Source organism: Vigna umbellata, chromosome 9 (assembly GCF_029865625.1).
Source record: "Vigna umbellata cultivar VRB3 chromosome 9, Vumbellata_1.0, whole genome shotgun sequence".
Lineage (NCBI taxonomy): Eukaryota > Viridiplantae > Streptophyta > Magnoliopsida > Fabales > Fabaceae > Vigna > Vigna umbellata.
This window is the reverse complement of record NC_142173.1, coordinates 4,785,386-4,857,474: the sequence shown is the minus strand read 5'-3', so window position 1 is coordinate 4,857,474 and position 72,089 is coordinate 4,785,386. Positions and strand designations below refer to the sequence as shown.

The 72,089-nt window shown below is 35.5% G+C and overlaps 3 protein-coding genes, 1 long non-coding RNA gene, 1 other non-coding gene and 1 pseudogene across 5 annotated transcripts; 5 read left to right on the top strand and 1 right to left on the bottom strand.

The window, feature by feature from the left end:
* Positions 1-11,918: 11,918 nt before the first annotated feature.
* On the top strand, positions 11,919-12,221 carry LOC148192375 (signal recognition particle RNA). The gene has a single exon (XR_015782462.1).
* Positions 12,222-20,809: 8,588 nt separating this feature from the next.
* Positions 20,810-27,644, top strand: LOC148192374 (uncharacterized). The gene is made up of 2 exons (XM_088099176.1): positions 20,810-22,066; positions 27,525-27,644. Exons 1-2 carry the CDS (start codon positions 20,810-20,812, stop codon positions 27,642-27,644), a joined length of 1,377 nt encoding a protein of 458 aa, XP_087955302.1.
* Positions 27,645-38,148: 10,504 nt separating this feature from the next.
* LOC148192373 (uncharacterized) lies at positions 38,149-40,411 on the top strand (annotated as a pseudogene).
* A 14,127-nt stretch (positions 40,412-54,538) lies between these two features.
* LOC124821958 (N-terminal acetyltransferase A complex catalytic subunit NAA10-like) lies at positions 54,539-55,686 on the bottom strand. The gene is made up of 2 exons (XM_047293896.2): positions 55,342-55,686; positions 54,539-55,010 (listed from the first exon to the last, which is right to left on the bottom strand). The coding sequence occupies exons 1-2, from the start codon at positions 55,639-55,641 to the stop codon at positions 54,747-54,749; spliced, it is 564 nt and encodes a 187-aa protein (XP_047149852.1). The 5' UTR covers positions 55,642-55,686; the 3' UTR covers positions 54,539-54,746.
* A 2,416-nt stretch (positions 55,687-58,102) lies between these two features.
* Positions 58,103-59,767, top strand: LOC148192372 (uncharacterized). The gene has a single exon (XM_088098099.1). It carries the CDS (start codon positions 58,103-58,105, stop codon positions 59,765-59,767), a length of 1,665 nt encoding a protein of 554 aa, XP_087954225.1.
* Positions 59,768-64,018: 4,251 nt separating this feature from the next.
* On the top strand, positions 64,019-65,017 carry LOC124848199 (uncharacterized). Its single transcript, XR_015782069.1, has 3 exons — positions 64,019-64,115; positions 64,506-64,662; positions 64,882-65,017. It is a non-coding gene; the product is annotated as an uncharacterized LOC124848199 (long non-coding RNA).
* Positions 65,018-72,089: the final 7,072 nt, after the last annotated feature.

The following is a 72,089-nucleotide window of genomic DNA, read 5'->3' as shown; positions in this document are numbered from 1 at the left end:
GTTGAGACTCAATTAGGGTGTTTACGGTTTGTGTTTGAGTCATTTAGGACTTGTCTAGTCCTTTAGTTTGCTGAAACTAGTGTAGGAAGTGATAAAAGTGAGTTTAGGTAGTCTAGAATGGTCAATTTGGATTTGGAGTAGTCAATTCAAGTTAGAGGTCTGTTTTTATATGTTTCTTAGCGCCTAAGAATGTTTCAGAATCATTTAAAGTTGTGTAGAGGGTCACCAAATTCAAAATTTGAGAGTTTTAGAACCTGGTGCAGCGTTGGGCGCTCCCAAGAACCCCTTGGGCACCCAAAGGGTCCCCTTGAGCGCCCCTTGCGCACCCCTTGAACGCCCCTAGGTTACCCCTTGAGCGCCCCTTAGCATATTACGGGTTTTTCACAATTTTGAAAACTCAAATCCAGGGTTTTTTGTGTCAGTTTTGGATGTTTTTTAGGTCGTTTTGAGTGTTTTAGACCCTTTCGGAACTGTTGGTGAGGGTCTCCAAGTTGTTCCTTTCCTATTGTGAGTATGAAGCTGCTATGAAGAAAAATTGTTATTTGTGATTTCTGATGACTTGTAAGTGCGTTTCTAGTTCTTTAATGTATGATTATGTTTAAATGATGGATATGAGTATTGTGATGAGTATGTCATGAATTAAATGAATGGTTGATGGACGTGATTCCATGACTCGTAGAGAGGTTACATGGTAGTGTTTGTAGTGTTGTTTGTATGAATGGACGAAGTTAATCCAAAGGTTTATCCTAGCGCTCTCAATAACCCCAATCTCAAGTAGAGATGGATCGTTATGTTGTGGAGAGTAGCAGTAGGTCGTAGTATATGGTCACTAGTTACAATCATAGGTCTTGACAGACTAACCTTGTGGATGACACGAGTGGGTATTGGTAATTGGTTTTGAATGGGTATTGTTGGAGGCCACCACAAGTGCGTGAACCAAACCGTAGCTCGACATTCATACTATATGCAGATGGTCAAGTCTAAGTCTGTGACATGTTTAGGATGAATGTTTATTTTGTGTTTAATATAATTGCATGATGGAATTTTATTTGATTTAGATAAATTGATTTACCACTAGCTTACCCTTACATTTGATCTTGTATGTATATGTGTTGTTTTCTCATTTGTGATGCTTAATGGTGTGAGCTTAGGGAGACAATCTTTTCAGTTGTTTCAGCTAGAGGTGAAGATGAAGCGGATGAGTAACTTAGATGGTTCTATAGAGGTAGATCTCTTCCTTTTGTAGGTTTGTTTTCATCTAGGGGTTCTATTATCATATATGTAACATAATATTTTTGTAGTTTTACTATTAAAAGGATGTTACAACCACTTAGCTCTTAATATCACAATCCACCTTGAAAACATTATATAATATTAAATAGACAAGTTTTATATAAAATATAAAAAAACAAAATAAAGAAAACCTAAAGGTTAATATAGAAATAAAATTTGACTTAATTATTTATAATATTTATTAATTTTTATTAATTTCATTAAAAATAATGAATATCAATATATTAATAAGATATGATAAGATTTTATAAAATATAAATAAATAAGAAAAGAGATACGATGAAATTATCATATTCTATCCAAAATAAAATAATTATTTATTCATAATTTAGTCGAGAAACAATTATATATAACTATATTTTTTAAGTGATGTTATTTTTCAATGAAAAAAGAAGGAGTAGATTAAATGTAATGTGAGAACTACATGAATTTATCAAAATATTTCCTAAAAAATCATTCCATTCAATTATATATTTTTATATAAGTTGTAAAAAGTTGTAATTGAGTATTATTTTATTTTAAAAAGTAACTGTCATATATGAATAGAATAATACTTTTAAGTATTGATAAAATATTAAAGTACTTTTTAAATCATCTTTAATTTTCAAAAATGAAAGAAAAAAATCTTAATATGATGTAACATTCTCGTTATTGCATAGAATAAAATAACTATCTATAAAATAACTTTTTTGTTTCATTATTACGAGATTCTATGGGTATGTTTGTGTTAAAATTAAATCATTGATATTATAAACCGAACCACAAAGAGAATAAGATAGAAAAAACATAATATATAAGATGTTAGGTCCAAATTTGTAAATTTTACATAATACTATGAATAAATATATAAACTTTTTTTTTTACTTTAAAGATACTTACAAATCAAATAAAAAATATATGAAGATTTTATGAAAAAAAAAATAACAAATTATCAATCCTAATCATGTAAATTTTATGTAGGGAATAAATATACGGTACCTAACTTTACTTATGAACATTAGTTGATTATGTGGTCAGAATTCAACTAATACGACAAATAACTTATACTATTGAAAAAAATTATTTATCAACTTATTTACTAATGAATTCAAATTTATTAACGAATTTTACTAAAAACATTTAGAGTTTAAATTATTGGTGGATATTTTCGTCAGTAACCATTTTTCTGATAAGATCATTCAGTAAATTAGAATTTATATTATCAATAAATATTTTCGTTAATAAATATATTTGATAGTCAGATATATGAGTAATTTGTGATTCTTATTACCGACGCATATTATCGTTGGTAATTTTGTAGGTAAAATGAGTACAAAGTTTTCATTAAGTCTAATTAGATGTTTTTGTGTATTAAGACGAGATGAGTGAGATTAAGAAGTGAAGAAGAAAATAAGGAGAAGGAGGAAGAAGAGACTCAAGAGAAAGAGAATGCGAAGGAGGAAGAGGCGCAACGGGGCAATGACATGGTGGTGACAATGCTGCAATAATGGTGGCGTGATTGTGGCTCGTCAATAGAGGTAGTCAGAGTTGAAAGGAGGAAAAGAAAGAGCAAAAGAAGAAAAAAAAAGGAGTAGGAGCCAGAAGTGGCAGCGACAAACAAGATAATGATGGAGTGGGAGTAAGAGGAGGAGGAAAGGAGGAGGAGGAGGAGAGAAGAAGAGAAAAGAAAAGAAAAAAAAAGGAAAAGAAGAGGAAGGGAATGATTTTACCAATGGTTAGAATTTATCTATAATTATCGAAGAATTTTGTGATCTATTAGTAAAATTTATCAATAGCCATTTTATGGACAAATTTTTTTATTTTCAATAAACTTGCATTACCAATTAAATTTTTCTATCAACGATGATATTTTTTTCTATTTTCAACTAATTGTGTTTGTACTAAATAAGTGATTTTCTTGTAGTAGCTTGTTACACATTCATCCGTAAACAGATGATAAACATTCTTTAATATTTTATGTGATGCATTTATATATATGGTTACATTATCTAATAATCTTATACATGTCACCTTTTTTATGTCCTTTTTTATTTTGTCACCAAGCCACCCACAGAAAAGTTGCCTTGTAACGGAAGCAAAAATTGTACCACCATTAATTGTAGTTGAAACATTTACTAGCAGAAAGTCAGGCTTATCATGGCCTTTATATTATAGTATATGTGGCCAAGTAATTTAGTGACAAGGGATATTCAGAACATGTCATAAGAATCAATGGAGACACCTATTCCAACAATCACAATTGTTGTGAAATGATACAATTGTGTCTTTACAGCATCCATGGCTCCTCATGAGGCTAAAGCAACTCTTTCTAAGAGAATCACTAGAAGCATGACAAAAAGGGAGAACTCCTCCTCACCTTCTTTGAGTTGAATTATCATTTATCTTTTTGTTTAGCATCTAACATTGTGTGTTTATTTTGTAGGATTACTAGTAGCAGCTTTACTTTCGAGAGTGTCTCCTTCTAAAAGAGTGAAGGGCCTTGCCTAAAGGAGTGGACTCACTACAACCCTAATTTGCTAAGAAAACTGAGGGAAAAGAAGAGCATCTTGGTATAGGAATCATTATACAAACACACAGAGAGAGAAAAAAAAACAGGTTTTTGAATATTTGGTGGGACTCAAAAGATATGGAACTGCACAGTGGGAAGAAAAGCAACTTTTTGAATATTAGCTAGAGACCAAAAACATTTGGGGTTACACCTTTGGTTGCCGTAATAACTCTCTAACAAATGTCAATTATGTTCCCATGCTCTCTTTTCTTCATGGAGTAAAACAACGATTTCTCATTGGATGACTTATACTTAATTTTGAAAAAGAGTAACATGTTACTATAATTGAGAAGAGATCTATGAAAATTGTGCTTCGAATTATCTACCTTTTCTTTTTATTTGAAGTCATGAATACTTTAAATGTAGATAATTATCTTTTAAAACAATACATAGTGTTGGTTAAAACAATCGGTGAGTCGCGTAGCGGAATAAAATAGCGTAAAGCGTGTTCGGTCAATTTAAAAAAATTGTTCCTTTAATTTTCTTATAAACGTTTTATCAAACAGTTGATGTGTAGAAATGTAAAGAGTATAGGGAGTAGAAAAATCACACAAATGATTTTTATCCTTGTTGGAATCAAAAGATTATACGTCCAGTCATTAATCACTATGAATAGTGATTAACCTTTTTCACTAAAAACAGTTTCACAGTTTGTACAGATTACAAGATAGTGAATGGAGATTAAGAAACGAGAACATCTTTCCTTCGACAAACGAACTGAACAATCTTCCTTCGATAAACAAACCGGAAACAGCTTCCTTCGACAAACAAACCGGAAGCAGGAACACTCAGCCAACTTGAAGAGAACAACTCCGACCTTTGACACACAAAGTGCGAGATTCTCTTATTCAAAAGACTTGACAAGAGCAAGAACTAGCACTTGAGAACTTCCTCAGATTGTACTGTATTCTCAAAATTGCAAAGTTAAATTGGAAGGGTTTAGAAAACAATATATATATCCTACTGGTCTGAAACTAAAACGACATATTACAACTGCTAGTGATAATCGATTATTGTAAGTGATAATCGATTATCTCTGAGACCTGGAATAGTTGGAATGTTGACTCTTCAAACCAGTTGGGCTTGAGCTCTCACAACCTTCTGTCATTCGGCTTCCTTCTTCTTCTTTCTCACAACTTTCCACCATTCGATGCTCTTCTTCTTCTTTCTTATTGCTGTCCACGATTCAGCTAAACTTCTCTCCGCCTTCCAATTTCTAGCATTTTATTTTACAATGTTAGTTGGACTTAATATCATTCAGCTTTGTGTTCAGCTAGTGTTTAGCCTTCATCTGTTAGTGACCGCTTAGTCACAGTCATGTCTTTGCTTGGTTGTCAAGACTCAATTTTTTCCTACCACCACTTCAATGTCCAACCGCTTGGTCTCGTTCATGTCTTCCAATGCTCGGTCCTAACCGCTTGGTCTTGTTCATACCTCACTTGGTCTCGGTCATGTACATGTGTTGTGTTTCTGTCTTATTTGGCTTTCGACTGCTATACGTCGTTCGACTGCTATACGTCGTTCGACTGCTATACGTCGTTCGACCTTTTTGTTGTGTTCAACCTTCAACTGTGTTTGACTTTCATTTGCTATACGACATTCGATCTTCAACTGTATTCGGCATGTATTCAACCTTTAACTATGTTCGTGACTATTCAGTTTGCAGTTGGACTCTTGTTCCCTTTCCTCGCGGATCAACATACAAGAGTGTTATAGTCGGGCGAACCAAAAACCTACTCTTAGGACGTTCAATCACATATCCAGGTAAGGAAAGCTTATTTAATTTAATCTGTATGTTGTTGTACTGTATGAACATTCGTTATTGAAATGAATGAATATAATGCATGATGGTTGAGACGTTTGAAGTATATGAATGTGAAAATGAGTAATTGTTTGGAGTATGATTTATTTACATGATATCGGTTTTACGAAGTGTGCCAATTGATGTTTTATGGGAAGTTATAAGGTTAAAAAATGATGTATTGAAAAATGAGTTAAATATCAATGAAATTTGAATATGAAACTTTTACTATGATAGAGTACGTTCGTTACTGAACGGTCATTGACCGTTCGGTTTTTCTGGTGAACATAGTTAAAAATGGGATTCTTTCATTTGGATAGAATCCTAGTGTAGGACGAGCGCCCTCGTGTAGTAATACTATGCTTGAGAGTTCGGCCAAGCATAGTTGTGCCTGAGTCTACTGTGATAAACTCAAAAATATATATTTATGTAATTGTATATTATTGTTGTTCGTAAACACAACTTCAATAGTATCTTAATATATCTATCAAACCTTTTATTAGAAGTTTATTAGTGCTCGGTCTTATACCAAGCGCTCGTACTCATTTCTTGTATAATCAATCTTGGTAGAATAGCGTTCGTCCAACTTCAGTAATATTTTCCTTTACCATGTTCGGTCATTTACTGGCATTGGATTTCTGTATGTGAACTATTCTAAATATAGTTCCTTAACATTTTGACGAGTCTTCCTTCATTGGATCCGACCTAGAGCCTCCATACTTGATTTATTCCTTGAGTATTGGTTTGAACTCAAGAGAGTCAGTTCATTCAACTGACTCACGTGGTAAATAACGTTCGTCACATATTTTATTATTGTACTCGGTTTATTTCTTAAATCTAAAAGTAACTCTCTCGGTCTTATTCTGTTCTGGAACGGGAGATTTATTGGTCTCGTTCCTATCGTTCGTCCTCGTTCTGAAGAGGTTTGAACGTTCGGTATTTTATGTTCTTAGAACCGATGATGAAAATAACACTAAAGGGAAAGATTATAAAGGATGAAGAGTTTTTGAGAGAAATTAAAGGTTGTGGATTTTGGACGACCGTTCCAGGGAGGAACGACTCTTGGATGAATGTTGGAATTTGTATAGTATGAATGTGGCAATGCTTAGCTGGCGGTTCATCCTGATGTTCTGTGAGTACTCGCCCTCACGTAGAGGAGAGTAGGTCATGTGTGGGAACGGCAGGAGGTCCTAGTCCTTAGGGGTACTTTGGACAGAACGGACTAACCTCGGGTGGTAGCTGATGAGAGTATTCCAGTTACTACATCACCCGGGTGCACGAACGTCGTAGCTACACAAAATTCATACAATCCGGACAGTCAGTCTAGTAGTAGGCCTTGTTTGAATCGTATGTTGAAATGCACTTGATGTGTTTGTATGTGAGAAATGTATGTTATTACTTGAATTAAATTACATAAGCTTACCCTGTGTTTTATTGTGTTATCTCGTCATTGTACGTCCGTCTTGTCATTGCAATGATCATCCGTGTGGATGTGAGCAAATGGAGACGTGCTGTTGGAGGATGTTCTGGAAGAAGAGAATTTGATAGAAGTTAAAGTGAAGGCCGAGCCATAGGAGCGTTCGGCTAATGTTTAGTAGTTTAGTTGTGAGGTGATCGTTCGTTCACCTCCTCTCTTTTGTTTCTATGTGACCGTTCGGTATTTGACTTTTGTAAACCGTGCGGTCATGTTTCTTTTATATAGTGCAGATTAGGTTGTAACTTATGTAAGGTCGTTCGGCCGTAACCGTACGTTCCTTTAAATGTTAAGACTGAACTGATTTATTATTAACTGTAATCAATTCTATTATGTGGTTTTATTACTGTATTTTTGGGATGTTACATTAGTGGTATCAGAGCAGTTTTGTTCTTTTAAGGACACTGTAGGTTATGAGTACACTATGTTTTTGCTGTGTGCTCAACGTTTGTTTAATGAGTGTTTTCAACTCTGTGAACTGGACTAACGTTCATTTTCTCTGCTTCTCAGAGAACAAATGGCACCGAGACCTCCTCCTCAACCTCAACCCACCGAACATGATGCATCCGACAACACTAGGTTGTTAGAATCAGTAATAGAAGCCCTACAGCAGCAGAACGCTATCCTGGTACAACAGAATACGATCGCTTTACAGAGTTTGGAGGCCGCACGCGCCAACTCTGAAGCAACCCAGAGGCAATTGATGGAAATCATTGCAACCACCAGGAACACATCGGGAGCGTCCTCTTCCAACGCTACCCATCAAGCCGAGTGGAGTTTAGAGAATTTCCTGCAACATCATCTGACCAAGTTTAATGGGAAGTGACTTCCGGACGAGGCTGATCAGTGGCTACGAGATATGGAGCGGATCTACAACGCCAAGAGGTGTCCTGACGACAACAGATTGGCGTTCACTGAGTACTTACTGACCGGAGAGGCTAGCCATTGGTGGACGAGTATGAAAATGATATTAACGGACGCTCAAAGTCCCATCTCGTGGGAAGTTTTCAGGAGCAAGTTCTATGAGGAGTATTTTCCGAACAGCGTCCGTTTTGCTAAAGAAGTGGAGTTTCTGCAATTGGTACAAAATAGGATGTCCGTCTCGGAATACACCAACAAATTCAAGCACTTAGTGAGATTTAACACCATGGCAACTAGTGAAGAATGACAATGTTGGAAGTTTGAGAATGGGCTGAGGAGTGATCTGAAAGTGTTGATATCCAGCCTTTGTATTAAGTCGTTTCCGGCAATGGTTGAGAGGGCTAAAGTATTGGAAAAGAATGTGGCTGAAGTGGAGCAGCAGAAGAAGCAGCAACAAGCAGCTAGGGGACCGATTCTGTCAAGAACTAATCTGAATCGAAGTAGGATGTCGTACGCTCGTCCAGCACAGCCATCAAATTCAAGTGGGTCTCAGGCTATGGTTGTTGCCGGACAGTCTGGACAGCATGGGGCAGTAAGATGTTTTCAATGTGGAGGACCCCATTTCAAGTCATCCTATCCTCAGTTGGTTGGAGGGTAGTACTGCAATCGCTGTAGAAGGAATGGTCACTTGGAGATCGAATGCAATATGGGAGGACGAGCGGTCATGAGACCACCAAATACTGGAAGAAATCAACAAGGAAGGAGTGGTCGAGCTCAGGCAGTGGGGCGTGTATATGCAATCACGAGAGCTGAAGCAGCAAGCTCAGGTACACTTATCATCAGTACATGCTTACTATATGGAAAGTCTTGTTGTGTGTTATTTGACTCGGGGGCAACACACTCCTTCATCTCGAAGGCATGCGTTGATAGACTGGGGATAGTTGAGAGTGAGATGTAGTTCGACTTGGTGGTGTCAACCCCAGCGGCTGGTGAGGTTAGGACGTCTACAGTCTGTGTTAGATGTCCTATTGAGATTGAGGGGCGTAGATATAAGGAGAACCTCATTTGCTTACCTCTTCAAGGTTTAGAAGTGATTCTAGGGATGGATTGGTTGGCTACCAATCGCATTCTTATAGATTGTGGTGAGAAGAGGTTAGTGTTTCCAAACGAAGAAGAATAAGAGTTATCGGTGACGCTCGATCAGTTGAAAGAAGACATCATGGAGGGCGCCAGTTGTTCCCTGATCATGACACACTCGGATTAGGAGTTTGAAGGTTCTGAACGAACGTCCGATCGTAAGTGGAGTGAAGAACGATCAGTCGTAGAGGAATTCCCGGACGTCTTTCCGGACGAAGTACCGGGACTACCTCCTCCTCACGAGGTAGAGTTTATGACTTAGTGACGACGGCAGGACCCATTTCGGTGGCACCTTATCGGATGTCACCAACTGAGTTGGTTAAACTCAAAACGCAGATTGAAGAGTTGATGGATAAGAAGTTTATCAGGCCGAGCGCATCACCTTGGGGAGCGCCTGTCCTCTTGGTGAAGAAGAAGGATGGCAGCTCTCGGCTCTGCATTGACTACCGGCAATTGAACAAACTGACAATCAAGAACAAGTATCCCCTACCACGGATTGACGATCTGCTGGACCAACTACATGGTGCGAGCGTATTCTCAAAGATTGACTTGCGATCGGGAGACCATCAAATTCGGGTGAAGGAAGAAGATATCCAGAAGACTGCTTTCAGGTCTCGCTACGGCCACTACGAATATGTAGTGATGTCGTTCGGTGTCACTAATGCACCAGCGATCTTCATGGACTACATGAATCGCATTTTCCGACCATACTTGGACAAGTTCGTGGTCGTCTTCATTGACGACATCCTCTTCTACTCCAAGAGCTGTGACGAACATGAGGAACACTTGAGGATCGTACTTAGCGTCTTGAGGGAAAAGGAGTTGTACGCCAAGCTTTCCAAGTGTGAATTTTGGATGAAGGAAGTACAATTCTTGGGGCACATCGTCTCGGCTGGGGGAATATCCGTGGATCCGGCCAAGGTACGAGCGGTACTAGAATGGGAGAGTCCACGTTCGGTCACTGAAGTCCGAAGCTTCGTGGGACTCACGGGCTACTATAGGCGCTTTGTCGAAGGATTTTCTAAGATAGTAGCACCGTTGACGCAACTAACGCGAAAGGATCACCCGTTCGCTTGGACCGGTCGGTGTGAAACGAGTTTCCAGGAATTGAAGAAGAAGTTGACGAGCGCCCTAGTGTTGGTTATTCCAGACACGACCAAACCATTCGAGGTATACTGCGATGCTTCTCATCAAGGTTTGGGCTGTGTGCTGATGCAAGAGAAGAGAGCGGTCGCGTACGCTTCTCGGCAACTGAAGATTCACGAGAAGAACTACCCAACGCACGACCTGGAATTAGCAGCGGTCGTCTTTGCACTGAAGATTTGGAGACACTACTTGTATGGATCAACTTTCCAAGTCTTCAGTGATCACAAGAGCCTCAAGTACCTTTTCAATCAGAAGGAGTGGAACATGAGGCAGAGGAGGTGGCTTGAGTTCTTGAAGGACTACGACTTCGAATTACTTTATCATCCAGGAAAAGTGAACGTTGTAGCAGACGCTTTAAGCAGAAAGGTGGTTCATGTCTCGTCCATATTATGAATATGGCAATGCTTAGCTGGCGGTTCATCCTGATGTTCCGTGAGTACTCGCCCTCACGTAGAGGAGAGTAGGTCATGTGTTGGAACGGCAGGAGGTCCTAGTCCTTAAGGGTACTTTGGACGGAACGGACTAACCTCGGGTGGCAGCTGATGAGAGTATTCCAGTTACTACATCACCCGGGTGCACGAACGTCGTAGCTACATAGAATTCATACAGTCCGGACAGTCAGTCTAGTTAAAAACCGAGAAGAAATTTTAATAATAGAATTTAGATTAATTAAATGTCAATCAATTTATAATTTATTCTTTCTTGTTTGTTAATTTATTTAATCTTTTCTTAACAAATTGACATGGAAGTAAACTAGTTAAGCAAATATCCTAACGATATTTTTAATGTCATCGATCTTGGCAATTATGAGACCTACATAAGACAAGTCAAAAGATAACTTAATCATTACAAATCTCTGACAAAATAAATTTGAGAGTTAAGTCAGAGAATACTGTTTTGTAAGCCAAGCGGTAGCCTCAAGATAATGAAAGTGAAACTTCGACATTGATGATTTTATGAAAATGAGTATCATCATGTAAATATAGCTAATTATCTTTTAGGGCAATTAGTATAATTTTACTTGTGAAAAGCAAGACAAAATAATATTGAACGTCATTCATTATCTTCGTTATGTTATAGGATTATAAATGAAGGACCTTATTAACATGTTCTTTTTTTAGGGCTAACCTAATATTGCAACATAATTTAGTAAGTAATTAAAATTATCATTACCATATTCGTAACAAACATAAAGTGTATATATGTTTTAGAAGCATAGAAAACAACGAGTAGAGCTTTTTATGATCTCTATCTTCTTCATTAAAAAACAAAGCAGGTTTCACATTCTAATAGTTTAAATATATAACTATGAAAATTTTAGAAATCTTCAACATTTAAAATTTAACTTTAAGCATTCTCTAAACGTTAAATTTCATAATATCTTTTCCAAAACCATTTGATGATACCCAAAATCTCCATCTACAAATAAAAAGAGAAATGATAACTTATAAGAGATGTGATGGCATAAAAGAAAGAAAAAGAGCCAATAAACATGAAATTATTAACAAATGTAAGGAGATATGAAATGCATTAGAACCACGTTTTTGTAAAAGGGTTCATACACCTTAGCATTTATGTAATGAAATGTAGAAGTCCCACATTGTGTAGAGTGTGAAAGAAAAGAATCTTTATATAGTGGATAATAAGGTTGTGTTCTCGCCGAGCTAAGTAACAAGAGCTTGTAACCCACGTGGGGGCATGAAGGTGATGGAACAACTTTGTGGCTCCCTAGTTGGAGTTGTGGATGCTAAAAGCTGGCTTGTCCATTCCAAGTTGAGAGTTGGGTGATGGGACTTATGCGAAGGCATGTGTGTCATCTCCCTTAGACATGAAGGAGCGTGAGGCTGGTTTCACAGAGCAACGATTACCTCTACCTCCCAATAGTGGAGTGATAACAAGTTATCGCATCCTCCCTCCAAAGAATAACTCGGATTGCCACCCTTGCTTGGACTATCTCTTTTTTTCATTGAGTTTTGATTCAACATTGCTTTACATTTGATTCAACATTTTAGGGCTCACCTAATATTGCAACATAATTTAGTAAGTAATTAAAATTATCATTACCATATTCGTAACAAATCTAAAGTGTATATATATGTTTTAAAAACATAGAAGTATCAACTTAAGAAGAAGTTATTGATGGCAACCCCTTTAGGGACTTCTCATGCAAAGAAGTATCAACTTAAGACTAAGAAAGGGAAGTTCAATAAACAAAAGGATATTTTCTTTCTAAGTCTTATAATGTTTTCTTTAACTAGATACATTTACCTTGTTTTGTAGGTCACCAATAAGGGTGGAAAACTATAGCAATCAACCAAAGAAGCTTGGTGAGCTAAGGGAAACAAAGGAGGTAAAGAATGGAAGAAAGGAAGTGCTTTCCGGATTGGAAAAGCAAAGTTTATATACAGCATACGGCCAGCCAAGCAAACCAACATTTCCACTTTATTTTAAAGCATGTTTTCCATCTTTTACACGTGAAAAACAACAAAGCGTGTAGCTTCTTCACTTGAGCACGTTTGAAATGTGTTTCACCTGGAAAACACAAACCATGCTGGTCCCTTTCATTAGCACATTGGCAGCTTCTTTTGCACGTTTCAGAGGCTTCTCTTACTCTATAACAGAGAGCTTCTTCTTCTTGTAAAAGAAACTTGAGTGATATAGTGAATTGCTGCTAAATTGGATTTCCAGCCACTTCTCTCGGGTTCATTGCATTGTGACACTTTCGCACACTTATCTTCTACCTTTCTTCCCTCTTGGAAGCATTTCTTAGTTAGAGACTTCACTTACACACTTCCAAACACCGAAACACAATTTCACAAACACCTTGCATGCACCAGATCAACCATCAACTTCTTTCACTCCACTGCCACTTTCAGGTTCGAGGAGCTGCTCATTCTTGAAGATTGGAGCTGCTTCCATCAGTTATTAGCAATTGTTTTTGCTCTAAATAAATTCAGGTCTTATTTCCTTTTTACACCTCTTATTGTATTCATTAACCATGCAACTCTTAAGCTTCTTTTAAAGAAGGTTGAGTCAAAGCCAAGGTTGATAAGGTGGATTCTCCTATTCCAAGAATTTGATCTGCAAGTCTAAGATAGGAGTAAAGCACATAATATGGTTGCAGACCACCTCAGCAGGATTGAAAGAGATGGGGATGAAGTTGATGTCTTGCAGATCCAGGATGACTTTCTTGATGAGAGTTTGTTGACAGTTTCGATTTCTTACCATACTCCTTGGTTTGCAAACATTATGAATTACATAGTTGCTTCTGTTTTTCCTCCCTTAGCATCTTGTGCTCAAATTGCAAAAATTAAGAGTGACGCTATGTACTATATTTGGGACTACCCTTATTTGTGGAAGTTGTGCAGTGACCAAGTTACTAGGAGATGCATATCGGACAATGAGATTTACTCAGTCTTAAAATTTTGTCATGCTTCCTCACCTATCGTTTTCATGGAAGCTTAATTTTTTGGGTTGGTGATTAGTGAGGTTGCAAGGGTTTTCTTGAGATTAATTGAGCCTAATTGTGATTTTGTTTTGTGTGCCCGTGCATATGTGAAATCTGTTTTATGCAGTTAGTTCTCGCTTAGTGGTCTAATTCAAGCATAATAATCTTCGCTTAGTTGATTACTCTATGTGTGCAAAATTGATGAATTTGTGTAAATGTGTTTGGTTAATTCGTATTTTATGAAGACCGGTTTAGACTTCACTTAGTTGTCTAATTTGTGTTGGATTAAGGGTCATAAGATTGCATATTTGATGTAAATCTGTGATTGGAAACATTTGCAATCGAGCTAACACCAATCTGTTTTGAATGTGTTTGAATGCATGCTTTAATTCGGTAGCTTTTAGTCACAAACTGTCCACAAAACCACCCTCCACCAAGTGTTCGATCTAATTCCTGAACCACATTTGGTCCTTGAGAGACGACCTAGGAGTCACTTCTTAGTCTATACTGCACTTAATTGCACATCCAATTTGTATCGGGTGCGACCTCGATCAATATGTCACTTACTAGTGGAGATTAAGCATTGGGCATACTAGGCTGTGAAGTCTTGCAACGTCTCCATGGATCAAGTTGGAGAGGAAAGAAAGTTGCAACCGAATGAGCTTAATGAGATCCGATTTGAGGCCTATGAGAACTCGAAGTTCTACAAGGAAAGGACAAAGAAGTTCCATGATAGTTCAATTGTTAGAAAGGACTTCGAGGTTGGGCAACAATTTTTATTGTATAGTTGAGATCCAAAGTCCATCCACAACTAAAAGCTTCAAGGTTAATGGGCAAAGACTGAAGCCTTTCCTCAACAATCCTTCTTTGTTGGATGTAGTGGTGGAGGAGACGTCTTTACTAGAGCCAGCTTCATTTTCCCCCTAACTAAGGGAGTTTTCTTTTCTCCTTCCTTTCTCAGTTTTATTGCACTTTGTCTATATCTTTTGACTGTTCTGATTGTTGATCTGATGTTGTGACACACTGAGGACATTGTGTAGCTTAAGTGTGGTCTATTGGGGGAGATTTTTCTTCGTTTAGGTTTTGTTTTCTAGGTTGTTTTTGTTGTGTCTTGTGTATAGTTTTGCATGTCTCTCTTGATTTCTGAACTTTGTTTTAGGTTATAGACTTCTCCTTCACTTCATTGATACTACGATTGGTTTGAAATCCTTGCATTTCTATGCTTGATTTGATATGCATGTTTGGAAGTGATAAAGGCAGTTTTGTTCTTGAGCTTCTCTAGCCAAATAAGCCTACCTTGTTTTAATCATTTGATAACCCCTTTGAGCCTATGATTTACCCTTTTATTTGTTTTGAAGCTCATCAATTATCCTTAAGTGAAAAACCATGATTACCTTAACCTTATGGAATTTTGGAGTTTCGGAAGTGTTTTGGGAACAAGTGTGGTCTTCTTGGGGATTCCGATGTATTGGCTAATTGGTTCCTCTTCTTAGTTGTGTAAATATGTTGTGCACCGTGTCTCTTACAAGAAAAGAGATAAGACAAGAAAAGAAAAAAAATGAGAAAAATAAAAGATTTTGAATAATGGAGTCAAGAAAATGATTGAATTAGAGGTTTTGGGTGTGATTTGATTGTGTTTTCACTTGTTCCCCATTGCTTCTCTATTCTTTTTGGTTTGTAGCTTCTCATCCATATTTATCCTTCCATATCCTTGGCCCTATGACAACCATGAAAAGACCTTTTGATTTGAACATGCATATGTTTTGGGTGTTGATATTAGAGGCTTTCCAAGTTTGTTTGTTGCTTGCTTTCTTGGGTGCATTGAGTTGAACTTGTTTACCCTAGACACTTGAGAGAAACAATGATTGTGCATCTATGAGGTTTTGTTACTTTTGATTCGGCTCTTGAGCTGATTGACTATTTTGCCATGTTTGAAATTGTTTGGATGATTACAACGATTATCTGATTTCTCTGATTCTTTGTGTGTTGGATATTGTCTACTTCTTTTCTTTGTCTAGATTCCTTGAAGATGGTGTAAATCTTTTTGTTTTCTTGTAAGTCTTTTTGTTTCTATGTGTTGAGATTGTGTCACTCCCTTGATGTCCTTTGACTATTTCTTGATTTGCGTCTTGATTTTGCCCAAGAGTGTGGTCTATTTTGATGAGTCAATATTTTCTTGACTTCGCTTAGCCTATTGTACTTATTTAATTAGGGAATTGTGCTTGAATGTTTATTATTTCCCTAGTTTTGGCTAACACTATGCTCCCCTTATCAACAATCTCCCTTTTTTTTATGATGCACAACCATGATTAATAAAACCATGTTGTAGAGTACACTATCAAAATAATTTACATAGTTTCAATTATCTCAATCACATAGTTCAATTACTTCTCCCCCTTTAGGCATTAGCAAAAAAGGATAGGTAACGTAATGTAATTGAAACAGAGTTATTGAATCATATAGAGATGCATTAATCAAGTTGTCAGAAATATAACGATGCTCCCCCTGTCAGCAGTATTCACATGAATTTAACATTTTCTCCCCTTTTAAACATGTGAGCCACATATAAAAGCATACAATACTCCCCTTATCATTATCCATACCACATTTTAGTATCAAAGATGCGTAACAGAGATATGACAGAGTATGTATCATCCAAATATGTTCAAGCAATGTACCAAAAGATGTTACAAATATTATATCATAGCAAATTAGATACAACTTGAAACAACTAAATTAGTTTAATCATTCATAACCTCATACCAAATTCACAGCGGATTAATCACAATGAGATATATGATGAATAAACATATAGTAAATCACAAGTCAAGGTTTAAAGTATAAGAATCAAAAGTTTAGACACTTCAAACTAGTTGACGAGTCACAATTGATTATTGCTTTCCCTTAATCGATTTCATTTTGCAGAGTAATGTGACGTTCTCATTTCAGCTCAGTTAGCAACCAACATTCCTGTATAACCTTTCAATCTCATCTAAATCAAGCATTTTAGTTCTTATGCAGTAATATCAAAGTAACCATTATCACAGTTTAAGTATGAACATGCAACGAATTGGATGTAACAATGAATTGTTCAATTTGCATTCATACAAGTGATTAAATCAGATTATTAGTGCTATTTTACACTACTGTTATCCAGAATCCCTAATTCATTCCTAATGGTATAAAATCTTTCTTTATTGAGAGGTTTTGTAAAGATATCAGCCCATTGATGTAAGGTATCCACATATTTAATTTTTATTTCACCTTTAAGAATGTGATCTCTTATGAAGTGGTTCATTATTTCAATATGCTTAGTCTTGGAATGAAGCACAAGATTTTTTGTCAGATTTATAGCACTTGTATTATCACACTTTAGAGGGATACGATCTAAGGATATACCATAGTCTTCTAGTTGACTTTTGATCCAAAGAGACAGAGCACAATAGCTTCCAACTATAATGTACTCGGCTTCTGTGGTAGGCAGTGCCACGCAAGCTGATGGAAGACCATCTAAGACGCACATTGGACCTCTTACTAGAGCTATGGCAAAGAGGATTCAAGAGGAAGAAGGATCACCTACCATTTTGCTTATATGGGAGGTAATTTACATTGAATCTTTTTCCCATAATTAAAAGCACATTTTTCCTTGCTTTGTAGGATTAATAAAAAGCAGCTGCCAATATAAAGACTTGGGGGAAAAGCTTACTGCCCAAACTATCAAACAAAGGTGTTTTACATGTGTGCTGCTGGCCTAAACCACCAAAACAGAATTTGGTGCTTTCCATTTTCAAACTTGCTGCCCAAGAATTCACATGAGTTGTGTGAGCTGTTGCCCAAACCAAAATTGGCGCCATTCATTTCAGTTTAATTGTCATTTCATTTTGAATGTCATTCCAGATCTGAGGCTCTTATTTCCCTATAAATAAGAGACCTCTTTCACCATGTAAAGAACTTTTGAGCTTAGTAAATTGCTGCTAAAATTAACTTCCAGCCCTAATGCTCTTGAGTCATTTATTCTCTCTACTTTCTCTTCCCTTTCCTCTAGCTTCCTTCCATTGTAGGAAGGCCTTCTGAGCTGTGAGGTTCCCACACATACTCATTCCACTCAAACACACCAACCATCAATCAATCTCACTCAATTTCCGCTGCATCCACACTACTGATTTCAATCTGCTACACCAATATTGTTCTCGGTTTTTGAAGCTTTGTCTGCAAGGTCTAGCTCATTCTAAGCATGTCTAAGCTTCCATCAAGTGGTATCAGAGCCAGGTTGTCCACGCAAACCAGAGCTAAGTTCCTCTTCCATTTTCTGCTTCCAATGGTGATCTAATTTCTTTTTCAGTTTTCCAAATCAGTGTGTTCTGTTTTGTTTCCAGAGGTGCTGTTTTTCATATCTGTTTTGTTGTGTATTACTTTTCCAGTAGTTCAATTTGAGTTTCCTTTGTGTGTTGATGTTGTCCTTTCATTTTAATCGGTGAAACTTCATTGTTTGAGTCAATTCCAGCCTTATAATTCAAAATTCAGTGCTGTTATAGTCTTGTGCAATTGTTGCAGTATTTTTTTTTCTGTTTTGTTTAGTTTCCTCATTCTACTGGAGTATTTTGTGTTAATTGATTTGCAAGTGCTAAACAAGCTGTATATATACCAAATAAGGCAATGAGGACTTGATCTAGCCTGGGTTATACAAGCTGAAGCGTTAAAAGTGTAAATCAGATTTGAATTTGGTGTGAATTCTGTTGCAGAAATTAAATCTGGTGCAACACGTCTAAAACTGTTTCAGTAGTTTTTCTTTGATTCTAGAGCTTGGTACAACATTGTATAATGTTGTTGAATGTGTCTTAAGGTATAGCAAACTAGAATAAGCACTAAAATGCAGTATGCATAGTGTGGTTGCTCAAAATCCTTAATCATTCACCATTTCAGCTTGAAATTCTAGCTCTTCACCGTGCTAATCTATTTGAATTGGTCCAATGCTTAGCATGGACATGCTAAGCACATTAAATCTAGCTTAGATCTGTGTTTATACACTTCTTAGAGTCATTGCCTTTGCTGTCCAGTTTTTGATTCCATGAAAAGCTAAATTTGGTTGGTTCATTGATGGTTTTTGCTGCATAATTTGGCCATAGCAAGGGTGATTTTCGAATCCTGCTGTTTCTGTGCTTTTGGAAAGCTTGAGCAAGTCTAAATGGATGTTTGAAAGTTGTTAATATTGCTCATTTGGTCAAAAATGAATTTATATGCAGATTGGATATTTAAACCATCATTTTTGAGTTAAAAATGGAAGTGGATCAGTGATTCTGAATATTAATCATTGTTTCAGCTGTTTAAGAGTTTAAACATGTTTAATATCACCAAGAAAAGTTGTTTGAACATTCATCAAAGTTGCTGAATCACTGCCACTCATTTTGGGTTTCAAAACCACCATTTTAGTTCATTTTTCTAGTGCAGTTTCTGTTTTCCAGCCACTGTTTTGGTAATTTTAGTGTAAAATTCATTGCTGGATTGTGAAAAAGCTGGTTCAATGTTTAAAAATGAAAATACATGATCAAAAGAAGAAGTATCAAGTGTTAAAAAGCTGTTAGAACCAACCAATCCATATTACAGGCCTTGAAAAATCAAAAACACAAAATCTGAAATTCATCGGGGCATTTTATCAAACACTTCTGAAAATTATCAAACAGTTTGCATTTGGAATAATTTATGAACTGTGCTTGTGTTTTTCTTGCTTTGTTCATCCATTCTAGTGCCTTTGATAAGTTCCTCTTGTGTACCTACTTTCATTTGTGTGTTGTTCCAATTGTTTGTGTCTATTTTTTAGCATCCTAAGTTTCAAAACAGCAGCATAGTTTGGTGCAAACAGCAGCATAGTTTGGTGCAGATTTTTAAACTGATTGGTGTGATTTTGCTGAGTTTTGGAGTGTATGTGTAAGCTGTTTGGGGCATCCAGGACCAGAATCCTTCTCCTACATTGGTAGCCTCCTAGGAAGTGGTTTGAGCATTGAAAGTGGAGCAAGAAGGAAGACTCAACAGCAGCTAAACATCACTATTCAGCAAGCTGTAAATTCTGTTACAGCAGCAACTTGCATCTCCAATTCAATTAGCTTTATGCAGCAGCAAGAAGACAAAGTTTTCATTAAATTCTTGGCCTCATTTCAAGTCTATATCATGGAATTTGTTGTTTGAAAAGTGTATTTGGGTTTACTTTTGCTGTTTTGAGTTAAGTGACTTGGGAAAATGCTCTTGAAGCAATTCCAAGTTCACAATTGAACATTGTAATAGTCCAATTTCGTTTTCTTTAGTGTGGAAGTGTGTCAAGGGGCTCCAAGTGTCACTTGCACTTTCACTTAGGGCCGTCTAACATTTACATTCTTGCATCTTTATTGCTTTCTTTAATTTCTTGCTTAATCTTTTTGTTTGTTTTTTTAAGTCTCCGTGGTATATAGGATTGCATCGCATTTAGTCAACCTTTCTTTGGTTTTAGGTTCATTTCATAACATTTGAAAAAAATTTGAAGAATTTCTACTTAGAAACTAAGGTAAAAGATAACTCTAAGGAAACTCTGGCTAAGGAAGAACTTGGTTTCTAAGCTTGTCCATTTGTGACTCACCTCTTCTTCCTGAGAGCTACTTAGAAACATCTTTTGCCTCTAGAATCTCTTTAGAAATTTTTCACCAAAAACAAAGAAAGCTTGTGAAAATCTTTTCACTCATTACTTGTCAAATATTTTGAAAACTTTGTGAAAACCTTATCCTTTGACAAGAATGAGTCAATCAAGTGTGCAAGGAAGTTTGAAACCCCATAGTGAGAGTTCTTTAAGGGAGGAATTTGAGCAAAATATTTGAACAAAGGGATAGAGAGATTAGTGAGCTCAAAGACATGATTAGTCAACTTTTGATTAATCAAGACAAAAAGAAAGAGAGATCTTCCCATAGGAGAAGAGAAGAATCATCATCTTCTCATAGTGAGCTTGAGCAATATAGTAGTGACCACAATGATGACCACAATCATGGAAAGGATGATGTGGAAGAGTACCTATAATGGGAAATGAAAGTTGAACAATTGTTTGAGTGCCACCAAATAGATGATGAAAGGAGAGTTACCATGGCTTCTCTAAGCTTTCAAGGCTATGCCTTAATTTGGTGGACAGCCTTGGTCAAGGATTATAGGCTAAGACACTTACCTCCCATCAGATATTGGAATGAGTTGAGAACCGCCTTGAGAAGAAGACATGTACCAGCCTATTATGATAGGGAATTAATGGATAAGCTCCACAAACTCCAACAAAGAAACATGAGTGTTGAAGAGTATAGGCAGAAAATGGAGTTGCTTATGTTGAGAGCTGGAATAAGAGAGGAACCAAGGATAACAATTGCTAGGTTCCAAAGTGGACTCAACTATGACATAAGAGATAGGGTTGAACTTATACCCTACAATGATCTCAATGAATTAGTCCAACTTTGTGTGAGGGTGGAGCAACAACTCAAGAGGAAAAGCTCCACTAAGAAAGACTACCCTCATAGTTCCAACCATAAGAAAGAGTACAAGAGGGAGGGTAGTCTAACCAAGCCAAGATATGAAGAAGTTAGAGAGAGAGAGAGAGGAAAAGAAAAAGTCAAAGAACCTTCAAGAGATCATAAGAGTAAGGAGACTAAGTGCTTTAGATGTGGGGAAAAAGGGCACTATGCATCTGAGTGCCGCAATAGAAGGTCAACTTACATCCTTAAGCATGAGAGTGAAAGTGAGGGTTCTTCATATAGTGAGTCTGAAACATCCACTTCTGAAGAAGAAGAAGCTTTACCTTGTGATGGTGACTTACTTATGGTAAGGAGACTGTTGGAAAGTAAACATGTAGAATTAGAACAGTCACAAAGAGAGAACCTATTCCACACAAGATGCAAAGTTTTGGAAAAGACATGTTCAATGATTGTGGATAGTGGTTCTTGTTGTAACTGTTGTAGTTCTAGAATGGTAGAGAAGCTTGGCTTAACAATTACTCCTCATCCTAAACCTTACAAACTTCAATGGATCAAAGAGGATGATGGAATAGTAGTTAAAGAACAAGTAAGAGTACCCATTTCCATTGGCAAATATGAAGATCAAATTGTTTGTGATATAGTACCAATGGAAGTTGGGCACATATTACTTGGAAGACCTTGGCAATATGATAAGCAAGCTTTACATGATGGAGTCACCAATAAAATCACCATTCAACACAAGGGAAACAAAATTATCTTGTGTCCTCTTACACCTTCACAAGTAAGAGAGGATCAAATAATTCTTAAAAAGAAGTTGGATGGAGAAAAGAAAAGTAGGAAAGAAGGAAAGGAGAAAACCCTAAACCATGCCTCAAATAAGGAAGTTGTCCAACCTCAAACTTTGAACATTTCTAAAAATCTTTTTCTTGGACAACCTCGTTTACTTCTCTATTGCAAAGAGGCACTTGTTTCAATAAATCATGAACTTGGTTCTCTACCAAAGGGGTTGCAAAAACTTTTAAAAGAATTTGATGATGTATTTCCTAAAGAGGTACCAAGTGGATTACCACCTTTAAGAGGAATAGAACATCAAATAGATTTAGTGCCTGGGGCCAGCCTTCCTAATAGGCCAGCCTATAGGACCAATCCCATGGAAACAAAAGAAATAGAGAAACAAGTCAATGAATTGTTGAATAAAGGGTGGATCCAAAAGAGTTTAAGTCCTTGTGCTGTGCCTGTGTTGTTGGTTCCTAAGAAGGATGGATCTTGGAGGATGTGTACAGATTGTAGGGCCATCAACAATATAACTGTCAAATATAGGCACCCCATTCCTAGATTAGATGACATGTTGGATGAATTACATGGAGCAAACATTTTTACCAAAATTGATCTCAAAAGCGGATATCGTCAAATAAGAATTCAAGAGGGAGATGAATGGAAAACTGCTTTTAAGACCAAGTTTGGTTTGTATGAATGGTTAGTCATGCCCTTTGGCTTGACCAATGCTCCAAGTACATTCATGAGGTTAATGAACCATGTTCTTAGAGAATGCATAGGGAGGTTTGTAGTGGTCTACTTTGATGATCCTAATCTATAGTCAAGGCCTTCAAGAACATCTTAACCATGTCAGAAAAGTCTTGCTTCTTCTTAGAGAATATAATCTCTTTGCCAACTTTGACAAATGTACTTTTTGTCAAGAAAGTGTGATTTTCCTTGGATTCAAAGTTGGAAAAGAAGGTGTACATGTTGATCCAGAGAAGATCAAGGCTATACAAGAATGGCCAACTCCCAAAAATGTAGGAGAGGTGAGAAGTTTTCATGGATTAGCAAGTTTTTATAGAAGATTTGTGAAAGACTTCTCCACCATAGCCGCTCCTTTAAATGAGCTAGTCAAGAAAGACAAACCTTTTCTTTGGGGTGATAAGCAAGAGTTGTCTTTTGAGACTTTGAAGCACAAGTTAACACATGCACCTATTCTAGTTTTACATGATTTTTCCAAAGCCTTTGAACTAGAATGTGATGCATCTGGGGTAGGTATAGGAGTTGTTCTAATACAAGGAGGACACCCCATAGCTTATTTTAGTGAAAAACTTAGAGGGGCAACTTTGAACTATCCTACCTATGACAAAGAATTGTATGCCCTCATTAGAGCTTTAAAAACTTGGGAGCATTATTTGGTAACTAGAGAATTCATAATACATACTGATCATGAATCTCTCAAGTACATTAAAGGGCAAGCAAAGCTAAACAAAAGGCATGCAAAGTGGGTGGAATATCTTGAGCAATTTCCCTATGTAATCAAACACAAAAAGGGGAGTACTAATGTTGTTGCGGATGCTTTATCTAGAAGACATGCATTGTTAATAACCCTAGGATCTCAAATATTAGGATTTGATGACATAAAAGATTTATATGAAAATGATGAAACATTTGCATCTACTTATTCATCATGTCTTAAGATGCCTTTTGATGGATTCTATCTTTCTGAGGGGTATCTTTTTAATAAAGGAAAACTTTGTATACCCCAAGGATCCATTAGAAAACTTCTTATCAAAGAGAGTCATGGAGGAGGTCTCATGGGTCATCATGGAGTTGATAAAACTCTAAATATTTTGAAAAGTAAATTTTATTGGCCACACATGAGAATAGATGTTCAAAGGCATTGTTCTAAATGTATAGCTTGTTTACAAGCTAAGTCCAAAATTATGCCTCATGGACTCTATACACCTCTTCCTATAGCTAATACCCCTTGGGAAGACCTTAGCATGGACTTTATCTTAGGATTGCCAAGAACTCAAAGGGGGTATGATTCTATATTTGTGGTAGTAGATCGTTTTAGTAAAATGGCTTATTTTATACCTTGCCACAAAGTAGATGATGCTAGCTATATCTCTAGACTCTTCTTAAAGAAATAGTGAGATTGCATGGCTTACCCAAAACTATAGTGTCTGATAGAGATGTGAAGCTTCTAAGCCATTTTTGGAAAACTTTATGGGAAAAAGCTTGGAACTAAACTTCTATTTTCTACTACATGTCACCCACAAACTGATGGGCAAACTGAAGTAGTAAATAGATCTTTATCTACACTATTAAGGGTAATATTAAGAGGTAATAACAAATCTTGGGATGAACATCTACCTCACATTGAATTTGCTTATAATAGAGTAGTCCACAAAACTACTAATCTTTCTCCTTTTGAGGTTGTTTATGGCTTTAACCCTATCACACCTCTTGATTTACTACCTCTTCCAGAATCATCTTCTTTTTTTCATAAAGAAGGTAATTCTAAAGCAGAGTTCATCAAGAAGTTACATGAGAAGGTCAAAATCCAAATTGAAAAACAAACTCAAAAATATGCAGAATACAACAACAAAGGGAGAAAGAAAATAGTTTTTGAAGAAGGACACCTAGTTTGGCTTCATTTGAGAAAGATAAGATTTCCCTCTCAAAGGAAATGCAAACTTAGTCCAAGAGGAGATGGTCCATTCAAGGTGGTCAAAAGAATAAATGATAATGCATACATCTTAGATCTCCCTGAAAGTTATGGTGTCAGTCATACTTTTAACATCTGCGATTTAATTCCTTTCACAGGGAATGATCAACAGGGTGAATCAAATCTGAGGACAAATCCATTTCAAGAGGGAGGGTCTGATGGAAGACCGTCTAAGACGCACATTGGACCTCTTACTAGAGCTATGGCAAAGAGGATTCAAGAGGAAGAAGGATCACCTACCATTTTGCTTTTATGGAAGGTAATTTACATTGATTCTTTTTCCCATAATTAAAAGCACATTTTTCCTTGCTTTGTAGGATTAATAAAAAGCATATGCCAATATAAAGACTTGGGGGAAAAGCTTGCTGCCCAAACTATCAAACAAAGGTGTTTTACATGTGTGCTGCTGGCCTAAACCACCAAAACAGAATTTGGCGCTTTCCATTTTCAAACTTGCTGCCCAAGAATTCACATGAGCTGTGTGAGCTGCTGCCCAAACCAAAATTGGCGCCATTCATTTCAGTTTAATTATCATTTCATTTTGAATGTCATTTCAGATCTGAGGCTCTTATTTCCCTATAAATAAGAGACCTCTTTCACCATGTAAAGAACTTTTGAGCTTAGTAAATTGCTGCTGAAATTAACTTCCAACCCTAATGCTCTTGAGTCATTTATTTTCTCTACTTTCTCTTCCCTTTCCTCTAGCTTCCTTCCATTGTAGGAAGGCCTTCTGAGCTGTGAGGTTCCCACACATACTCATTCCACTCAAACACACCAACCATCAATCAATCTCACTCAATTTCTGCTGCATCCACACTGCTGATTTCAATCTGCTGCACCAATACTGTTCTCGGTTTTTGAAGCTTTGTCTGCAAGGTCCAGGTCATTCTAAGCATGTCTAAGCTTCCATCACAAGCCTATTTCTTTGAATGCCAAGATAATAGACAGCATTCTAGCAGGTGACATGTACCACTAGTGCTTTTTCTGTCTAATTTACAACCACCAAAATATGAATCACTATATCCTTCTAGAAAAATGTTTGATCCACTAAGATACCACAGTCCAAGACTTTTGGTTCCTTTTAGATACTTTAAAAAAAAAATTCACAATAGTTAAATATGATTCCCTTGGTTGTGATTGAAATCTAGCACAAAGACAAACATTGTGCATGATATATGGCCTACTAGCAGTTAAGTAAACTGCTTGTGAATTAATGCTTGATTTAGCTGAGATAAAGAGATTATGCAGGTGATATCATACTATTAATTGTACATTCAGTTGAAAAGAAAATTCAACACTACTCTGATGCATTGAATCGATTACAAGAGAGATATAATCGATTGAAATTCGTCAACTCGTTCGAAGTTTCTAAACTTATGATTCTCTTACTTTAAACCATGACGTATGACTTGTTATATGCTTATTCATCATAAATCTCATTGTGTTTAATCCACTATGAATTTGGTATGGATTTATGGATGATTAAACTAGTTTGTCTGTTTCACGCTATATCAAATTTGCTCTGATACCATATATGTAATATCTTCTAGTACATTGTTTGAACATATTTGAATGATACATACTCTATCATATCTCTATCATGCAATTTTAATACTGAAATGTAATATGCATATTGATAGGGAGAGTATCGTATGTTGTTATATGTTCGTTCATATGTTAAAAAGGGGAGAAAATATTAAAATCATGTGAATATTGTTGATAAGGGGAGCATCATTATTTTTATGATAACATGTTTGATGCATCTCTATATGATTCGATATCTATATTTCAATTACATTTTGCTATATATCTTTTTTTTTTCTAATGCCCACAGGGGAGCACTGTGTTAGCTGAACCCAATCCCTATATGTTGGTTTTTGATGATGACAACACATTGATAATAACAACACATGAATGTTTTCATGTCACAACAGAATGTTTTTGTATTGGGTTATACGTTGAATGTGTACATGGTTACTGTTTAATATGCACATACTGTGTTTATCAAATTTGTTAGACATATTGTGTTGATTGATGCATACTATTGTGTTTGTGAAGTGATTATATGTGTGTATGCACAATGTATGTTTCTATGATATGAAAACCACATGCATAAAAGCATATATGAATGACAAAATTGATTACAGTGTTGTAGTATTCAACTAAGGTCATCAAACAGCTTATGGTTTGAATTGTGGCAAAACAACTAGTTTTAAATCGATTACATTAGTTGGTGAATCGATTAAAACTCGTGTGTTTCCACATATCTTTTTCAAATGTGTTGTGATGTATTTTTAGAAAGAAAAGTTTTCAAAAATATTCTAAGTGTTAAAGTTTAATCGATTACATGCTTTGTGTATTCAATTAAGTCTGTTATGTTTGAAATTTGACTTATGCTTGTCATAACTGTAATAGCGGTCATATTTTTAAATGTGTTTGACCAATATTTAATGAGAATCGATTGCATTAATTTTGTATTCAATTAGGAATTGAATTGGTGTATTTTTGTTACATCTGTCTAATGTAAACGATTACATAAGTTAGTTAATCGATTAGTTTATGCAGGATTTATATAAACTATATATTGACACATTGTTTAAAAATAAAAAACGATTGATCATACTTACATTTTCATATTTGATTGAATTCATTTGAGAGATTTTACTGATTGATAAAAAAACTCCAAGAATCAAGAATGAGAAGAATTAGATCATCTTCAAAAATTCTTGAAGCAGATTACTGGACTACAAAGACTGATCATTTTCGCACAACTGGCGGTTCATTTTGAGAGATCAAGAGAGAAGACTTGCAATCTTGGATTTGTTGTTTCCCTGTACGTGTGCGTCAGGAAGAAGAGTGGTGTACTCTTGACTTTGAGAGGGGATATCTCAAAGGGTTTGTTGCAACAGGGACGAGTTGTTCTGTGCTGGCAGGCTTTGTTGTTCTATATTTGATTGAGAGTTTGTGAGGTGTTTACATTTGAGAGTTGCTTTGTAAAGCCTTAGTTGTAATACTCTAATCATTATAGTTAATTACTCTCCAATCTAAGGTTGATTGGGAGGGTGACTAAATGTAGGCATTGAGGCCAAACCAGTATAAAAACTGAGTTTGTTTTTCTTCTCCCTATCTCTTTACATTTGCATTTGCATTCACATTTTCACATATTGTTTTACTACACATGTTTGATTGCTGCGCAAGAAAGGTTTCAAGAACATCATTGTTTGCGAAAAATATTTAAAAAGTCAAAGTTTTTATAAAACACCAATTCACCCCCTTCTTAGTGTTGAGAAAAAATTCCCTCAATTCTAACAACTAATAATAGTGAGAGTTTTAATTCTTTTTTAAAGATGTTTATATCTACCTAAATTATAATCAATTTCTTTTTACTTTTTTTTTCTTCCATATCTTTCAGTTCTCTCTATAATTTTACACTTATTAAAACTTTTCATCAAATCCAAAACCCTAAAACAACTTTTGTCGCAAACCAAAACCCTAAAAACCAGTTTATCGTTTCAAAGCTTTATAACCATGACCTCATCAACCTATTTTGCTACCATGCTTTTACAATGAGGTGAGTGTGGCAAATGAGGTCGTCGATGATCGCTACCTCTTTGATTCCATCTCGAAATTTCCCACCAACGTTACCCTTCTAATGCTTTTCCCCTTCCCCACACATTTAGATTCTTTGAACTCCTCACCGATGACAAAGTTTAGGTTTTCTAAGTCATCCATTGATGAACAATGATTATACTTCTTGTCATTGTGAATGCAACACAAAGACGATAACAGTGATAACGAGGAATAGAAGCTAATCGAGAATGCAGAGAAGGAGGGCATGAATTTGAAATTTTTCATGAATGGGATCGGAATGAGTCACCAGGACTCGACAACACTGTTCTTTTTGGTGATTCCCTTTTTTGTTCTGAAATATTTGTGGGTGTTAGGTATTGTCTTCATTTCGTTGTGAATTATTGCTAGAGAGGTATAACTATGTTACGATTTTGGTTTGGGATGGTTTGAGGCTAGATTTGAAAATTATTTCTTTAGTATTATTAATATATATTATGAACTTAATATAGTTTAACTTTTATTCATTTGTACCGACTCAAGGTAATATATTTTCTTTTGTATTGAATTTATTTGTACTTGATTACCGAATATTAAGGATTGGATTATTATTTATGCCTCTACTCTTTGGATCAGTTTTGAGAGCCTGTAATGAGTTTTGAAATTGGGTTTTTCATTCTTGAATTTATGAATTGGTCCTACATAGCATCGAGCCTACAATGAGGTTATTGTTGAGATTGGTGTCGCGTAGCAGAACGTTTTAAAGAGTGTGACAAACGGACAATAACCAAGATGGAAGCGGTGAATTGGTTCTTTTAAAATTATGATTTTCTTTCACAAATTTTATCGAATAGTTTATAAGAAAAAGATATAGAGATAGAGAAAAACACACAAGGAATTTTATCCTGGTTCAAATCAACAGATTCTACGTCCAGTCGTTAATCACTATAAAGAGTGATTAACCTTTCACTAAAATTCAGTGAGAATTTACAAAAGTGAAATAAGGATTGAGATTAGAAATCACCTCTCTTAATAGATAAAAGATGAAAGGCACCTCCTTTTGACGCACAAAAAGGATGAACAACTTGACTCTACTTGTAGGTATACTCCTCCACTTAGACACACTAAGAAAGAGCACTTCCTCCAATAAGCACAAAGTTCACAAGCTCCCTTTTTCACACACACAGAGTTTCCCTTAGACACACTACTCTAATACTCTTAAATGAAAAGTTACCTTCTAAGATTTTTGGAGAACTCTATTTATAAGTCAAGGTTCGTGCAAGGTCAGAAACTGAAAAGGTAGCTCCTAACTACTAATAATAATCGATTATCAAAAGTGATAATTGATTATTTCAGGACGTTTTGGGTTTTGGAAAATGTGATAATAGATTATCCTTAGTGATAATAGATTATTGCCGAACCCTGGACAATATCAAAACTTTTGGTGATAATCAATTATCCCCTGTGATAATCGATTATTGTCGTAACAAACATTTTTCCTATTTTTGCATGTGATAATCAATTATGCCTTTACTAGAAAGTAATTTATTAGTCTTCTTATGTGAGACAAGTGAAAGCAAAAACCTAATACAAGGTTTTCTATAAAAAAAAATGCTTAACAATGTAAGTAAATAATTCTTCAAGGCTTCAAGTGCCTCATCAACAAAATCTCTTCAAAGCATCAACGCTTCACATCGGTAATAGTTATCTATTGGTTTTTCATTCTTGAGTTTATGGATACATCGTAACTTGGTTTTCTAGTAAGACATTATTGTTTATTTAGTGTTATCTCAATTATAAATCACATATTTTTTCTTATTTCACAGTGTATGAAGTATTATATAAATATTGTGGCTTTTTATTACTTGTTTGATGGCTTTATTGCAGGCTTTCATGAGCACATACTCAAAACGAATAGTGAAGTTGACAAACAATATTGGAAGTGCCTTACAAATAATAAAAGCTTCATAAACCTCAATAAACTCAATAACTTCCACATATATTGGTTTGAAAGTTGAAACTGAAGCAAGATGATGTTTTGTAGTGGTTTTGCTTAGGTCACCAACATTAGTCCATGTGTTTTCAATTGGTCTAGCTGTTTTTTACCATGCTAAATTTTTTAGTCAATCTTGCAATATTCCTTAAACATTATGTATTTTTTTTATATTTACATTATAATTGTCAATGAGTATATATTATCTTAAATTATCAACAAAATTAGTTTTGATTACTCTTTGTGTAATTTACAATTTTATGTATTTTATTTATTTTTTACTATAAAAGACAAATTTCATTAAATTAAAAAATTATGAATGTAGGTGGGTAATTATAAATGAAGGAGTTCTCAAATCTCCACAAAATAAGTCACTAATAGAAGAAGTTAAAATCCTAAAAGAAAAAATTCTACAATATAAATCTAATACCAAAAGTCGTCAAAAGCCTTTGCAAATTGATTGTGGCCACTCTAACTGTGGAGGTTCAAAAAACCTCCGCAAATTGATTTGTAGAGGGTAAAAACTTCCATAAATTAGAAAAAAAAATCTCTAGTAAATAATATATTTTTTGTAGTGTTATCTCAATTATAAATCACATTTTTTTTCTTATTTCATACTACATGAAGCATTGTGTAAATATTGTGACTTTTTATTATTTGTTTGATGGCTTTATTGTAGGTTTGCATTAGCACATGCTCCAAAAAAAATTAGTGGGGTTCAAAAAAATGGTTTGAAGTACCTACCAAATAGTAAAAGCATAAGAAACCTCAACAAAATCAATGAGTCAAACATGTATTGGTTAGAAATTTGAAAATGAAGCACGATTATGTTTTGTAGTGGTTTTGTTCAGGTCATCAATATTAGTCCATGTGTTTTCAATTGGTCTAGTTGTTTTCGACCATGCTAATTTTTTAGTCAATCTTGTAATGTTCTTTGAACATTATGTATCTTTTTATATTCACATTATAATTGTCAATGAATGTACATTATCTTAAATTATCAATAAAATTAATTTTGATTTCTTTTCGTATACTTTATAATTTCATATATTTTTTTTATTTTTTATTATAAAAATCCAATTTGATTAAATTAAGAAATTATGAATGTTGGTGGGTTATAAATAAATGAGGTTTCAAACCTCCACAAAATAAATCATTAATAGAAGAGGTTTAAACCCTCTAAAAAAAACCTCCTCAATATAAATTCGATATTAGAAGTTGTCAAAAACCTCTACAAATCTATTATAACTACTTTAACTGTCAACACTCAATTTCGTCCGGGTAAGTAAATAAATAAAAATAAAATAAAAATAAGAGAATAATAATTAATGGTGGGTAAAAAGAATAAAATAATAACTATAATACCAAACACAATATTTTTGAAATGTTAGTTTAATATGGTAATAATTTGAATCAATATTATGCTAATAATTATATACAATAATTAAAATAGTATATTAATATAATTTGTTGTGTCAGTTTCTTTTAAAGAGAAAAATATGATTCTAAAAATGGACAAATTTTCTGACAATAATTATAATCAATGTCTTGAATATTATTTGATTTTTTTCTCTTGGAACCAAGACATTTTCTTTCTCTATTTTGTTCATTGTCAATTAATTATCAATTAAGGAAAAATTGTCATAATATTACAATGTGTGTATATAAATACGCACCCTATGAAAGAAAAGGGGGCGAATAAAGAGAGAAGGAGAAACATGCAGAAGAAATAATAAAAAGAGAGAAAGATAGTATAGAGAAAAATAGGTTCTCACCCATAAGGGTTCTGTCAACTGCAATCACCAAAGAAGAAATAGGAGAGTACCCAAAACTAAAAAGGTATGTCACCTCTACACCATTCTTTTTCTCTTTTTATTGTACTCTGAAGTTTTTACTAAAGGTATTATTTTCCTACACACAAATAATGTTTTTTTCAAAATCATAAATTTTTTTTATAAGTATGTGTCGGCCTATGGCCAATTTCTTTCTTTTTCCCACCATTCTTAAATAAAAAATACAAGATCTTTAAAACCAATAAAAATGTCAATCTTGTTAAACCAAATCTTTGTCAAGTTCGCTTTTCAAAAATCTAAATCAATCTATAATAATATTTAAACAAACTCATAAACATTTTTCTAGATAAAGAACTACACGATCCCTGATTGTCCATCATAAATGGATATACGAGGAGCAAGGTCAATCCTTGTCGGGTTCATAAAACAAAAAATATTTTTTTGTTTCTTAATAGTTTTCTTTATATTATTATTTTGTTTAAGGAAAATTAACATTTTTCAAAACCACGTCAACTTTATACATTTAATTAAAGGTATTGCCTTTGGGCAGGCGCGATAGGGTGCTAACACCTTCCTTACGCATAACCGATTCCCGAACATAAAATCTAGTTTTCGCAAACCATGTCTTATTTTTTGGTTTTCCATAGTTTTTTCATAATAAATTATGGTGGCTGATGAATCACCATTTTTCACTATACACTTAGCTTCCAGCACCATATTTTGTTAGGGAATTGTGCTTAATTATCAATTATTCTTGCATTTTCATTATTTGGGCTCAGTTTTAAGACTAATTCTTATTTTATTTAATTTGAATTATTTGAGCTTACTTATTTCAATCATTTTGTGCAGGACAATCACGGTTGAAAGGTTGAGAAAGGATCTGTTGAAGATGACCGAACGGTCTACTAAAGCCTTGACCGAACGGTCATCTAAAGGAATGAATATTGAACAGTCCTGGGAGCTTTGACCGAGCGGCCTATTGTAAGCCTGCACTGAATGGCCGAGCATGGAACAGTCTACGGAAACCTCTACCGAGTGACAAAACTTAGAATGGCTTGACGGAACAGTCTGTGAAGCATTTACCAAACAATCTACTGAAGACATGACCGAACGGTATGTTGAGAACCTGCAATGAATGGCTGAGCACTACACTACCGATCGGTTTGCTGAAGGATTAGCCGAACGGTCTGTGGAAACCTAGCTCAACTGATTGAACCGTACGGAATAACCTTAGTGCATGAGTTCCCCTGAACTGAATGGTCAGCTAACACCTGAACACTGTTCAACATAATGCGTGAGCACGGGAATGGTTTTGTAGTGACCGAACGGTGAGCTAGAGCCTGAACTGAATTGACGAGCACCAGAGAATCGAACGGTCTCAGCAATTTCTCTTGACCGAACGGTCTTGTGAAGACTGCACTGCACACCATTTCCTAAGCCTGCAGACCATTGTTGACCGAACGGTGGGAGCCTTTAATGACCGAACGGTCAGAAGAGATGACCAGAGAACTCAATAGCAGTAGTGTTGGAAGCACATTCTGGGAATTCAAGAGGGTGGCCACGTCAGTGTTAGAATATAAATTCGTCATAGAATGTTATTGGATCAACATTAGGACCTTAGCGCCCAAATTTTAGGTCAGTTTTGTAGGACAAGCCCATTAGAACGGCAGTTTTGTCTTTTGGGGTCTATATACCCCAAAATCACCTTCACTTTACCTAAGTCTCCCAGCCACCACTACGCACCTGTTCTTGGGGAGCATTTTCTTCATCCTCCCCTTTGGGGAGGTTTAGGTTTTATTTCTTTTGCATTTCCATGTATTGAATTTTGTTTACAGTGCAATTTAATAGTTGAAATCGTTATTACGTTGAATTGTCGTTCATTTCATTTTATCAAGCTTTGCCACGCTCGTTTCTTCTTTGTTACTGTTCATTGTCTACTTCATTGCTGCGTTTTGGCTTTACGTTCACTGTTCATTTCGTGTTTAAGTTCATGTGGTGCATTTTCAATTCAGCTGTTGTTACGTTTTCTACATTTTACTCTTCATCCTCTTTGTTGTTCACTACTGGAATTCGGTTTTCATTCTTTCATTTGCGTTCTCGTTGTTGTTCTTGATTTAGAATTTACGTTTTGAGTGTCTTCGTTAATTATGTTTCTGTCTCTGGTGCCTTTTCCATTTGCAAATTCATGTTCTGTTGTTTAAGTTTTGTTTTGCTGTACTGTCGCGTTTTCAACTTTCATTTCTACTGCACTTTGAATTTTGCACATTTACTGATTCAGCATTTACTGAATTACCGTTCGGTTTATACAATTACACTGTTCGGTCTCTAACAGGCTTTACTGTTAGAGACCGTTCGGCTTTCATGTCTGTGCTCATTTCCTTTTCCTTTCTTTAAAGACCGTTCGGTCTCAATGTTATTATCGTTCGGTCTCAATGTTATTACCGTTCGGATTCCTATTTGATCGTTCGGCTTTTACTTCTGCTATTCAATTTATAGTCCACCGTTCGGTCACTCCTTCAGACCGTTCGGTCCTTCATAACACCGTTCGGTTTTAACACTTATTGTTAGAACCGTTCGGTTTTCTGCTTTCACTCAATGCTATTAATTTTGTTTGGTTGTCTTTAACTTCCAATTTTAATTTAGTTTAATTCTCTCTATAAAAACACTTTCAAAACCCCCCATTACGTGTTTGACCTAAGTCTCGAACCACATTTGGTCCTAGAGAGACGACCTAGGAGTCACTTCCTAGCACTATACTGAATTTTTAATGCACAACAAATTTGATGGGCCACGACAGCCGCATCAGTGGCGACTCCCAAAATCTTTTTCTCAAACCCGTTTGTTTTCGATTTGCCGTCCCGTCGTGATTCCGGTTACGACACTAACAATTGAGATTTGAAAAACGTCCCTAAATTGATTTGTGAATGGTAAAAACTTCCACAAATTAAAAAAAGAAGAAAAAAAAACTTAACTGAAGAACAATTTTTGGTGGTGTTACATAGAGAGTGATCGGCCATTCGCATTTTAGAAACTCTTCTACTTTTTTTCGTTTTATTAGTATGATAGTAACTTACATTTGAAAGAGAATTAAAATACATTTTATTATTTTTAATATTTCATGATTGCTAAGTTGTAGAAATAATCCAGTTGTTTAAAATGGATATAAAAAACATGCTAAAAAAAGGGGAACCAAACATGGAACATGTGGCCTCAGAACTTGGACTTGACTTCAACAAAACCCCACCTACCGATAAGCACTTATTTGCTACCATCTCTTTCAAATTAAGATCCTTGTCCCCCACATTTAAAACAGATCCTCCCTGAAAGATCTAGATATTTGATGGCTATCGTTTTATCTTACATATTAATTTTGTAAGATAATTAAAGATAATTAGATAGATATGTATAAATTTCCGAGCATAGAATCGAAAAAAATTATTTGTTAAATATGTGGTTGGTGTTGTTAAGTTGTATATGTTTATGAAGATGAAAAGGTTTTTAATAAGTTTTGAAAATTATGGAGATTTAGCTTTGTGTAAAACTTGAATATTTAGGTTTAGTATATTGATAGTTGAGATGTAATTTAAGGTAAAGTTCAAGTTTATAGTAAATAAGTCTGGGAACGTGTTATTTTGATGTGTGTGATAGAAATTTTTCAATTTAAACTTGTGGAATGATAACATACAATAGTGTCATTTAAATGTAGCTCTTAAGTCGCTATTTATGATTTTATGAAAGGAGAAAAAAAAAAGTCCTTCAAGTAATTGTAGAAAGGTGAATTAGTTGTATTATCACATGATAGCACATGATTTCTCTTTAATATCTCTGTAGTAGGTTCAGTAGTTTTTCATATATTTAATAAAAAAAATTGGGTTTTTGATTGAGCTTTTGTTATTATCTTTTTGTTGAACTTAATTTTAATAATAAAATATAATGATCTATTTTAATAAAAAGTCGTCGGTGTTCAAGATTTGTAAGAAAAAAAAAGACTTATTTTAACATTTTGAAAACAATTTGATTGTTTATTCATAATGGACTATATGTGTATTTTGGAGATATAACGCTGACCAAGCTTTTTTATATAACTAATTTTTTATAGGTATAAAACTAAACTACTTTAAAATTTGAATCGGTGGAATAAAAAAGTTGAGATGAGTTATGACAAAATGTTGAAATGGGTATGGGATGAAATTTGCTTAAATTTGACCCTCGTTTACAGTTAGAAATTTCATTGAGTTGATTTCAATTCGATCAAAACTTGAATGAGTCAATTTTGATCAAATTTGATTGAGTTAATTATGACTAAAAATTGGCTGGAGACATGACCAAAACTTGGTAAAATCAGTTTCAATCAAAATTCGATTAATTTCAGTTGAGTCAACTTTAACCGAAAATACATCAAAAATTGATTGGAACAATTACAACTGAAATTTAATCGAGTTGATCTTGACTAAAATTTAACCAAGTCAGGCACGAACAAAAATCAGCCAAGACGATCACTATTGAAACTTGGTTAAGTTAGTCCTGACCGAAATTCAGTCAAGTCATTCGGATCGAAAATAGGCTAAACTTAGTCAAGACAACAATAATCGAAACTTGGTCATGTTTGTTCAACTAAAATTTGATTGAATTTGACCAAGTCAACCTTAACTAAAAATCCACCGAATTCGGTCAAATATACCAGGACTGAAACTCAGTCGAGTCGATTACAATGAAAATTCCGTTGGATCGAGTCTTGCCAAATTTTGGTTGAGTTGACAAAACCAAATTAAACTGCAACTTTATATACTTTTAAACAAATAAAAAGTATAAAATAATTAAAAATATAAAATAAAATAGTTTTATGTTAATAAATAGTTAATTGAATTATAATTTTCAAGGTTTAATTTTTTAAAATTAAATTATAAAATATTACAATTTAGTTTTTAATATAAACAGGTCAATATTTTTAATATAATATAGTATAATTAATTAATAATTCAGTACAAGTTAATTTTACTCTGCAAAATCTCATTCTTCACAGCCAAAACCTTTAATAGAATGAAATTAAATTAAAATATGTGTGAGAGCAAGAAGCAACTTAACTTCAATGTTAATTATAATTGGATTCTTTATCTTTTCAAATTCTCTTTACCTTAAAAAATTAGCCTCGTAAATTTGAAAACTAGAAATATGTTAATTAAGGTTAGGTTTAATAGGTTCGGAGGTCCCTATATTTGTGGGTTTGTTTCAATTGGGTCCTCCAATTATGAAAGTGATCAATTGAGTCCCTAATTTAGTAAATCTGATTCAATAATAGGATCGTTGTTAAATGGAGTTAACGATGTTAACTTTGTTATCAAGTGGCAAGCTAAGGCATCTAGATGGCATCCTTCATGGATTTTTAACATTTATAATTGTTAAATATATTTATTAAATATATTAAATTATTAAACATAACTTTGTTAAATAAATGAAAATATAATTGTTAAATATAATTATTAAACATATTAAGTTATCAAACATATTACGCAATGTTTGTTATTTTGAGGTAGCTTCTGACTGAGAAATTGGGGAAATCTGCGAAGTTAGGGTTCGTTGGTGGAAATGGCATTGTGCTGGCATTTGGGGAGCATCGCTTTTGCGTGAGAAATTACGTAGACATAAGCTTTCGTTGTATAAAATTGTAGTGATCTATCGGTGGTTTTGAGTAGAAGCAGGTAATTTTTGGCGGTGAATCACGTGGAAGAGTTTCGCGAAGGTCGTTGGAGGTGTAGCACGTGTCCAGGTTAGTAAAAGTTTACTTCTTTGTATAATTTTGACAATGATGCATGGTCAGTCGTGGTCCCCCATGTTCGAAGTGGTGTGGTAGTGTGTTATTTATGTGTTGTAGAAATTGGTGTTGAAAGTGGTCCCCCATGTTTGAAGTGTCGTAGTAGACCGTAATTGTTGTTTTGCTTTATATTGGTGTTGCAATGTTGCAATGTGGTCCCCCATGTTTGTTTCTTGTGCTTTTTGTTTTGTTTAAGTTATGTTGTAGTTGGTCCCTGTGTTTCCTTGTCCTGCTTCTAATTTTATATAATTTTTGTTGTCGTTGTCGTCTTATTATTTTATAGGATATATCTGTTATAGTGTATTACATGGAGGATCATTTTGAAGTTGTTTTCCACCATGGAGGTCACTTCACAAACGATGGGCCACTTAAGTATGAGGGGGAAAGTACAACTCTGTCTTTTGACCCAGACGTGTGGAGTTACTTCATTATAGTCAGTGTAGTAAAAGGACTTGGATATGATGGATTTAAGGAGTTGTGGTATTGTGTAGGGGGGGTTCTGTGTTAGATGATAGGTTAGAGGCTTTGTCTGATGATAGAGGAGCCATGCACATGATGAACTTAGCTAGGCTAAATGGAGAAGTTCATTTATTTGTTGTTCACACAATGTGTGAACCTGAGATCGTACACTTGTTAGAAAATGTTCCACATAATATAGGTGAAGAAGAAGTTCAACCTGTGATGCATGATAGTGATGATGGTGAGTGTGAACAAGTTCATGATGAGTGTAAGGAGGTAGGTGATGGTGAGTGTGAAGTTCCTGTTTCAGAAGAAAGAGCTGAGGGAGATGATGTTGTAGAAGGTCAAATTGAAGTTGAATGTAATGTGGGTGAGTCCGAAAGAGATGATGCTGTAGAAGTTCAAATTGAAGCTGAATGTGATGTGGGTGAGTCCGAAAGAGATGATGTTGTAGAAGTTCAAATTGAAGCTGAATGTGATGTGGGTGAGTCCGAAAGAGATGATCTTGTAGAAGTTCAAATTGAAGTTAAATGTGATGTGGGTGAGTGTGAAAGAGATGATGTTGTAGGAGGTGAAATTGAAGTTGAATGTGATGTGGGTGAGTCTGAAAGAGATGATGTTGATGTTCGTAGTTGGAGTTGCAGTGGTGAGGATGCCAATGTTGATTGCAATGTGGATGTTCCTAGTATGGATGACCTAGTTGACTGTGATATCCAAGAAGAGGTAGGGCATGGAGTTGGGAATTGGTTTGGTGAAATTGAAGTTGATGTGCAAGATGATGGACCATCACGGACTCGCATTGCAGATAGTGATGTTGAGGATGGTATAAATACTGAGAATGATAGAGGTCTGTCTGATGATAATTGGGAATCAGAAGAATTGGTTAGTGTAGGAGAAAGTGATGGAGAAGATGATGAGGAAAAAAGTTATGGAAAGTTTGTAACATTTACTATGCCTAAAACAATGGTGGATTACAAGTGGGATTTGGGCACTTATTTTGCTAACAAGCAAGATATTCTGGATGCCATAAAAACATATGCAGTAGAAAATGGGAGAAATCTAACATATGTTAAAAATGATAAGAAGAGAATTAGAGTGAAGTGTTTGGGTGGTAAAGGAAAGTGCCCCTGGATGGCATATTGTGGTTATATGAATGCAGTACGAACGTGGCAATTAAGGACTGTTGTTGACAACCACACTTGTAGTAGAGAGCACAAAGTCAAATTACTTAATTCAAGGTGGCTGAGTAAGAGGTTGGAGAAAACCGTGAGAGAAAATCCCAAGGTCAAGGTAGGGGAAATTCGTGACAAGATAAGTAGAAAGTGGAATGTTGGTGTATCTAGATCCATGGCTTTTAGAGCAAAGTCCATTGCTTCAGACCATGTTGATGGGTGTTTCAAAGAACAATATAAAAGGATCTATGACTATGCGAATGAGCTCTTAGCTCGTAATCCTGCATCCACAGTGAAGGTGGAAGTGGAAGAGAATGGTGATGACCATATTTTCAAGAGGTTCTATGTTTGTCTTAAGGCCTGCAAGGACAGTTTTGTGTCCTGCAGGCCAATTATAGGACTGGATGGTGCTTTTTTAAAAGGTAAATATGGTGGTGAATTGGTAACTGCTATTGCAAGAAACGTAAATGACCAGATGCTACCTCTAGCATATGCCATTGTGGAAGTAGAGAATAAAGAAACATGGAAATGGTTTCTGGAACTTGTGGATGAAACATTGGTGGGGAGGTAGTACATGCATCATTGACATTCATATCAGATCAACAAAAGGTTATTCACATGCCCTTTTTTTCCTAAAAACATATTAAACCTTTCCATTATTATTGATATGAGACCTTTAACAACACTGTCAATTTCAAATTACAGGGCTTAATGCAAGTTTTTGAAGAAGTGCTCCCTACAGTTGATCATTAGTTTTGTGTTAGGCACCTTTACGCAAATTTCAGGAAAAAATTCCCTTCAAAGCAGCTAAAGCGGATGATGTGGAAGGCAGCTACAGCAACTCATCCACAAGTCTGGGAAACCGAAATGAGAAAATTAAAGGAAGTCAATCTCGAGGCCTTCAAATACCTTATAAAATTTCCTCCCAGGTATGATGATATTTCCTAATCTCTTGAAATGTGATTCAATTCATAGTTGTGAAATTGGCAGATTCAAATACCCATATTTCCTAATCTCTTGAAATGTAGATACTGGTCACGATCAAGGTTTACCACCAATGCTAAGTGTGATACTTTGGTAAACAACATGTTAGAGGCATTGAATAGTGTATTGCTGCATACAAGGTCAAAGCCAATCACAACTATGTTGGAGGATATCCGCCTTTACTTGATGAACAGATGGGCAACAAACCGAACAAAAATAGCCTCATTGTCTAGGGTGATTTGTCCAAAAATCAAGAGTAGACTTAATAAGGAGTCCCAGCTAACCAAATTTTGGATTCCTAGGTAACCATAATATATTTTCATTTATCATGTGTTAAACAGTTTAAGTGTATGTGTACTTTCTGAATTTTAATTGTGTTTTTTCAGCTGGTCAGCACTGCAGCTGTTTGAAGTTCGTCATGTGTCCCAAGTTGGCGACAAGTTTATAGTTGATATAGACAAGGTTGAATGCACATGCAGGAAATGGGCTATCTCAGGCATTCCATGTTGTCATGCGTTGGCTGTTATGAAGTTTCTGAGTTTAGATGCAGATGACTTCATCCCTGTTTGCTTTAGGAAGTCAACATACGAAGAAATGTACTCTTCCATTGTGTATCCAATTAATGGTCAGAATATGTGGAAAATTACCCCATATAATGATGTGCTCCCTCCAAAAAAGAGAATATTGTCGGGGAGGCCCAAAAAGAAAAGAAGGTTGCAGGAATGGGAGTTAGTCAGGGACAAAACAAGAATGAGGAAGGGTGGTATACATAAAAGATGTGGCATTTGTAAGGAGCTGGGTCACAACAGAACTTCTTGCCAGAAATCAACCCAAGATGGTGAAGTCAACCCTGACCAAACACAACAAAGCAACCCAACAAATGAAGAAAACATACCATCATCAAATCAGCCTTAAGCAAGCAAGCTACAACCAATTCTGATGTTTACTGGCACAATGCAGCTGCGTTTTTTGTACCTTGTAATGATGTAAAAAATTGTGATGTTGAACCTTTTCTGATTAATACCAGTTTGTTGTAATGTCAACTTTGCTTTTATGGAATGTTATCTTTGCTTTTATGGAATGATTCATACCAGTTTGTTGTAAGCTTTTGTTATTTAAGAAGTTTTGTCTTTAGCTTCCTGTGTTTGCAGTGATTACTTCTTTAAGAAGTTTTTTTATCTCTGTGTTTGCAACACAAGGAATAACTCAGGGTTAATGGGATGACCTGATGACTGTAATTTAAAATGTCAGCAGCTCATAACTCAAAGCTATCAAATGTGAAGCTGAAGCCAATAGTATCTCACCAATTTATCTGTGGTCTGAACAGGATAACAATGTTGTAATTTAGCAATATAACAATGAAACTGCTTATTCTATAAATTGAAACTACTTATTCTATAAAGATGATTTAGCATTATATGGACTGAATTTATATGGACTGTATACATTCAGCAGTAATTTAGCAGTAATTTTGTACACAGTATAAAGATAATTTATAAAATAATTTAGCAGTAATTTATAAAGTAATTTATATGGACTGAATTTATATGGACTGTATAATTCAGCATTATATGGACTCTATATAAAGATAATTTAGTAGTAATTTTGTACACAATATATGGACTGAATTTATAACAACTCTTCCATTTCATTCATTTCATTATTTTCATTACAACATACCAAACCTACAACAAAGTTACAAGAAATCATCCTTTCCTCATCAACATTGAAACTAAAACTATCTGTATTACACATAAAACAGACACCAACAACATCACCACCTTCATCCACTTTTGAACAATGAAAACTGATTTTTGTAAATTCACTATCATTTTCCTAGTATTATCCATGTCTTCACTCTTCACCAGTGTTTCTTTCTTTCCTTCAGTGTTGAACAAGCTTCCCCTTTCGTCACCGTGTGAATATATATATATATATATATATATATATATATATATATATCGTGTCATGGTTTTAGCATTTAAATTTATTTTATTTTATTAAATTGTCTATTTTTATGACTATACAGAAAGAGTTTTCATAAGTTTTAAAAATTATTGAGATTTAATTTAATCTGGTGTTCGAGGTACCATTCGATGTCTCAATTTTACAGAAATTAAATTTGAAATAATTATTTCATTGTATTTGATAGCAACGTTTTTATTTGAAGTTGCTGAGCCACTAAAATAATTTATAAATAGTAATCAGACATAGCATTTAACGGAATTTTATGATTTTGTATAAAAAGAAAGTGTTTGTAAACAAAAATGAAGTGGTCATAATTAATGACTGGTTTTTCTAAAACCTTATACTCAGTTAACCACTTTGTCTACTTGAATAAACGGGCTTATATGCTTAACATGTGTCAAAATTCTAAACAATTTAAAGAGAATTTGTATTTCTTTTTTGGATTTTTGTGTTGTCTATACTGAATTCTTAAAATATATTAATGTTAATGTATCAAAAATATTTAACATATTTTAGAATATCAAAATGGGTGTACATAAGTATATTTTAAAATCTTAATATAAAATACTACTAAAAATACCAATAGCCAATATATACGGATTTAAAAGAGAGAAAGTTAAAGATAAATAACATGTATAATGGGATGTTCGCACGAGAAAAGACAATAAGACGTGGAAACGAGTTGCATTATTTCATTTCTAAAGTAAAAAATCATTACCATTCTCATCCTTACATTCAACTAGTATAAAATTTGTATTTTATCTTTATCCACACATAACCAGTATAATGTTCAGACTTGTTTTTTTACTATTTTAATATTAATTATTTAAATTTTATAAAGAAAATCATAACAAAGAAAATATGTAAAACCCTGTATAATTAGCAATAATAATTCTGTGTTAAATCAAATTAATGCACACTTCAAATCTGTTTTCCCTCTGCTGTGCACTGAAAAACCGTGTCACATCATTCTCTGAAACACGCACCACGTCACACACTCAGTGCATTAAAAACGCACCAAGCGCTGCATGCACGCATGCCATCTGTCACGTTAGAAGCTTCTAAAAGCTGTAGTGGGATCCAGGTGGCAGTGCGGGAGTGCACGACCGTTTGACGAGGAAGAGAAAATGATTTCTCTGAAAACACTTCACTCCATTCTATGCATTCACCTTCTTCCTCACGAAACCCTGGCCATTTCTCTTCTCCAGCTTCTCTCTAAGAACCTTCATCTTCTCTCTACCATTACTCACTTCTTTCAACTCCAATCAACTTTCTGAAACCGTAGAAACGTTCACGGGCCAGTAAGCTTCATTTTGAGCCGAACTTCTTTTGATCCTGTAACCGGTAAGTTTCCAGCCATAACCTAGTTCTGGAATTTCTAGGAACACTGTTTCAGTTGCATGCAAGGATAAAATCTGAGTTTCTGAGTTCTCTTTGGTTAAACCTAGTTGAGGAGCGTAAGAAAGAGCTTGTCGGGTAGAAATTCCTAGTTGGGAAGAATCAAGTTACACTGTTAAACGTTCACTGCTAGACCAGGTAAGGGAAGCATATATGTTTAATTTATACTGTATGTTGTATGATCTGAGTTACATGTATGAAAAGTATGAAGTTTGAGCTGTTATGGACGTTGCTGATATCTGATATGATTTCTGGTTTTGATTGATCTGTCATGAACGAACACTGCTCGTATGTACTATATATGTTGTTGATGTTGATTTAAATGCATGTTGATTTGATTATGTATGGATGGAGTATGGTTATTGTATAGTTGGAATGATTAAAATGTTGAAATCTGTATGATGATGATGTTTAAGGTGAATTAAATCTGGAATGAAAGTATAAAGTTTATAAATTGGAAATCTGGAAAAATTCTGTTAAGGTTGAAAAAAAATCTGAAATTTCAAATCATCCCCTCTGATAAATGACGCTCGTCCCTGTACGGTCATAGACCGTTCGGTTTTCAGTAAAATGACTTAGATTGGGATTCCTTCATTTGGAAGGAATTCTGCTCGAGAACGAGCGTCCCCAATTGAATTATCTGAGCGTTCGTCTAACTCAGCAGTATTGAAATATTTAAAACTTTATGAATAAGTAACGCTCGGTCTTATACCGAAGCGTTCGTCCTTAATATCGTTCGACCTTATGTCGAACGTTCGTTCTACAGGGCGTTCGGTCTTATACCGAAGCGTTCGTCCCAAATAGCGCTCGGGTTTTGGCCAAGCGTTCGTTCTGATTTATGCTCGGTCATACACCTAGCGTTCGTCCAAAGCAGGGTTCGGTTTTATAACTGAACGCTCGTCCTTATCATGAATTCTGAGCGAACGTACTTGGCGTTCGTCCAAAGTTAATTATTGAACGTTCGGTCATTGACAGTAAGTGTTGTTTTCTGAATTAAACATACTCTACTTATTTATCTAAGTTATCCTGTAAGGTATTTATCCTCTTGATTCAACCTAAATTCTTTGTACTCAAAATTTTCTAAGTATTATTCTGATCTTCTAAACTCAATCCCATTTAAATTATTTAAGTATTCTTAACGTCCGTAAGTGGACAAGAGTTCGTTTCTTTTGTTCAGAAACGTGTAGACAAAGGTACATTAATAATTTCGCTCTTATTTGATTAAAGGAGGCATGTTGTTAATGTTACGAGAATGGAACACTGAATGAAAATGTGAATAAGAGAACTGGTTAATATGGGCGAATGATATTTTGAATGAATTAATGGAAGTGGATTTTAACGAGCGTTCCAAGGAGGAACGTCTCAGATGTTGAATGTGTGAAATTTGGTAAAGTATGAACCTGGATAAGTTAAGCCTCGCGGTCCATCCTGATATTCCGTGATACTCCTCTTCAAGTAGAAGGGGGTAGTCATACGTGGGAATGGCAGGAGACCCTAGTCCATTGAGTACTTCGGGCAGATAGGGTTAACCTCGAGTGGCAGCTGGGAGATTTGATCAGTTACTACACCACTCGGGTGCAAGGACGCTTGTAACTACATGGTTCATACAGTCCGGACGGTCTGTCTTAGATATGTATTTCTATGCTTGATAATTGATGAGTTACATGTTATATGTTTGGATTTAACTGTAAACGTATGTGTTGATTGTATAAATTAAATATTATAAGCTTACCCTTGCATTTTCCATTGTGTTGTCTACTGTCCATGTGCTTTCGTCTTGTCAAAATGCAATGATCATCCGTTGTGGATGTGAGCAGATGGTGGTGCATCCCTTGAGCAAATGCTGGAAGAAGAAAATTTGGATGAAGCTAATCTGGTGGACGTTGAAGTAAAGGCTGAGCCTTAGAGTGCTCGTTAGATCAGGACTGTAAATGTTAGTGTAGTTTCAACGTTCGGCCAAGTAATTTGTTAGGCCGTTCGTCTTAAATCTTATATTCCTCTATTTTGACGTACGTTGTTTTTATATCAAAGAACGTTCGTTCCAGGTTTTCCCTTGTATGCGTTATGCGCGTTCTTTTGTACTGATGCCGTTTGGCTTTTAATCCTGATTTAATGCAAAGACTGTTTATGTTACTGTTAATTGTAATTAATTCTCAATTATGGTAATTACTGTATTTTGGGATGTTACAAAATATAATATTATTAAGTATTTAATATAAAAAAGACTCATTCTTATTTCTTCAACATCAAATATTTATAAACAAATTATAACAATATAAATTTTAAATTATAGTATTGAATGATAATTGGATAAAAGTAAGAGAATTACATATAATATTACAAAATTACAAGTAAATAAAATTTCATGATAATTAAAAGCATCTATTAATTTTACAAACCTTAAGGAAACAAAGTTGAAATAAATTTTTTTCTTTAAAAAGTATAAAAATAAAACAAATATTCAAGATCAAAAATGTATTTCTACTTTCTTTCTTTAATTCTTAATAAAATATCTTTTTTCATACACTATTAGAGATTATAATTATAATATATTATTTGAACGAAATCGTAGTATATTATATACGTCCAAGTATGACTCGAAATGTAAGTACATGACCTACTTTTTGTTAAGCACATGTCGGCTATTAAGTCGATATAGACCCAACCTACACTTACTCAGCTAAGACAACATCATGTTAATTGTACTTAGTCACAATAATTCATAAGTTAAGCTAAAAGATTTATAATTAATTATTATAATTCAAGATTAACAAGCAATTATGCCAAATGGCCCAGGCCCATCTAGATAAAAGCTCATGAGTAGTAAGTATAAATAGCATATTTTAAGAAGTACATTGATTACATTCATTAATTACCACATTTATTACCTATTGACGCACTTGATTAACTTGAGCATCGAAATGTCTTCTGTAGGCACAACCCCTACTTGACTAGGAGGGACGAGTACCATTGGAGAGGATGAGTACCCCTGAAATTGAAAACTTAAAGTGTTTAAAGTGCTTGTTGGAGTCTATACAAAATATATATATATATATATATATATATATATATATATATATATATATATGGCCTTATAAAAATAATTGGAATGTGATGCACAAATAGAGCCTGTTGGAGAAACTAAGATATTTTCGGTACAAGAAGGTTGAGGTCTACAGATAGGAGCAATAACGGATGAAGAAGGAGAGAAGGTTATAGGTCAAGTTCTATTTCACAATGCTAACTTATTCTAATGGATTGTAGCCAACCTTCTAAGGGTCGACCCAATGGTGGCCTCCCATATGTTGTCTATCTTCAAAGAAGCCAGGTCAGTCTTGCAAAAAAACCTAGAAGAAGAAAGAAGGCTAGTCGCTAAGGCCAAGGTAGAGAAGTTGTTACAAGACATATTCGTTAAGGAAGCATATTACACAACATGGCCCAAGGATGCCCACCCACTATCTAGCATCGACCAACCCATAGATGGAGTACACACTACGTAAGCATCTACTAGGTTTGCTCACTAAGGACAACCATATGACGAGTGTCCTAAGCCAAGTCAGGTAAAAATAAAAAAGCATTCTTGTAAAGACGAAAAGTATAACACTTGACACACTAACCTAAAAGCGTGCAGAGAACCCCAACTGTTTGGATGAAGTTCTATTGGCACAACGTTAAGAAGATGTAGAACACCCATGGTGAACTCGTCAAATGGTAGTTGAATATGTCGTCGACTAAATAAAAACATATACATATATAAAAGAACTTCTCCCTTTAACCATCTCAGTCATGGCATACGTTATCTATGGCGCTTACCCTCGTAAAAGATAATGTGTTCTCTACCCCTTCATTCACGAACATGTATATGTTATTCAACCACGTGTTAAGTATCCTCAACCACCTAAACTTGGAGAAATATTTCCTCACTAAGGCTTTATTCACATGAGATGATTTGTGGGAGATGATTTGGGGGAGAGTGATTGAATGGATTTGAGGGTAAATTTTTTTTTTGTTTATTTGAGTGGATTTGGAGGTAATTGAGAGTGGATTTGAAAGTAAAGTTTGTGAGAATTAGTGTAGGATTTGATTGATGTGACAGATTCAAAAAATTTGTTTAATTGGTGGAAATTGAAGATTATCAAAATGTCCCTAGTTATTAAAGTAATATAAAATGTTATTTATTAATGTTATATTTAATTGTAAAAATGTTGATAAAGAGTAAAAAATTAAAAATAATTATTAAAATTATTTTTTAAAAAGTAAAAAAATTATAATTTAGTAAAACGAATTTATTTTTAAATGTAGTATTTGTTTGTAATATAATTTACTACCAAGTCACTTGTCTAATGGCCTTGTTACAAGATTTGAAAGTAAGAAACAAATACAATTTACACAAAAGAAAGAGGAAAGTGGGGCAATGCAGCTTTGGCTTCTCTCAAAGAAGGATTTACTGATTTTTGGACAAGCAAACAAGTCTCATAGTTGCTGGGAATGAGGATTTTAAACTGCTGTCAACAGTGGCTATAGTAGCAGCGTTTTGTGCACACCGACAAGGAAAAACATGAAACTGCTGCACCAAAAATCAGTTCCAATATTCATCTTTTCTTGCTCAAATCTACTTCCTAGGATGCTACCAATGTTGTAGGACTATCTGGGATACTTCTGCACCGAAAATATAACTCAAACGTACCACCACCAAGTAATTAAAACGTAAGAAAATTAGCCCTGCTACTTCCAGAAAATGCTAAACCAAAATGCACCACTGGACTTTCATCAAACAGTTTAGGTGCAGAATTTTCAAACAACTCAAATCAATCAATTAATCGGTTTTCAACGAAAGGTGACACTTAAAATGAACTAAGGATAGGCTTTAGAGTAGATTTAAAAAGCAAGAAACACTTACAAGTTGTGTAGACAGTGAATTTGAACTCAAATTCAAAATAGGTAAAACTGTTTGTTAAAATGCCTAAGAGAGTTTTGTGACTGATGCACCAGAATTAAAAATTTTGCTTGGCACTAGTTCACACAGCCTTTTACTATGCAGTCTTTTGTTAATTCTAAATTGTGTACTTCTTTTTAATCAATTGAACCAAGCTTTTGCTACCAATTTAAGATAGAATTCGGTGCAATAATCACATCAAACAGTCAATACTAAAAATCTACAACTTATATCAGAAAAGTGTTGAAAAATTGGTGGTTGGGATAACACTTTTGCACAAATGAATTGGAACACTTAATTTTATGATTTGAGCAACTTTGTTTTACCAAATAGGACTTGTATAAGCTAACAGTACATGCTAACTATTTGCATATCAAAATTTCACTGTATGAGTTGCTCTTAACATCCAAAATTGGTCCAATTCACCAACCAAATTTCAACAAAAGATTCAAATGGGAATGGAAACAAGTCTTATGACTTTAGGACAAAAATTAAACTTGAACAAGATTCTAGGATTGAATTTAAAGATGTTCAGCAATGAATTCTATACTGAAACAGATTTAAAACCAAAAGAACTCAAGCAAAGATTGGTTTAATTCGGTCAAGTTGTTGTAATGTATTTTTCTGGACTTTGCAGGATGGTGCAACCAAGTTTCTTGTCTTAGACAATTATTGTTCATATGGTATGCACACATTACATTTGCAGCATTCAAACACATCCAGAAATGACACTTCCATACCGTGCAGTTTCAAAAATATAAAATTCAAATTTTAATAAATTTGGTTACTACATTGGTACTACACTTTGAGCTCTTTGAATCATTGCTCTTATGATGTGCAGCTATTGAATTACTTCTCATGTCAAGTAGTTTTAGCCATTCATAGATTGAACTCAGAAATTTTGACATCAATAAACCAAATGAACATAACTTTGACATGACAATATAAGAAATCAAAATTAAAAGACTTAACACAAAAATTAACCTGATTAAAATGATGAAACTAAATCAAATAAAAGCTGAAACAATTAAATGACTCGATGGACAACTACTGAAACCCAGAAATCAATGTAATAGTGCACTATAGAAGCAAAAACATGAAGTAACTATGTTGACAAATTAAAAATGAAAGAAAAATTACTTAATTGGAACAACCACACAACACCATGAGCAACCGAGGCTCTGAATACCACTTGATGAGGTTGCTCCAGCATGGGGAATGGGTTGAAGACAGCGAAAGATTGAAACCAGATTAGGCAGCAAATATGTAGCAAATATGGGTAATTGGTGACATATCGACCGTCCACCACCAACGACTACGCTCCATGGAATCGAATATGGCGTTGTTGTGAGAATGGGGAACCGAATACGCCGCTATTGCGAGAATGGGGAACCGAATACTACTGCGCCTGAAATTGAATACAACTCATTTGTGAATGCTTCGTAGGCCTCGAACCAAATACTCCAGGTATGAAACCAAATACGGTTCCTTCAATTTTGTGATGAAGCACTGTTCATCATCTTCTTCACCTTCAAACACGCGCATTCCATTTAACGACTTTCTTCTTCATGCCATCAGTTCCTTCTTCGTCCTCATCTACAACCCTGCAACTCATAAAGAACAAGAAAATTGGACAAAGAAGATACTGCAATACTAATCTCAGGCGTTTGCTCTTTGTCGTCAATGGAAGAAAATGGCGTTGCTCTTCGTCGTCAATGGAAGAAACCAAACAGATTACACTTTGAACACTGGCTGTGGAGAGACTTGAGGGCGCTAATATATTAACTCCTTTGAATCGGTTCAACTGTTCTTCGCGTCTTTTTAATTTTAAATTCTTCGAATCGGTTATTTAATTTTGCTAATCGATTTTCTATATTAAGCTGATATACACACAAGGAATTATATAATAGGTTAAGGGTACATGTGACATTTCAGTAACAATCCCTCCAAATCTCTTCACTTTCGCAGGTGATGAAAAACTCTTCCATCCCGCAAATCCATCTTCAGCGTTCCTCGTTTTTCCTCTCATCCGAACACAAGTTCACTTTCATTTCATCGCTCGCATTCGCCTCTGAACAATAAAATTTGTTCAAGTGAACACTGCGTAAGGGATCCACCCTATCATATCCTCCCCTCTGAAGTAGATTGTCCTCGGCATACTCCTCAGAGGGATCTTCCTTACTCTCTATAATTATCTTCGAACTATATCAAGCACCCTTGATGACGTAGCACTAAACGAGGATAAGGATTGTCTACTATCATTACTCATCCCCTTCACCAATAATGTAAAAAAGACATTATAACAGGTAAAATGGACCTTTTATTGTCCTCGATCCTTGAACTTCAATCATTGTTTTTTTATCTCTAACCATTGATATCATCACTAACATCTCACACAAAGACCCTTAATTTATCCACTCATTAGCATCCATGCTAACTACTTACTATAACCATTATAGTAATACTATTATCAACATAACATAATTTGAAGCATCACAAGTACCATGATCATCATCATACATACAAACTCTTACCCAATTATAACCACAAATAATCATAATCATATACACATATAACATACAACCACAAACAAACAAAGGTAATTTTCCCCATATATTGGTCAATTAAAAGATTTTGTGTACAACCCTAAAACACCACTCATCTTCCTTTACACTAACAGTTTTTCGTCACTCTTTCTCTTCTTCTCCCAAAACGACAATCTCCTCTCTTCTTCCATTTTCTCCCTTTGATTCAGAGTTTATAGATTTTCTAAAGGTTTAATAGGTTCGGAGGTCCCTATATTTGCGGGTTCGTTTCACTTGGGTCCTTCAATTTTAAAAGTGATCAATTAGGTCCCTAATTTAACAAAATTGAGTCAATAATACCCTTTCCGTTAAATGCAAGGGAATCTGAATGCAAATTAAAAATTGTAGAAATTGCCACGTATTAAGCTCATGCCACCTGCAAATAAAATGATGCCTCAGCATGCCACCTGTTTAATTTGCATTCAGATTCCCTTGCATTTAATGGAAAGGGTATTATTGACTCATTTTTGTTAAATTAGGGACCTAATTGATCACTTCTAAAATTGGAGGACCCAAGTAAAACGAACCTGCAAATATAGGGACCTCCGAACCTATTAAACCTTTTCTAAACACCAAACCACCCATTAACAAATTTTTACACCAATTAAATAAAAATAAAAGATCTTAAGTAAAAATATTAAAAAACAAAACATAACAATTATGTTCTAAACAAAAAATCCAAAATCTCAAAACTATTTATTTTTAAAATCCTTATCTTTTGAATCTTGCAAAATTAAAAACAAAAATTTTAAAAACATAATAATAAATAATTATAAGAAACAAAAAAAATAATAAATATACATATATTGAATTTCAAAATCCAATAAATTTTTTAAGATATTTTAAAATCCAATAAAATGCTTTTTTTTTTTTAATTCCAGTATAATCCTTAATTAGATTTTAAAATTCTAAAGAATCTTTAAGCATATTTGAATTTAAAATTAAAAAAAATCTTTAATTAGATTTCAAAATTCAATAAAATTCTTTACCGAATTTTATATTCCAATAAAATTTTTCATGTGATTTCAAAATTCGATAAAATCTTTAATCAAATTTCAAAATCAGTAAATTAGTGTTTATTTAATTTAAGTTAATATTTTATATAAAAGAACATAATTGGCATGGATGGAAAATTTAGGTGTGCAAAAGAAACAGTTGGAAGTGCAGGAAGAAACCCACTGTGTCTAATGCAGTCTCTCAAAATCCCAAACTGGAAGTGAGAACCCATGTGGGGGCCATTTCTTTCTGTACCCCCACACTTTTTCATGTGCAACCATGGAATGGTTAAAAGGTCAAATTGTCTTCCTGCTGCCACCACCGTTTGTCAACGTCATCACCGCTCCTTGTCTAGCTGCTGTATCACGAGTGAAACAAAAAAAATAAAGTGTTTTACATTTCAAAAGTCATTTTTACATAAACAAAAAATTTGCATAGTATTCAGAGGAAAATTTCAGATTATGCTATCTGAAAGATACTTCCAAATTACACAATTCATAAGTTTTTCTTAAGAAAAATAATAGCTTCAAGATTGCATAATCTGAAAACTTTTATTTGTCGTGCAAAAACATGCCATTCAGATTTGCATGTAATAAATAAAGAAATAAAGTACTGGTTTGTACAATCTAAAAAATTTTCTTTTTATAAAAAATGATATTCAGATTGTGTAATCAAAAAGTAAAGAATAAATTACAAATTTCATAATAAAAAAATCGAAATCATACAATCCAACAGCTTTATTTTTATGCTAAAAATTTCATATATATCTCCTTACTAGTGCAAAAATAAAGACAATGACTTTCTATCTAAAAGTATTTGTCTTCAAAGAGCAAACAAGTGCAGAATTACCAATGAAGAGGTAAAAAGAAAAACAGACAAATTCATAGGAGAGAAAGCCAGTCTCCAAGGAAGAAACATTTCTTGAGCAATATAGTTTTAGCCTAAAATAAATCGACAACAGCAATATTTAAACAGAAGTTAAACGAATGTCAAAAAATTAAAAAAAAATTATGTTATTGAGCATCCACAGATGATAATGATCAACAGCAGCATCACCATTGCTTTTGTCAAGAATTTTTCCCAATAAAACAATAAAAACAATCTAAGTAATAAAGCATGAAGGAGTGCCATAAGTAAAATGAATAGTGAAGGGTTCCATAATCTATTAATAGTAAGGAAAAAGTTCTCATACCTTCAATGTGTGAGAAGGCATCCCACATGCAAGAACCTCTACCACCCTCCTTGCAAGCACCTTCTATCCAGAAATTTGCAACCCGCAATTTAATGTCTAATTGAACAGCTTTCCCATCAGTTACAAATACAAAATTATTTATCTTAATATAATTCCATTCTCCTAATAATTGGTCAAACACATTGATCCAAGCTCTCCCTATCATAGAACATTTTAAATCCTAAACGCCTTGTTTTCTCACTATGATTACAAATTGCAAGAAATTTTGAATAAAAGGTTGTCTAGTTTGGTTCTAGCTACCATGAAAATCCACAAGATCGAAGCCAAATTTAGGATATATTTAGCAGAAACCGAGGAAGCCTGTGTATAAGAAAACAAAGTAAGAAAGATCAAACATTCTAAGCACTGCAGGGTATCTGCAACCAAAGAAGGATGAATCAGTAAGTTTAAAAGACCAAGAATTTCAAAGCTCAAAAGGCAAGAAGAATTAGGTGAGGTGCAGTCAATGTCTAGAAATCCAAATTTAATTATGCTACGTAATAAGTTTAGCTAAAACACATCAAAGTTAAACTCTGACACTATAAAAAATCAAGTATTCCCCACCAAAAATTGTGTCCAAGCACGACAACTCAGAACTAGCTCTGAAGAAAAGAGAAACAAACAAAAATAAAGTATAATAAAATAAAATGAATTGCAACATAAACTTCCTACGGTGTCCGAAACGCCAACACTAATCCAGTGAAAGCTAAAACACAGATCTTGAACCCAATATTACCATGATAACAATGGCATAAAAGATGCCTCTTTCCCAGAAAAACTGTCGACAGTAGAGACCACAACAGCTGCAGTTATGCTAGAACCCTAGGGCAACAATAATGAAGCCCCACTAGAAGATAGATGTCACTCCACACGGCGGGACACCGATCCACAATGCCTGCAACTAACTACTCTCCACACAGAAAATCTTCAACTGAAAATAAAATAAATTCTCATGACAAAACAACAAAGACACCGAAAGGCAACAATCTTGTTATTAATCAAAGCATCATGAAGCCGAAAGAGTGTCTATATTCACCTAGCCAGTAAAGAAAAAATTCTATTAAAAATGAACTAACACAGCCCGATAAATCTACAGCAAGTTTGCACAACACGATTCAACAATTTTAAAACTAAAATTCTCATTTCATTTCTTTCCAAGACTCGTTAACCACTCATTCAGTTGGCTTTAGCATTTCCCTTGACCTCCCCACCACAACACCCACCACCATGCTCATGGTGGTGGTGGTGATGGTGGTGATGATGATGGTGGTGGTGCTGCTTCCCTTTAAGCTCCTTCCTCATGTCATAAGCATCTTCTCCGTCCGCATAATACTTAGCCTCCACATCATGAATCTTGTACCCCAAGGTCTCTGTGTACAAATTGAAGGCCGCGCGGTTGCTCTTGCGCACGTGCAGGGACACATACTCAGCACCAAACACCTGTGCGAGAGAATCCAACATAAGACAGTCAAAACAAAAATATATAAATATGATTTTTCCTTAATTACAATCTTCATCATCCCTAAATATTTTTTCGCAATTTTAGTTAATTAAAATCCGGTTCTTCTTTAACGTAATTTCTATCTCTTAATTTTCAATTATCCACAAAATTGTTCAACTTTCAAATTCAATCTTCAGCAACTATTTTGTCAGTTTGATATGACAGTTGAGAAAACGCATCAAGCTTGCATGTCACTAAATGAGAAATAATTAATTATAATTTTAAAACTAAAAATTGAACAATGTTACTAGAAGTATATTAGCAGTGGACCTGTTCCATGGCGTTCTGGGCGGCGGTCATGAGTTTGGTGGCGAGACCGAGTTTGCGGTGGGTGCGGAGGACGGCGAGGGAGGTGATGTGGCCGTGGCAGTCGGTGGTCTCTTCCTCCATCTTGGCGAGGACGTAGCCGACGATGCGACCGTTGTAGTCTTCGGCAACGTAGAGGAGCTGAGGCCAGGAGAGGATATGGTAGAGATAGTACTTCATCTGGTAGTTCTCAGGGAGGCAGAACAGGTTGCAAGCCTGCATCGCCAGAAGATCCTTCACCGTCGCCTTCCTTATGCACACCATTTTTCCCCCTTTTCCCTCACTCCCTATTGATGATTATGATTGAATTAGGGCTCCACTATCCATTCTATAAAGCTTATCATTTTTATTTTTCTTTTTTCTTAAATACTTTAATCTATAATTATTATGATTCCATTTAATTTTCAATTTGAATCTGTACCAAAATTTGATCACAAGCTTTCGGCCTTGCTAATAATTTTTTTTCTCTGATTTCATTATGTCATAATTAAAATAACAAAAAATGTAACTGACTTAATATTAAAATTACTAATAGTTAAAAGATAAGAATCAAAATTACTTATGAGAGTTCAGAACTAATATTATTAATAGTTAAAGTATTAAAATTAAAAAATTAAAAAGAAATTATAGATTTTATGAAATTTATAAGATTTGATAGTATTTTTGTTTCAATGCTATGATAATTATTTTCCATTTGGCTCATTTCCTATGACAAAATGATATAAAGTTTTTCATCATATCCCCACGTAGAGATATTAATTTGGTCCAACTCTAGTATTATTTATATGCATTAGAATAAAAAAAGGTCTACAATGTGAAATAGTTTCTCATTATAAAATTCCAAAGAGTTAAAATACTTACAAAATTTTATGGTCAAAATCAATGAACTTTCATTTTAAATATGAAAAAGTATTAATTTTTGATTTAATGTAGGTCCCTATTTTTGTCTAGAATCTCAAATAGGTCAATTTTTTCGGCATCTCAATTGGGTCCTTATTTAATAAAATAGACCTTTACCTTTAAATTGAGAAAACGCCGTTAAGGAGGATGTTACGTGGCATGCTGACAATGTCTTTTTAAATGATGTGGCATTAAAAACGTGTATGAAGTGTATTTTTTTAATTTTTGAATTAAAAAATAGAGTGCAAAGAGGGAAAATAAAATTTAAATAAGGGAAAAGTGATCATCTCATTTCATAGTACACGGTCTGGACATTTCATGGTGAAGAAATTCCTTCGACCTCCACTGTAGCTGTAAAACGGCTTGCATCAGGTTCGAATACTGTTGTACATACATCTGAGATAGATCAATTTGCCTATATGCAAGAGATGGTCGACAATGCTCTTCGTCACCATGCTGAAGAAGCAGACGATAGTCACGATGAAGAGCCTCCAAATGAAACGACACAGAGGTTTTACAATTTACTTATAGAGGCAAATCTACCTGTATTTGAAGGTTCATCTGAGTCAAAATTGTCAGTGTGCATTAGACTCATGGCTGGCAAATCTAATTGGAACATTCCCATTCAAGCAGTGGACTTCTATACAAAATTGATGTTAGATTTGACACCAAATAATTTCATGCCGAAGAATTATTACCAAGCCAAAAAATGTGTTTCAAAGTTGGGATTGGATGTCAAGAAGATTGATTGTTGTGTTAATGGTGTTAGCAAAAATCAAAGATGAAGTTTTGATGATGAACAGATTTGCACAAGTCAAGATCCACAAAGACAAATTGAAGATCTCTGTATTTTATAAAGCTTTTATAATAATCAAAGTTGATGTAATAGTGCTCAAATATGTATTAGGGTTGATTCTTGTAATTTATATTTGATTTATTTAGTTAATTGATTATTCCTGAGAATAATCAATTAACACTAGCCGTTGCGGGTTTCAGATTTGAAAAACTAGCTGTTGGGGGTTTCAGATTTGAAAAACTAGCCGTTGTACTCATTATTAATCGATTAATATTTATGTTAATCGATTAAATGCGTTAGATGGCCCGTTTTCGAAGAATGGAAGGGTATTAGGCTGAGTCTATAAAATGGCTCACTCTTTATCTCAAAAATAACTCTTCCCTTGTGCAAAAGATCTCTGAACTCTTTGAGAACTCTGTGAGATTGTTGAAGCTAAGGAAACTCTTGTCTGCAAAGTCCTGAAGTGCTACTGCGGTGACAGAGGAATAGCTTGTTCATCCTTGGTGTGTCCGAGGAAGTGCGTGGAAGAGAATCATCCTTCGTGAAGCATTCGAAGGAGGTGGTCATCCTTTGTGAAGATTCAAAGGAAGTGTAAGTTCGTCTCTTGTGGTTTCAAGAGAGGTGGTATCATCCTTTGTGAAGATTCAAAGGAAGTGTAAGTTCATCTCTTGTGGTTTCAAGAGAGGTGGTATTTCTAAACTCTTACAAATTGTTTTTCTTTGTGACTAATATTTGTAAGTGTTTTGTGTTAGTGAAAAAGGTTTATCTTGTTTGAGATAAGCGACTGGACGTAGGATCCTAGTGATCTGAACCAGGATAAAATTACCTGTGTAATTTTTCTCTTTCCCTTACTCTGTCATTTATATTTAATCATTCGCTTAGTAAGAAAGAATTGAGAGAAAAATATTAAAAAGGCATAATAAAAGAATATAACCAATTCAGCCCCCCTCTTGGTTTGTTACCACGCTAATAATTCCGCTGCAGCGATTCTAACAATTGGCATCAGAGATTGCTTTGATAGTCATTCAAATGGCAGGATCACATCAAACCTTTGGAGAGGGTGCATCAATCAATAGACCCCCACTATTCACAGGTGAGAACTATGCATTCTGGAAGGTAAGGATGCAAATATTTATTGAATCTATTGATTGTGAAATTTGGGATGTTATTGCGTCTGGTTCTTCTGTTCCTACTAACAATATACAGGAACCAAAGCCCCGTGGTCAATGGACCATTGAAGAAAAGAAAAGATTTCAGAATGACGTAAAAGCTCGGAATATCATTGCATCAGCATTGACTGTTGATGAGTTCTACAGGGTTTCTGTCTGCAAAACTGCTCAAGAAATGTGGGACGTACTCAGAGTGACACATGAAGGAACAGATGACGTAAAGAGGGCAAGAAAGAACTCCCTAATTCAAGAGTATGAAATGTTCCGGATGAAGCAAGGAGAAACAATTTCCGACGTTCAAAAACGCTTCACCAACATTGTCAATCATCTCATTGGACTAGGTAAGTCATTTGATACTGATGAATTAAACATTAAAATCTTGAAGTTTTTAGACAGGTCGTGGCAACCTAAGGTGAGTGCAATCTCGGAGTCACAAAACCTCAACACCATGACTATGGCGGCACTATTTGGAAAGTTGAGGGAACATGAATTAGATCTTGGAAGACTTGATGAAGAAGAAGCAAAAGCCAAAACCAACAAGAAGAGTTTGGCATTAAAATCAGAGGTTGAAAGAAGCAAAGCTAAATCGGAAGATGAAGATTCAGACGAAGAGGAAAACTTAAGCCTAGTGATCAAAAGATTAAACAAGTTCATGAAGTCTAAAGGTAAAGGAAGGTTTAGATACGAAAAGAAAGATAATCAAGCATCTTCCTCAAATTACGGATGCTATGGCTGTGGAGAGAAGGGGCATGTAAAGGTAGACTGCCCAAATCAAAAGAAGAGTGAAGACAAAAAGGAGAAAAGATTCTTCAAGAAAAAGAAGGCCTACATTGCATGGGAAGATGACAACGAAACAATTTCCGATTTGAGCGAATCTGATGAAGAAGCAAACATTTGTTTAGTGGTGAACGACGACGCTGGAAGCCAAGTAAGTACATCTAGCGATTCTGATAATTATAGTCAAATTAGTGAAGATGAATTGCATGAAACTTATGCTGCTTTAATAGTAGAATCTGAAAAATTAGATAAAGCTCATAAGAAATTGAAAAAGGATTTCAAAAATTTAAAATTAAATTTTGAAAATATTTCTGAAGAAAATAAAAATTTGAAATTAGACTTTGAAAATATTCTTGAAGAAAATAAAAATTTAAAATTAAATTTTGAAAATATTTTTGAAGAAAATAAAGATTTGAAAAATAAAGTTTTATTTTTTGAAAAGGGTAAATTTACTAGTAGTGATGAATGTGCTTCTTGTGAAAATTTTAAGAAACTACTAGAACACACAATCTTAGGAGAATGTAGTAAAAATAACGAAAATAAGGTTGTTAAAAATAAGTATGTTCCTAAAATTAAAAATAAACATAATAATAGAACCCGTAGAACATGGGTAGAAAAAGGAACAACTTATAGGAACACAAACTTTGTATCATGCTTTTATTGTATGAAAAAGGGTCATACTTCAAATAAATGTAAAATTAAGCATTATGGTGTTCCAAGTGGTAGATATGTTTGGGTTGTAAAATGATTTCTTTTTTCTAAATCTAACCCAAAGGACCCATACAAGTAGTTGGGTACCTATTGTTTAATATTTAGAATTTCTTTAAAACAAAATTTAAGAAAATTTTATTCCAAGGCCGATGAAACTATTTTTTTTGGATATCTTCTAATATACAAAGCATATATAGTTTTCAATCGGAAAACATTTGAAATAGAAGAATGTGTGCATGTTGTCTTTGATGAAATTGTAGACTTTGAGGCAAAACCTCTTGAGTCAGTTAAATTAGATGCAGGCAATGATGAAGATTTGTAGAAGACAACAAATGAAGCGAAGAATGATGACAATCCTCAAGATGAAGATCTAAACAAAATGTGGAAACAACCTAGAGGATTATCATTACGAAGTAGGAGGCATATCTAAAGGGGTAAACATTAGAAGAGATCTAAGAATCTTTAGAAATATCTTAGGATTGAATTTTTAAATGCGTTCCAGTTTTGCAATTTTGAAAAACTAGCCATATTTTTGTATGCTTTAAAATTCCTATCTTATATAGTTCAATGTATGTTTAAACAATGTTTTATAAGTTCCTCATCCTAAAATTATTTGCTTTAAATATCCTATTGTGTATGTTTGAATGAATCTTTAAATTTGAAATATTTTTAGCTCATATGCATACATGCTTTTATTAAGGGGGAGTATTATCTTAGGGGGAGAACATCAAACACACCTTTTTAATTATGATCAAAAAGGGGGAGAAAGTGTTTAAAGCTTATTTAAGCTTATTTGCTTATTTGTGTTTATTCACTAATGCACTTTTTCTTCCATAAGTTGTGTTTTATCCAGATTATTACTAAAAGCTTTAAATCAAAGGAGTTTTTTGATCATCATCAAAAAGGGGGAGAATGTTAGCAAAAATCAAAGATGAAGTTTTGATGATGAACAGATTTGCACAAGTCTTAAGATCCATAAACACAAATTGAAGATCTTTGTATTTTATAAAGCTTTTATAATAATCAAAGTTGATGTAATAGTGCTCAAATATGTATTAGGGTTGATTCTTGTAATTTATATTTGATTTATTTAGTTAATCGATTATTCCTGAGAATAATCAATTAACATTAGCCGTTGGGGGTTTCAGATTTGAAAAACTAGCCGTTGGGGGTTTCAGATTTGAAAAACTAGCCGTTGTACTCATTATTAATCGATTAATATTTATGTTAATCGATTAAATGCGTTAGATGGCCCGTTTTCGAAGAATGGAAGGGTATTAGGCTGAGTCTATAAAATGACTCACTCTTTATCTCAAAAATAACTCTTCCCTTGTGCAAAAGATCTCTGAACTCTTTGAGTACTCTGTGAGATTGTTGAAGCTAAGTAAACTCTTGTCTGCAAAGTCCTGAAGTGCTACTGCGATGACAGAGGAATAGCTTGTTCATCCTTGGTGTGTCCGAGGAAGTGCGTGGAAGAGAATCATCCTTCGTGAAGCATTCAAAGGAGGTGGTCATCCTTTGTGAAGATTCAAAGGAAGTGTAAGTTCGTCTCTTGTGGTTTCAAGAGAGGTGGTCATCCTTTGTGAAGATTCAAAGGAAGTGTAAGTTCGTCTCTTGTGGTTTCAAGAGAGGTGGTATCATCCTTTGTGAAGATTCAAAGGAAGTGTAAGTTCATCTCTTGTGGTTTCAAGAGAGGTGGTATTTCTAAACTCTTACAAATTGTTTTTCTTTGTGACTAATATTTGTAAGTGTTTTGTGTTAGTGAAAAAGGTTTATCTTGTTTGAGATAAGCGACTGGAGTAGGATCCTAGTGATCTGAACCAGGATAAAATCACCTGTGTAATTTTTCTCTTTCCCTTACTCTGTCATTTATATTTAATCATTCGCCCAGTAAGAAAAATTAAGAGAAAAATAATAAAAGGCACAATAAAAGGATATAACCAATTCATCCCCCCTCTTGGTTTGTTCCACGCTAATAATTCCGTTGCAGCGATTCTAACAATTTCCACATGAAAGCATCTCATCGACTGTAAGAGATGTTTAGGGATGCCCGCAATGCAGGACAGCGCCCTTACTGGCTGGGTGAACAAATTTGGAACTCTTTACTGGCTCATTGGAATACAGTAGTGTTTCGCAATAAATGTGCCAAAGCCCAGAGGAACAGAGCGTCTGAAAGGGGTGGCACCCTGCATACTGGTGGGTCGATCACCATTCATGAGCATGTCATTCGTATGGTATAATTTCATTACATAACTTTTTCTTTCATATATAAGTTATGTATTTATTTGATACGTACTTGATATAATTCTAAATTATGTTACAGGCACAAGCTCTGGGACGGGCGGTCCATGTTGATGAGGTCTTTGCACAGACTCATGTAAGGAAGGGCACTAATCAATTCGTTGATGAAATATCTCGGAAGACTCATGTAAGCAAATAACATTATTACTATTACTAATTTTTCAGTTAAGTTATTCTATCAGTCCCTAACATTGCTTTTAATCTTTCAACAGGAAGAATTTTCTACGAGACTTTCACAGGTTAGATCTGAACATGAGTCAGCTCCTACACCGGATGATGCCAGTAATGCAGAAGATGACATCCGTAGGACACAGTGCTGGATCGACATCGTTGGTGGGAAGAAAAAGGGACGAGTGTACGGTGCAGGACAACTTGCCGCAAACTATACAGCATTGAGAGGAGGTACTCTGAAGCACCAACCTTCTTCTTCCACCACTACTCCTGACGAGGTCGTTCTCCGCCTCATGCAGGCACTGCAGCAACGTGACCAGGAAATCACTGATTTGAGAGCAGAGTTTACAAACTTTAAGGCCCTGGTCATGAGAGTGTTGCCTGCTACTTCAAGGATGATTTAGTTATCCCTCCGACCCAGCCACAACCCTCCTCGTCACCCGCTGTCCCTCAGCAGCCCACATCAGTCCAACAACCCTCATCAGTCCAACCCACACCAGTCCAACCATCAATAGAGGACCAGGATGATGAAGATCATTCTGATGATAACTATGTACATTATTAGTTACCTGCTTCTTATTACTTGTTATAGAAACATTTGAATATTAGAACATTTGGAGTTTAGATAATTTCGATGTTAGATGAACTTGGTGACTTTGAATGTTAGAACATCATTAAGATTGATTGTTTTATGTTTTAACTATAAATACATGTTCTATGGATTAATGAATATTCTATAGATTACTGTATGTTCTATGGATATTGATCACCAATTGCATCTTTCAGATGCACATTATGTAGGTCTGGATGTGCTTGAAAACTGTTTAGCAGGTCTGTTTGTGATTGAAAACTGTTATGCAGGTATGTTATATGTTGTTGGTTTCGCCAGAACACATTTGTCCCTTACATTTCCCTCCAAATTACCGAAGGCTTTTTCCCTTCGGTAAGTTCCCACGTTAGGCACTTACCTCCCTTCGGAAATTACCGAAGGCTTATGCCCTTCAAAAATTACCGAAGGCGTTCGCCCTTCGGAAATTACCGAGGGCTTTTGCCCTTCGGTAATTACCGAAGGCTACTGCCCTTCGGTAATTACCGAAGGCTGCTGCCCTTCGGTAATTACCGAAGGCTTTTGGCCCTCGGTAATTACCGAAGGGCAAAAGCCCTCGGTAAATGTTAGCGACAAGGGATTTACCGAGGGCTCTTTGGCCGTCGATAAGCCTTCAGTAATTACCTTCTACCGACGGTTTTTGGCCGTTTCCGAGGGATTCTGGCCTTCGGTAATGCCCTTGTTTTTTGTAGTGGATGCTAGCTCACTAGGCCAGTCACGAAATCTTTAACTCTTCCAATTCAACGTTCAGCGAAACACTCATTGTTCTTTGTTTAGGGTTTGATAAGCGCGAGCGAGAGAGACTCCATTATCGAAGGTTTGGAGGAAATACAGAGGCGCATTAAGAATGGAGAGTTCAATTAGAGAGCTGACAGAGAGGACATGCACATGAACATCGGTGAGCCTGCGAAGAAGCTCCACACCGCTCGAAGTAGGAACGATAAGGTTTTTACTGACTTTCGCCTCTAGTGTCGCGACGCCATCAACGAGATCCTCGTGAGCATGAAGCAGCTTCAGGATGATGTTAGGCTCCTCCGATCGTTGCCCGTGAAATTCATTCGTCACGCCGACACGAAACCTGTACTGAACAACCCTTCATCTCTCTCGCCCTTTAATTTGCCATTCATTATCCAACATCAAATTTTGATACATTTTCTCTGCCTACTTTGATTCAATTTTGTTATGTTTGGTTGATCAATTTTGAATAAATCTCAGGTATATGACAGAGTGTGCCTAAAGGGTTTTATGACATTGAGTTCGGGATGTTGCAATCCATCCAAAGTTATTGGGAACTTATTTCCAAAAGGTATGTGTTGAAGATAATAATGGAAGTTTTATTTTTGTTCTTTTATCACATCAGATATATTATATTTTTCTTTTCTATCTTTTCTCTCTAAGTGCAGATGAACATGAAACATTTTCTTTAGTTCCATGCGAGTTTAGTCTTCGTGTCAAATATAAAGAGGCAATGAAATGTAATAAAAAAAAAGAAACTTAAAATTGCCTAATATAGTGCAGGAAGATTTCACTTTATAATTTTCTAGTCTAGGGGAAAAGAAAGAGAAAATTACAGATAAGACAGAATGATGTTGTATAATTTCGCTTCATTTTTTTTGTTGAAGAACTTGAAAATTGTATATATTATGTGCGGGTGGGTATACCTTTGCAATTGTTATCTGATGGCTAAGTCAAACAGGTAAATGATGTATGAGTGGATGTGATGGAAAGTGATCCTAGGATTGTTCTTTGTGATGCTGCGGAAAAGCACCATGCTTCGATGTTTGTTGTGGCATCTTAGAAGGACCAATGTGGTGATACCCCCATTTTTAGAGAATGTAATTGAAGGTTTCTCTGTAAGTAATTGAAATATTACAATTAAATAAACTTGAGTGTAATAGTAACTTCTGTTATTTGTGTATCCTTCCTTTTGTATTTGTAAGCCTTTTGGGATCCACTTTTAGTGTTATTTTGTGCATTAAGATTAGTTTTATAAAATGTGGAAATGAATATATAATTCTTGGAAATAGTTTGCTTGGGGAAGATTGTAAAGCAGTTGTTCCCTTGCTCTTCAGGACAGCTAGTAGTTACATCACTGATTCAGTAGAATATTAAGTCACAGTTGATACTTAGGAATCCTGAGAAGCCACAAAACTATTTGGTGAACAAGATAAGGAGAAACTGCAGGTACACCATCTACTCTTGATTTGGCAATCAAAAATAAAAAAAGTTGTCCCTTTGAGGAGCTAAAAACTATGTTGGTTAACTTTCATCCATTTTGGATTTGTTTTCTAGTTATATCGAGCTTCTGAACATAACAGGTATTCAAAGGTGACACAAGGAACTAGGAAGATTTGTATCCATCTATATTTGAGGTAAGCTCTTTAGAGTATTTTACAGAATAATAGTTGTTTTGATTTGAACAATTTTCATTGTTATGATTCATTTCAGTCAAAAAGAAAATGTAGGAAATAATTTTCATATCTTTTGCTTTTCTTATTTTTATTTACTTTATTTTTAAGGTGTCACACATGTGATTTGCTGCACAGGAACAACAACATTTCCTTCAAGGCGTTGAGATGATGATAATACACCAGAAAGGGTTGGTAAGAATTTTGTCATGCATATATTACAACATTTGATGTCATAACTAGAATGCAATGAAGATTAATTATCTGAAGATTCAAGAGCGGAAAATGTAAGCATAATACTGATGCTTTTATTGAAAGTTTCCTAAAACATAATCTTCATCTACTCTTCATGCACTTGTCGATATTTTTATTTTAATATTGACTAAGTTTTCAATTTGAAGATTGGGTGGGAGTGAAGAATCTAGTATCTGCATTGCCTTCCTGTTACATATGGGAACAGTAGGCCCAAAAGAAGGACCCGAAGGCTTACAGTGTGGTCTAATTTTATCCATTCTTAGATTGGTCAATTTCCTTTACCTTAGAGAATTCTAGAAGTAGTTTGTTATATTTGTTATGATTGTTATATTTATCCACACAAATGAACTAGTTAAACCACGAGTCCCCGGTAACGGCACCAAAAACTTGATGACAAATTTATGAACACCGAAAAACGGCGCCACAAACTTGTTTAACAATCGGCAAGTGTGACCGAATCGTATCAAGTAATAAAACAAGGTAAGACCAAGTATCGTTTTCCCAAAGGACTCACGGCCTAGTTTAGCTATGTGATTTGTTGATTATTTAAGACTTAAGAACAAATTGATTGTAGGTTTAAATGCAAGAGGCAGTAATTAAATATGTATGCATGAATTTGATCAATGGAGAAAAACAGAATACAAACACTTCAACGAATTAGATGGATGAGTATGTTGTTGGGGTTATCAATTTCATCTTATCCACTCTCATATACTTTTAGGAATTCATCATTCTTATCATCAATGCTAATGCCACTCTCTAAATCACCTTGCAAGAAGGCCTATCCTTAATTACGAGTTCATACAATTCCTAGCATTCCTAGTAATTAGTTCTTAAAGTACAGGAGCTTAAAGGCAACCTATATGCTATTGGGAGAAATTCTCCGGATCTAGACTTCCCCGTACGCTCCTGTATCGACAAAATCAATAATCATGACAATGAATGAGTTAAACAAAGCAAGCAATAAGCAAAGAGGAAAAACCCTAGCTAAAGATGAAAGAAATCATATATCTTAATATAAGACATTAAATCAAATTCCATATATGAGAGTTTCACAAGACTACATTGATTCACCAACAACAATACAAGGTTTAGTTCACCATATTCATGGTGAAACTAGATGAACAATAATGAAAGAATGAAAGATAGAACCCTAGAAAGAGGAGAAGGTAGCCTGAGCATCCAAGGTCTTCCTTCAAGGGGTGGTAAAGAGAGTGTTTGCTTCGTCTCTGCCAAAGATACAAACCCTAGGACATCCTAAAGCTTATATACTATTCTAAAAATACAGAAAATTAGGCCCAAGCCCAAAATAGTGCCGCTCAGCGGTAAACTGCCGCTCAACGGTAAGTGCGTGAGTTGTTTTTCTCCCCTCAACGGCCTTTTCACCCCTCAACGGAGCCAACGTGACTGCCTGAGTGCCGCTCAGCGGTAAAATGCCGCTCAGCGGCTGTTGCGGCTTCTCCTTTTGCACTTTTTTATGTCTTTTCTGATTCCATCTCTATCCTTCTTCACTTCATTCACCAAATTCACCTTAAAACCTGCATAATAACACTGAAATCAAGCATAAACCTGTCCAACTCTCTTATTTCTGAAAATATAACCAAAAGCATGATTTCAAGCTAGTTTCTAAGTGTTAAAGGTTGCTTTTAGTATCAATTTTAAGCATGAAAATAACAGTTTTTCAACTGTTATCAAAGCTCACCCCTCCTCCTTCACCTTACCACATGCATTCCAGTGACACCAACTCTTCACAACGTCATTTCCTAAAGCTGGATGTGCCTCGCTTTGATGGCACCGACCCACTCAGATGGATCTTCAACATCACACAATTCTTCGAATATCACAATACCCCCGAAGAAGAACGCATTACTATTGCATCGTTTTACTTGGACGACGCCACCTTGGCCTGATTTCAGTGGATGTATCGCAACGACCAGATCCATTCATGGAAACACCTGCTCCAAACTCTGGAAACGCGATTCACTCCCACGATATTCGAAGATCCACGAGGCAAACTCTTCAAGCTCGCCCAAACCACCATTTTCTCTGATTTTCTAATAGAGTTTAAGGCAATTGCAAATCATGTGGTATGTTTACCTCCTTCCTTCCTTCTGAGTTGTTTCATTTTGGGTCTCAAACCAGAGATCTGCCGTGAGGTGGTGGCCCAACAACCCCCAACATTATCGCATGCGGTCGGATTAGCAAGGTTGCATGAAGAGAAACACTGGGATCTCACCCGTGTTCAAAAGGCAAAATCAGTATCTCCTTGGCCTTCCCCAACATCTCCTTGGCCTCCCCCAGCTTTCTCCCGCACAATTACTTCTCCTATTCAATTACGCAAAAAACCCGTTACCGATAACTCACGGACGTAGAGATGACGGTCCATCGTGAGAAGGGACTATGTTTTAATTATGATAAAAAATATTCACGCTCACATCGTTGCCCAGCTCATATTCTTCTTTTCATTACTGAAGAGACTGACCTTGTTGGGGAAGTTGACTCTGAATTTGCCTCTTTAGCTTTGGGCCATAGCGAGTCGGGGACAAGTGTCGACAACCCAGATCAGTCAGCCCAAATCAGTCTTCATGCCCTTTCTGGCACTAGGGCTCCTGAAACGTTGCGACTTATGGCCCAAATTGGGCCTCATCAAATCAGTGTCTTAGTCGATGGGGGCAGTACCCACAATTTTGTTCAAAGGAAAGTAGCTCAATTATTAGGCTTGGCCTATTTCCCTTCACCTGCTTTGAAGGTTTTGGTTGGCAGCGTAGAGGAACTGACATGTGCTCATCTGTGTCAAGGGATAGATCTCTCTCTTCAGGGTCATTCATTCACATTGGATTTATATGTCCTGGACATGGGAGTGCCAGCGTGGTCTTGGGAGCCCAATGGTTGAAGCAGTTAGGGCCTATTCTGATGGACTATCAAGCTCTCACCATGAAATTCATTTTCAACGATTCCATTATTGAATGGCGAGGCGATTCGGGATTGAAGTCCACTCTCATTTCCATTCATCAATTAAAGCGGGTTGTCTGCACCGATCCATCGGCCCAATTCTTTTCCCTCTCGGTTCCTCCATCTCATCTTTCAGACTCTTCTCCATCTCATCCTAATTCTCAAGTACAACATCTGCTTCACAAGTATTCTACACTCTTCTCTGAACCATCACATCTCCCCCCCTCAAGAGCTACAGATCATGCCATTCCCTTATTTTCTCACGCCCAACCGGTCAATGTGCGACCCTATAAATACCCTCATGCTCAGAAATTAGAAATTGAGCGTAAACTTTCGAAGATGCTGGAATCAGGTTGGATTCAGCCAAGCACCAGCCCTTTCTCGTCTCGAGTCCTCCTTTTGAAAAAGAAGGACGGTTCCTGGCGCATGTGTGTTGATTATCGAGCATTGAATGCGATAACGGTTAAGGATCACTTTCCTCTCCCAACAGTGGACGGGCTTCTTGATGAATTGGGCTCTACTTGTTGTTTTTCCAAGTTGGGCCTCACTTCTAGGTTCTATCAGATTAGATTACAGCCCGACGATATGCACAAAATAGCCTTTCGGACTCACGATGGCCACTACGAGTACCGTGTGATGCCATTTGTTATTGTTTTTTTTATAACATCTTGGTTTTTAGCACTGATTTTGAGAAGCACTTGTCTCATTTGAACGACATATTCACCATTCTAGAGCACCATCAGTTCTTTTTGCAGCCACATAAATGTTCCTTCTTCTAGTCGCAAATTACTTATCTGGGGCACATTGTGGCTAATGGGGGTGTGTCTCCTGATCCGACGAAGATACAGGCCATGGTTCAATGGCCTACTCCAACATGCATTAAAGGGTTACGTGGTTTTTTGGGGCTCACTGGATTTTACCGGATGTTCGTTCAAAACTATGCTGTCATTGCTTTGCCTCTCACGGATTTACTCAAGAAGGGCAATTTTCAGTGGTCTCTAGCGGCTAAATCAACCTTTGACGCTTTGAAATCATCCATGATGAGTACCTCTGTTCTCGCGCTCCCAGAATTTTCTAAACCATTCTACATCAAGACGGACGCATCGGGTTCGGCCATGGGGGCTGTTCTACTTCAGGACAATCATCCAATAGCTTTTTATAGCAAGGTTTTTTGCCCTCGCTTGTCTAAGTCCTCTACAAATATTCGTGAGTTACATGCCCTCACGAGCACGGTGAAGCGGTGGCGTTAGTATTTATTGGGACATTCATTCATCATCCAAACGGATCAGCAAAGTTTGTGTGAGTTTTTAACTCAAGTAATTCAGACTCCTAAGCAGCAACATTACTTGGTGAAATTATTAGGCTATGATTATGAGATTCAATACAAACCGGGCAAACTAAATGTTGTGGCTGACGCTTTATCACGTTCTCTAGGCCCATCTTAAGCTACTCTTTTCACACTCACTACCCCTTAGTTCGTATTCCTATGAGAATTGAAAGCTTCATTGCTCACTGATCCTGAATTCATATTGATGCTTGATAAGTTTCTTGTTGATCCCTTTTCCAATCCTTTATTTCGATTTCATGACGGGCTATTATTGTACAAGGGCAGGATCTGGCTTAGTAACACATCTCAATTTGTGCCACTATTATTGCGGGAGTTCCATGAAACTCCGATTGGGGGCCATGCTGGCATTAACAAAACTTTAAAGCGTCTCAATGCAAGTTTCTATTGGGGTCTATGGCTAAGGATGTGAAGTCCTTTGTTTCTCAGTGTGTTGTTTGTCAACGAACGAAGTATAACACTAAACATCCAAGGGGTCTTCTTCAACCCTTGCCTATTCCGACAGGAGTTTGGGAGGACATTTCTTTGGATTTTGTCACTGGGTTGCCTCCTTCCAATGGTTACACGGTACTTCTAGTGGTGGTGGACCATTTTTCCAAGGCTGTAGACATTGGTGCTTTACAATCCAATTTCACCGCTATATAAAGTTGCTAGCTTTTTGTCTCTATCGTTTGCAAGCATCACGGGTTACCCCGCAGTATCGTGTCAGATCGCGACCCCATTTTTATCAGTCGCTTCTGGTCAGATTTATTCAAATTTAGTGGCACACTCCTTCGTATGAGCTCGTCATATCATCTGCAAATGGACGACCAAACTGAAGTTATGAACCACACCATAGAATAGTATCTTCGTGCATTTGTTCATCACAAACCTAGTGTCTGGTTCAAATTTTTGCCATGGGCTGAGTACCACTATAATACCTCCATCCATTCTGGTTCTGGTTTGTCTCCTTTTGAAGTAATGTTCGGGAAGCTGCCACCATCAATTCCCCATTACATTGAGGGATCTTCCTCTAATGATGGTTGTGATATTGTGCTCTCCTCTCGTGAAGAGATACTTTCTCTCTTAAGACGTAATTTGATAAAAGCACAAGTTCGTATGAAAAAGCATGCTGATGTTAAGCGTCACAACTTGAATTTGGAGGTTGACTCATTGGTCTACGTAAAACTGCAGCCTTATAGGCAAATTTTAGTATCTGACAACAAATATCATAAGCTTTCCAAGCGTTATTATGGGTTGTTTAAGATTCTGGAAAAAGTCGATCCTGTTGTGTATCGTTTAGAGCTTCCTTCACATTCAAAGATTCATGATGTGTTCCATTGTTCTATGCTGAAGCCACATGAGGGCCCAGTTCCATCTCTCATAGATCAAATTCCTCCTGATTCTGTTGATATTAGTCCTCTCATTTCACCCTTGGCAATCTTGGATTTCAAGACAGTGACTCTTGAGGACTCCCAAACGCGTTATGCTCTGGTTCAGTGGAAAGGGCTATCGCTTGATGATACTTCTTGGGAAAAATGGAATGAGCTTAAATCACTTTCTGGCCTTGAGGACAAGGTCATTGTCAAAGGGGATGGTAATGTTACATATGGGAACAATAGGCCCAAAAGAATGACCCCAAGGCTTGTAGGGTGGTCTAATTTTATCCATTCTTAGATTGGTCCATTTCCTTTACCTTAGAGAATTTTAGAAGTAGTTTGTTATATTTGTTATGATTGTGTAAGGCCTGAGTGCCACGTAGCAGAGAGAAATCTTCTATCTGCATTTCCTTTAATTGGTTATTCTGTATTGAATGAAAGGGAGGAAAAATGTTTCTTATCTCCCTCTTGTCCTTTTCTTAGGAGGCAGCCTGACCTCAAATCCAGGGTTTATTCTACTGTTTTTAACACTTTCTCAATGAATAGAGTTGTTCTTGTGTCATCAATAGGTGTGACCAAATTCAATGACTTGCCATGGAGGTAAACATATCTCATTTTGCTCTTCTTTATTTTGTTGATATAACTTTCCTTCCTGCCAGACCCAATAATTAGAAGAAGCAGAAAACGTAAAATATAACTTATGTTATTTTGGGTACACTTTCTTTTGGGTATATACATACATATACTATACCTTATTTAAAATACACAACTCTGCTTTTTGTTTTTCATTGGCTTTCTGTAGATAAACTAGATTTTGTGGAAAGAATAGAGAGACGTGGATAAGATTTGAGTTGTTAGCTTCTTTCTTTTTTCTACTTATCCTAAACATCATGATTTAATCATCCGTTTATTGAAAATTATTATTATAATGAAAACTTGTTTTTTTTTTCAAGTTCGCCAAT

What these genes read in the sequence shown, in the direction of transcription:
- LOC148192374 (XM_088099176.1), top strand. Translation starts at nt 20,810, where the DNA reads ATGGCTTCTCTAAGCTTTCAAGGCTATGCCTTAATTTGGTGGACAGCC. An exon ending in ACCATGCCTCAAATAAGGAA is followed by an intron (nt 22,067 to 27,524) that starts GTTGTCCAACCT and finishes CGTGTGCGTCAG; the next exon opens with GAAGAAGAGTGGTGTACTCT.
- LOC124821958 (XM_047293896.2), bottom strand. Translation starts at nt 55,641, where the DNA reads ATGGTGTGCATAAGGAAGGCGACGGTGAAGGATCTTCTGGCGATGCAG. An exon ending in CCCAGAACGCCATGGAACAG is followed by an intron (nt 55,011 to 55,341) that starts GTCCACTGCTAA and finishes TCTCTCGCACAG; the next exon opens with GTGTTTGGTGCTGAGTATGT.
- LOC148192372 (XM_088098099.1), top strand. Translation starts at nt 58,103, where the DNA reads ATGGCAGGATCACATCAAACCTTTGGAGAGGGTGCATCAATCAATAGA.